The following is a 72,089-nucleotide window of genomic DNA, read 5'->3' as shown; positions in this document are numbered from 1 at the left end:
ACTCGCCCTAGCAGAGCTAGTTTTGGCTTCTAGGTCATCAGGCTGCTGATTATCCCGCACACCTGTAACCATCGTCAAGCACACCAGCGCCACATGACTTGATTATCTTCCCTATATCTGCCACTCCCCTTGGTTCTTTCCTCAGTTGTAATTGAGTCTGTTTCATGTTGGTACTTTGCTTGTGTTTATTGTTTTGTTTATTTATTATAACACTAACTCCCTGTACTTGCTTCCCGACTCGCAGTGCACTCGTTACACTGTATTTATGATATCCAGAGCACTGGTGACTGCAACTGTGCTGCTGGCAACAATTTACGCTTTTTTTGCCAACGTTTACTGGCACTGGTTATATTCAACGGGTGTTGAGCATTTGTAATTTCATCAGTTATTCAGACGAGAGTGCTCTGAAATCGAAGTAGATAGCCAGAACAAATTTACCAGCTACTCTACCGGTCAAAAGTTTTAGAACACCCACTAATTCAAGGGTTTTTCTTTATTTTTACTATTTTCTACGTTGTAGAAAAAGAGTGAAGACATCAAAACTATGAAATACATGGAATCATGTAGTAACCAAAAAAAGTGTTAAACAAATCAAAATATTTTTCTGATTTTTTTTAAATAGCCATCCTTTGCCTTGACAGCTTTACACACTCTTGGCATTCTCTCAACAAGCTTTATGAGGTAATCACCTGGAATGCATTTCAATTAACAGCTGAGCCTTCTTAAAAGTTAACTTGTGGAATTTCTTTCCTTCTTAACACGTTTGAGCCAATCAGTTGTGTTGTGACAGGGTAGGGGTGGAATACAGAAGATAGCCCTATTTGGTAAAAGACCAAGTCCATATAATGGCAAGAACAGCTCAAATAAGCAAAGAGAAACAACAGACCATCATTTCTTTAAGATATGAATGTCAGTCAAAATGGAACATTTCAAGAACTTTGAAAGTTTCTTCGAATGCAGTCTCAAAACCCGTCAAGCGCTATGATGAAACTGGCTCTCATCAGGACTGCCACAGGAATGGAAGACCCAGAGTTACCTCTGCTGCAGAGGATAAGTTCATTAGAGTTATCAGCCTGAGAAATTTCAGCCCAAATAAATGCTTCACAGAGTTCAAGTAACAGGCACATCTCACATTAACTGTTCAGAGGGGACTGTGTGAATCAGGGCTTAATGGTTGAATTATTGCAAAGAAACCACTACTAAAGGACACCAATAAGAAAAAAAGACATGCTTTAGAATGGTGGAAATGTGTCCTTTGGTCTGATGAGTCCAAATATGAGATTCTTGGTTCCAACCGCCATGTCTTTGTGAGATGCGGTGTGGGTGAACGGATGATCTCCACATGTGTATTTCACAATGTAAAGCATTTGTTATGTGGTGGGGGTGCTTTGCTGGTGACACTGTATGTGGTTAACTTAGAATTCAAGGCACACTAACCAGCATGGCTACCACAGAATTCTGCAGCAATACACCATCCCATCTGGTTTGTGCTTAGTGGGATTATCATTTGTGCTAAGAATATATCGGAACTCCTTCAAGACTGATGGAAAAGCATTTCAGGTGAAGCTGGTTGAGAGAATGCCAAGAGTGTGCAAAGCTGTCATCAAGGCAAAGGGTGGCTACTTTGAAGAATCTCAAATATAAAATTGATTTTGATTTGTTTAACACTTTTTTGGTTACTACATGATTATATTTGGGCTATTTCATAGTTTTGATGTCTTCACTATAATTCTATAATGTAGAAGTATAAATAAAGAAATACCCTTTAATGAGTAGGTGTTCTAAAATGTTTGACCGGTACTCTGTTTATCAACAGTTGTCGCAGTGACATTCTATAGAAATGGTTACTTGCATAGTGGAGTCTTTTGTTAAGACATGTAGCTAGCTAGCTATGTAAACAATGAACCATTATCCCAACTCATGATGTTACTACCATGCATGAATCTGCAGGTAGCTAACCAACCAGGTTCAATGTTAGCTAGCTAACATTACGGTATAACTAGCCAAGCAAATGGCTCTGAGATAAGCATAATAAAATCATACACATAACATTAGCTAGCGAGCCAGCCAGCTAACTTTAGCTAGTTAGCTAACAGTACACTTTAAATGAAAATGAGTTTCTGTCAAAATTAGAAACGTGTAATATCTGAAAATGTAGCTAGCTAGACTATTTTACCTGTATACATCATGGATGGATGTTTTCCCTGTCACGGATGCCAGGGTTGCCCTTAGTTTGAAGATGTAATCCGGAGACAGGTGTTTTCTCCATCTCCTTAGCTATCATACTCTATTTCCACTGATTTCAAACTCAGTCCTCCAGAAAGAGGACATCACTTATAGAGAGCATCACTTATAGAGTTCTACTACACAATATACACTGCTCAAAAAAATAATGGGAACACTTAAACAACATAATGTAACTCCAAGTCAATCACACTTCTGTGAAATCAAACTTTCCACTTAGGAAGCAACACTGATTGACAATAAATTTCACATGCTGTTGTGCAAATGGAATAGACAATAGACTATTAGACACGGAGTCTACAACCCACACAAGTGGCTAAGGTAGTGCAGCTCATCCAGGATGGCACATCAATGCGAGCTGTGGCAAGAAGGTTTGCTGTGTCTGTCAGCGTAGTGTCCAGAGCATGGAGGCGCTACCAGGAGACAGGCCAGTACACCAGGAGACTGGAGGTGGAGGAGGCTGTAGGAGGGCAACAACCCAGCAGCAGGACCGCTACCTCCGCCTTTGTGCAAGGAGGAGCAGGAGGAGCACTGGCAGAGCCCTGCAAAATGACCTCCAGCAGGCCACAAATGTGCATGTGTCTGCTCAAACGGTCAGAAACAGACTCCATGAGGGTAGTATGAGGGCCTGACGTCCACAGGTGGGGGTTGTGCTTACAGCCCAACACCGTGCATGACGTTTGGCATTTGCCAGAGAACACCAAGATTGGCAAATTCGCCACTGGCGCCCTGTGCTCTTCACAGATGAAAGCAGGTTCACACTGAGCACATGTGACAGACGTGACAGAGTCTGGAGACGCCGTGGAGAACGTTCTGCTGCCTGCAACATCCTCCAGCATGACCGGTTTGGCGGTGGGTCAGTCATGGTGTGGGGTGGCATTTCTTTGGGGGGCCAAACAGCCCTCCATGTGCTCGCCAGAGGTAGCCTGACTGCCATTAGGTACCGAGATGAGATCCTCAGACCCTTGTGAGACCATATGCTGGTGCGGTTGGCCCTGGGTTCCTCCTAATGCAAGACAATGCTAGACCTTATATGGCTGGAGTGTGTCAGCAGTTCCTGCAAGAGGAAGGCATTGATGCTATGAACTGGCCCGCCCGTTCCCCAGACCTGAATCCAATTGAGCACATCTGGGACATCATGTCTCGCTCCATCCACCAACGCCACGTTGCACCACAGACTGTCCAGGAGTTGGCGGATGCTTTAGTCCAGGTCTGGGAGGAGATCCCTCAGGAGACCATCCGCCACCTCATCAGGAGCATGCCCAGGCGTTGTAGGGAGGTCATACAGGCACGTGGAGGCCACACACACTACTGAGCCTCATTTTGACTTGTTTTAAGGACATTACATCAAAGTTGGATCAGCCTGTAGTGTTGTTTTCCACTTTCATTTTGAGTGTGACTCCAAATCCAGACCTCCATGGGTTGATAAATTGGATTTCCATTGATTATTTTTGTGTGATTTTGTTGTCAGCACATTCAACTATGTAAAGAAAAAAGTATTTAATAAGATTATTTCATTCATTCAGATCTAGGATGTGTTATTTTAGTGTTCCCTTTATTTTTTTGAGCAGTGTATATATTTTTAAAAGCTGCGTAAAACAGGATTACCTACACATACTGACCAGCTCAAATAGATAGAAGTGGTGCTATATGGCAGACTAATCTGATCCACTCATTATCTCAGCCAATCATGGCTAGCGGAAAGGTTTCTGTCTGTGGCTAAACCAACTAGGCTCGTAATTGAACAATGTTATTCTTATTTACAGATGGCATACACTTTTGTTATTAAGGCACATGAAAGTTCACATGTTCCAGAAGGCATTTCTGCCAAAAAAACACATTTTGATAAAAAATAAAAAAAGTTTACATTCAAATGGCTCTCCTCTGAAGTCATGACCCGCGACATGTGCCTAGTTTCCTAAATTGAGTCACGTATGTGATGTAGTAGGCAATTTTCGGGGGCCACTTTTGGCTCGTGACCTCTACTTTCAAAACTACTGTCTAAAAGGTATACAAACATACTGGAAAATCTCTCTAAGATGGGGTGGCAGGTAGCCTAGTGGTTAGAGCTAGATCAAATCCCAAAGCTGACAAGGTAAAAATCTGTTGTTCTCCCTCTGAACAGGCAGTTAACCCACTGTTCCTAGGCTGTCATTGTAAATAAGAATTTGCTCTAGTTAAGTAAAAGACCTTGTCTGTCTACTGATTCTCTTTCCACAACAAGTCATAATGGATTTAACAATGGTGGAAACTCCATCTAGCTCTAGCCAATGATTACACCAATCTATTGTTTTTAAATCCATGACTGGAAGTGTACAAGTGCACGCTTTGGGCTAAGGGTGGCGACTCAGGACGTAGCCCTCAAGTCTGTCTAACTCAATTGTATGATAAAGAATACTCTTGTCCTTCATTTTGGACAACTGGTCTAGGACACAGCCTTCGTTTCTTTGTGCTGGTGCGCTCCAACATAAGCCTATCATCATCATCGTCATCATCATCATGCATCTTTAGTTGTCCCTAGAGGTGGTGATCCAACCTGCAGACTACAGAAGCAATTACTGTGCAAACGATGCAGCTGGTGCAACAAATAAAGTACTTAAGAAAATGTTTTTTCCATTAGCCAGTCACTTTGTTCTGCATAAGGACCTTGGGTGTGCGTCACCTCGTCCGAAGGGAGTGTGTGTGTGAGTGAGCGAGAGTGTGTGTGTGTGTAGGGGAAAGGCCATTAGTGACCCAGTCTAAGCCTTAGCAGTTCCTTAAAGTGGGGTCTGGAGTAACTCTTCGCCAGCTTTTAAGGGCTAGCCAGGGTGATGACTGAATTAAACATAATGTGTGTGTGACTGTGTCTATGTGCACATTTGTGCACCTGTTTTGTTATTGATATTTCCGTATGTGAGTGGGAGTGCACAGGTCCCCATGTGTTTGAGTGTCTCTCGCCTTGCATTTCTAATGTGGTCAGTAGTGGTAATGGATCCGTCGAGTGCACCATCAGGGAGGTCTCTCACACCCCAAGTTGGCTAGTTGCAGTAATGAGAACGCTGACAGGGGCAGTTACTCTCCATTTTACCATCACCTAAATCCAGTAACCCCCCTGACCATCCTCCCAATCCCTCCATTTTAAGACTACTGTTTTAATCAGGAGAATTATATATCATCTCCCGCTGCTGACTTCTCTTTCTCCTTTTGCACTAGTCGCTGCCTCTGAACTCTCCAGAGGGTGTTTTAGAGCCACTTGACCAGATGCTCATGTATTTTTCCTACTTTTTCTTCGGCTCTAATAGCAGGGGAGATGTCACTTCGCTCTATCCTGTTGGTAACTTATAGAGGCAATTACCTCACAGCTAGGCTACAGTGCAGTAGGTGCCCTAAGTACTGCCTTGCTAGGCATGCATTATTACTGTAGTAACTCTCATGAAAAGCTATTAAAGGTAAATTATAGGGGCAAGAAGTGCCACCATGCTCAGACCGTTGTGTTGTTTGAGGTCAGCATGTACTGTCACAATGAATAAAACGTTTTGACATCATGGAAACGGTTCAGACGCTACTGTCAAATTTGGCTCGTAATGGAGCAAGAGTGCAGTCAAATGAACATAAAATGTGCAGCCTCAATAAGCAGCCATTGTCCCTTAATAACCTTTTACTGCAGTGGGCTAAACCAGGGTCACACAGAGTGTTTCTTGGTAGTCATAAACAAGTCTACTTTGAAACAAAAGTATACACCTCATACACATGGTTATGAGCTTATAGAAAGTTGTCAGATATAGAGTTGAAATATATTAGATTTTGAGTTTGCATCCCAATATTACATCACAGAAGACTGAAATAAAAATTTGACACAGAAACACATTTTCTGCTGGGGTTTTTTCTCAATAATTGTTTATTAATTGTGAAATTATGAACAATATTAATAACATTGTCTAGGTAATTGTCTAGGTAAATGTCTTATCTGCTGTGTTTAAAATCTCCATGTTATTTGTGAAAGATGAGGTTGGAGGGTGAGGAGGATGAGAGGGCTACTGTAGAGAATTGAGAATTTTTTACTTAAATTTTGACTTAAGAAAATAAGAAATTATATTACGAAATTAATTAATCTCCATCGTCCATTGAAGTTGATGGGTCATTTATAACAAAACCTTTTGATATAGCCAATCATTTCAATGACTATTTCACTGGTAAAGTGGATAATCTGAGGAGTGGAATGTCAACATTGAACAGTGAACCATCATATTTATGTACTGAAGATTTAATAATGAAAGAGAAGGACTGCTGTTTTGAATGTGGTCAAGTTTGTGTGGAAGAGGTAGAAAAACAATTGTTATGCATCAATAATGATAAGCCACCAGGTATAGGCAACCTATATGGGAAATTATTGAGAATGGTAGCAAAGTATATTGCCATCCCTATTTGCATAAAGGAGTGTGTGTCCACAAGTGAGGAAGGAAGTTAAAGACAAGAATCTCGTTAATCTAACCCCACTGTCCGATTTCAAAAAGGCTTTACAACGAAAGCAAAACATTAGATTATGTCAGCAGAGTGCCCAGCCAGAAAAAATCAGACAGCCATTTTTCAAGCTAGCATATCATGTCACATAAACCCAAACCACAGCTAAATGCAGCACTAACCTTTGATGATCTTCATCAGATGACACACCTAGGACATTGTGTTATACAATACATGCATGTCTGTTCAATCAAGTTCATATTTATATCAAAAAACAGCTTTTTGCATTAGCATGTGACGTTCAGAAAACGCATAACCCCCGGCAAACTTCCGTTGAATTTACTAACAGTTTGCTAAATTACTCACGATAAACGTTCACAAAAAGCATAACAATTATTTTAAGAATTATAGATACATTACTCCTCTATGCACTCGATATGTCCGATTTTAAAATAGCTTTTCGGATGAAGCACATTTTGCAATAATCTAAGTACATAGCCCGGCATTACAGGGCAAGCTATTTAGATACCCACCCAGGTCAGCATCCACCAAAATCACATTTCCTATAAGAAAAATGTTCTTACCTTGCTTGTTCTTCATCAGAATACACTGCCAGGACTTCTACTTCAATAACAAATGTTGGTTTGGTCCCAAATAATCCATCGTTATATCCAAACAGCGACGTTTTGTTCGTGAGTTCTAGAATGCTTCTTCCCGGTTTTGGCGCATGGCGCATTGGCGTGTCAAAAATGTCTAAATATTCCATTACCGTACTTCGAAGCATGTCAACCGCTGTTTAAAACCAATTTTTATGCCATTTATGTCGTAGAGAAGTGATAATATTCCGACCGGGAGTATGCATTTTAGCCTAAACAGCCGAATAAAATTTCTCCTCAGAAGCGACTCATGCACGCGCATCATTGAAAGGTCCTCTCAGCATCCACTTACAAAAGGCGATAATATGTTTCAACCTGAGGCTCCCTCGTAAACCTTCAGTTATTTCGCGGGCTCTAAGAGCCTATTGGAGCCCAGGGAATTGTCACGTTACAGCTAAGATCCTTACTTTTCAATAAAAAGATGCAAGACGCACGACTCCTTGTCAGACAGGGTACTTCCTGCTTGAAACCTTGTCAGGTTTTTGCCTGCCATAGGAGTTCTGTTATACTCACAGACACCATTCAAACAGTTTTAGAAAATTCAGAGTGTTTTCTATCCAAACCTGAACAATAATATGCATATTCTAGCTTCTGAGTTGGTGTAGGAGGCAGTTAAAAATGGGAACATATTTTTCCAAAATTCTCAATACTGCCCCCTAGCCCAGACAGGTTAAGTCAAACGACACCGCTGGTCCTGCTCACACTGACCTACCCTGTGCTTTGACCTCTTTCTCCCCTCTCTCTCCAGATGAAATTTTGCGTCTTGTGACGGCCGGCCGCCCAACAACCTGCCCGCTTGACCCTATCCCCTCCTCTCTTCTCCAGACCATTTACGGAGACCTTCTCCCTTACCTCACCTCGCTCATCAACTCATCCTTGACCGCTGGCTACGTCCCTTCCGTCTTCAAGAGAGCGAGAGTTGCACCCCTTCTGAAAAAACCTACACTCGATCCCTCCGATGTCAACAACTACAGACCAGTATCCCTTCATTCTTTTCTCTCCAAAACTCTTGAACGTGCCGTCCTTGGCCAGCTCTCTTGCTATCCCTCTCAGAATGACCTTCTTGATCCAAATCAGTCAGGTTTCAAGACTGGTCATTCAACTGAGACTGCTCTTCTCTGTGTCACGGAGGCTCTCCGCACTGCTAAAGCTAACTCTCTCTCCTCTGCTCTCATCCTTCTAGACCTATCTGTTGCCTTTGATACTGTGAACCACCAGATCCTCCTCTCCACCCTCTCCGAGTTGGGCATCTCCGGCACAGCCCACGCTTGGATTGCGTCCTACCTGACAGGTTGCTCCTACCAGGTGGCGTGGCGAGAATCTGTCTCCGCACCACGTGCTCTCACCACTTGTGTCCCCCAGGGCTCTGTTCTAGGCCCTCTCCTATTCTCTCTATGCACCAAGTCACTTGGCTCTTTCATACCCTCACATGGTCTTTCCCCCTTCTGATAACCAGGTGGTGAATCGCATCTCTGCATGTCTGGCAGACATATCAGTGTGGATGACAGATCACCAACTCAAGCTGAACCTCGGCAAGACGGAGCTGCTTTTCCTCCCGGGGAAGGCCTGCCCGTTCCATGTTCTCGCCATCATGGTTGACAACTCCATTGTTTCCTCCTCCCAGAGTGCTAAGAACCTTGGCGTGACCCTGGACAACACCCTGTCGTTCTCCACTAACATCAAGGTGGTGACCCGATCCTGTCGGTTCATGCTCTACAACATTCGCAGAGTACGACCCTGCCTCACACAGGAAGCGGCGCAGGTCCTAATCCAGGCACTTGTCATCTCCCGTCTGGATTACTGCAACTCGCTGTTGGCTGGGCTCCCTGCCTGTGCCATTAAACCCCTACAACTCATCCAGAACGCCGCAGCCCGTCGGGTGTTCAACCTTCCCAAGTTCTCTCACGTCACCCCGCTCCTCCGCTCTCTCCACTGGCTTCCAGTTGAAGCTCGCATCCGCTACAAGACCATGGTGCTTGCCTACGGAGCCGTGAGTGGAACGGCACCTCCGTACCTTCAGGCTCTGATCAGTCCCTACACCCAAACGAGGGCACTGCGCTCATCCACCTCTGGCCTGCTGGCCCCCCTACCTCTGGCCTGCTGGCCCCCCTGTCTCTGAGGAAGCACAGTTCCCGCTCAGCCCAGTCAAAACTGTTCGCTGCTCTGGCACCCCAATGGTGGAACAAGCTCCCTCACCACGCCAGGACAGCGGAGTCAATCACCACCTTCCGGAGACACCTGAAACCCCACCTCTTTAAGGAATACCTGGGATAGGATAAAGTAATCCTTCTATACCCCCCCCTAAAAGATTTAGATGCACTATTGTAAAGTGGTTGTTCCACTGGATATCATAAGGTGAATGCACCAATTTGTAAGTCGCTCTGGATAAGAGCGTCTGCTAAATTACTTAAATGTAAATGTAAATGTAAATGTCAAAGTTATGTTGACCTTCACAAATGATCCCTCTTGATTGGTTTAGATGAATGACAGTTATAGACAGATGAGAGATAATCACCAGGAATCCTCATAGTGCACCTACCATTCAATATCCTGCCTCAGTCATGTGGCTATACATTCCAATGCAGTCTGACAGCTTTGAAAACAAATATTTATTCAGGCCTAAACCTCGATCAATGACATAATAATGAAATGTACAATTACGTATCATCATATTTTCTCACGGCATAAACATAGTGCATCATAGGGCACAATACAAACAGTAGCAGAAGGTGGAGTAGCATTTTCAGGTAAAGTCTTTAATGTAGGCCCACATACATAATGCTTTAAGTGCATTCATAATCCTGTCATAAACACTTATACTTCATTATAATGTATCACTTGCTACAATATATACTCATAAATAGTTAAAACATCTGTAGAAGGCATTACGTGTGTTTGCCTACAGAAAAGTGTTACCCATTTTTTCATTAATCACAACAGTTTGGCGAGCCCTCCATGACAGTCATGTGTGTAGATTTCTTTCATATGTAAAATCCTGTTTCCCCCTTCATATGCCTAATAGGCATGGTAGAGACTATTATCTGTTTTAATTCTCAAACATTTGTTCTTTAGTGGTAAGGGGGATGCATTTAGGCATGAACTGTTTTCAATTTTCTCGTTAGTCACACAACTCTGGGTCTCTAATGCCATGCGATCTACAATTCCAGAACAATGCCACACATAATGGTGCAGGGCTTTATTCCGGGCAGCTGCTGAAGAAACAGAGAAAAAACTGCTTCCATATTGTAACTAAAATATAATAGGTTTAAATCTAGTCCAAAAAGAACATTCAGCTGGAGATGAATGCATGGGGGTGTGACCAGTTGAAAGAACCAAAGAAGACAACGATCGAGTGTATCAGAATGGGCTAAATAATTCCATATAAGAAACATTTGAAGCGTCCCAAACATCAAACATGTATAAATTCTTGCTTCAACATATTAAAGCTAGAATCCTTAGTTGCTACATCCATTTTTGGACTTACAAATTAATAACATAATATGTCATTGATTCTTGAAGAATATAACTTATAAATGCCTCATGATCTTATTTCAACTGTCGTACTCCATCAGAACCCAAAATATAAGCTTGCTTTACTCCAATGTTTGTAAACAATGTAAATGTAAACAAATACTGTATAGCCTCAAAACATGGTTTAAACTATAATGGATGGTCAGTCCTTATATCCATAGCTCTGTCTATTAATTAGAGAGTGGTTACATTTATCCAGGCCCATCCCTTAGCTTTTTTCCAAAACAGAGGCGGGTAACCACTTTGTTATTGAGGGGATTTGATTATCTGGCCCGGGTTACCCCGGTGGGAGGAGTTTGCACCGGGTGAAATGTGATTGCATTAGTTTTGGATTCGGCTGCCTCCCGCACTTGAGCCAGGTGCCCCGTTCAAAGCTCACAGCGAAGTCGGCTCAAAACAAGAGTGACTTAGCCTAGGCTAGATAACCTCTACGGGCCACGGGGGCAGTATTGAGAATTTTGAAAAAAATATGTGCCCATTTTTAACTGCCTCCTACACCAACTCAGAAGCTAGGATATGCATATTATTAACACATTCGGATAGAAAACACTCTGAATTTTCTACAACAGTTTGAATGGTGTCTGTAAGTATAACAAAACTCATATTGCAGGCAAAAACCTGTGAAAAATAGATTAAAAAAAATGAGAATTTTGTGACTGTACTATTTAGTGTCATTGTTTTAAAGATACCACAGTGAGAAATGATTCAGTTCGCAACTCCTACTGCTTCCACTAGATGTCAACGATCTTTAGAAAGTTGTTTGAAGCATCTGTGATGAATACAGACCGAATTAGAATGCTTACAAGTTGACACGTCATCACTTCATTTTTTGCGCCTGCGCATGAATCTGAGAAGAGTGTCTTTGTCATAATCGTTTATTCTAGACACTTGATAGGTTGTGTGAAAATATTACTGATGTTTACTGATGTTTCACGTTAAAAATGGACCAAAAGATTAATGCTGAACAACGTTTGACATGTTTGAACAAACATAAATAGATTATTTACTAGGTTTTTTTAGCTTTTCGGCGTGACTTTACACTGCCCACCTCATTTTGTGGGAGCCTACTGAACGCTAACTATTTGGACATAAATTATGAACTTTATCAATAGAAACCACATTTGTTCTGGACCTGGGATCTCTGGCAGCGCCTTCTGATGGAGACAATCAAAGGTAAGGGGATATTTAGAATGTTATTATCGATATTAGATGATGCTAATGCTAACGGTATAGCTTAGCTTAGCTTATAGCTTAGCTTATGTTGTTAGCATAGTACCCAGTTTATAGCAAAATGTGATTTCCCAGTAAAGTTATTTTGAGATCTGGCCATTCGGTAGCAATTACGAGATGATAATATATTATTCTTTGAATGACAATATTATAATTTACCAATGTTTTCGAATAGTAATTCCGTGATTTGTAATGCTGGATTCACTGGGAGCATTCGAGCCGAAAAAAATTCTGAATTTCACCGTGACTGTAAATGCTGTTTTTGGATATAAATATGAACTTGATGGAACTAAAAATGCATGTATTGTCTAACATAATGTCCTATGAGTGTCATCTGATGCAGATTGTCAAAGGTAAGTGCATAATTCTAGCTAGTTTTCTGTCTGTTGATGCCCTTCTTTGAATTGGCTAAACATTACATGCAGCTATTGTCAATATACTCTCCTCACATAACCTAACTTTATGCATTCTCCGTAAAGCCTCTGAAAATCGGACAGCGTGGTTAGATTTAGGAGATATATCTTTCAAATGGAGGAAAATAGTTGATTATTTGATTATTTGAAATGATTACTCTTGCAGTTTTGAATTCCCTGCCATGGTCACATGACAATGAATCCCAATACCGGGATAAGATCCTGCCCCCTGGCCTCAACAGGATAAAGCATGTGGAGTAATGAATAGGATTCTGTGTTTTCACATGCAAAAGATTGCTTTGATAAAAATGTTTTCTCTGCCTTCCCAAGGAAGTCTCCCCGGTTGACCTCTCATGTCAGAGCAGTCTGCCTTGATAAATAAAATATTTCCTACAATTGCATAATTTCCCTCCAAGCCGCAGGGGGAGAGAGGTTAGAGTGATCTTTCCTCCACTCTCTCAGTCAAGCGTTGGGAGAAAATGGTGAACCTGTGAGGACGCTGGCAGGGAAAGGTGATAACGCTGTTTACCGATGTTCAGTCCAAAGCAACGCTTTGCATAAGCCCACAGGCACATCAAAGCTGGTTCACTGTGCAAGGCTCAGACTACTGCCATATCTTAAGGCCGGAGACAGCCACTGATGCTACTAAACCTGCCAGCAGTTATCTGTACCTTCTATATTTGTCATACTCATCTGCAACCAACAGAACTAAGGTTGCCTTCAAGGAAGTGAAATGTGGTTAAGTACTTTGTACTTCATTAATGATCTCTGCTGTAACCCACATGACAAAATACTATAGTTGTAACGCGGGTCGTATAAAGGGGACTAAGGCGCAGCGTGTAAAGTGCTCATATTTCCTTTTAATGATAACACTTAAACCAAAATAACAAAAACAACAGCCAACAGTTCCGTCAGGTACATAGACAAAACGGAAAACATAGAAAAACCCAAAACACCCCCTGTCACACCCTGACCTACTCTACTATAGAAAATGACATCTTACTAGGGTCAGGACGTGACAATAGCACAGTATGGTATAAATACTATAGTATTCCCTGTAGTGTTTACAGTAGAATAGTGTAGTATTTACAGTTAACTATAGTATAAATACTGTAGTAAAATAACTGGTATATACTATAGTAATTAATGTAGTGTTTTGCAGACTGTACTATACTGTAATATTAACTGTAGTATTGTTGAGGTCATTACTGTATTATTTACTATATTGTTTTTGTTTTATTATCTTTGACGTAGACGTAGAGGCTTTCTCCTTCATGAAACATACTGGAGAAATACTAAAATACAGTTGAAAAAGTTTACATACACCTAAGCCAAATACAGTTGAAGTCAGAAGTCTACAAACACTAAGGTTGGAGTCATTAAAACTCGTTTTTCAACCCCTCCACACATTTCTTGTTAACAAACTATAGTTTTGGCAAGTTGGTTAGGACATCTACTTTGTGCATGACACAAGTCATTTTTCCAACAATTGTTTAGGTCTTGGCTGATTTCTTTTGATTTTCCCATGATGTCAAGCAAAGAAACACTGAGTTTGAATGTAGGATTTGAAATACATCCACAGGTACACCTCTAACTAACTCAAATTATGTAAATTAGCCTATCCGAAGCTTCTAAAGCCATGACATAATTTTCTGGAATTGTCCAAGCTGTTTAAAGGCACAGTCAACATAGTGTATGTAAACTTCTGACCCACTGGAATTGGGAAACAGTGAATTATAAGTGAAAAAATCTGTCTGTAAATGTTTTGGGAAAAATTACTTTTGTCATGCACAAAGTAGATGTCCTAACCGACTTGCCAAAACTATAGTTTGTTCACAAGAAATTTGTGGAGTGGTTGAAAACGAGTTTTAATGACTCATCTAAGTGTATGTAAACTTCCGACTTCAACTGTATCATATTTTCCATAAATTTTCCATAAACGGATCAACAAAATTGTACTGTAGTTACTCAACAATACTAAGCTATTTGACAGTGTGAAAAGCAGGAAGCCTGTAAAGAACACAAATATTCCAAAACAGGCATTCTGTTTGTAAATAGGCACTAAAGTAAACTTCAAAAAATGTAGCAATAATTGTACTTTATGTCCTGAATACAAAGTATTGTGTTTGGGGCAAAATCCAATGCAACACATCACTGAGTACAACTCTTCATATTTTCAAGCATGGTGGTGGCTGCATCATGTTTTGAGTATGCTTGTCATCTCCAAGGACTAGGGAGAACATAGAATATAATTACAGACAAAAATCCAAGAAGAAAACCTGATTCACTCTGCTTTCCAACAGACAGATTCACTTTTCAGCAGGACAATAACCTAAAACACAAGGCCTGAGTGTTGTAGTTGTTCCTCAGTGGCATAGTTCAAGTTTTGACTTAAATGGGCTTGAAAATGGCTGTCTGTACAATCCAGGTGTGCAAAACTGTTAGAGACTTACCCAGAAAGACTAACAGATGTAATCACTGCCAATAGTGATTCTAACATGTATTGACTCAAGGGTGTGAATACTTATATAAATAAGATATTTCTGTGTTTAATTCTCAATAAATTAGCAAAAACGTCTAAAAACATGTTTTCACTTTGTCATTATGGGGTATTGTATGTAGATGGGTGAGAAAAAAATGATTATATTCATTTTGAATTAAGACAACTAAATGTGGAATAAGTCTAGGGCTATGAATACTTTCTGAAGGCACGGAGGTAGGGCTGGGGTCTGAACAGATAGGACAGAACTTCTCTTTTCTATAACCTGTAGGGAGCACAATATATGATCTACAGTACATTCGGAAAGTATTCAGTGTGGCAATTGCTCGGAATCCGACCTTAAGGCGCTATAGAGTGTTGTGCGTTTGGCCCAGTACTTTACTGGGGCCAAGCTTCCTGCCATCCAGGACCTATATACTAGGCGGTGTCAGAGTAAGGCCCCAAGCAGTACCAGAGCGACAAGTCTAGGTCCAAAACGCTCCTTATCAGCTTCTACCCTTAAGCCATAAGACTGCTGAACAATTATTCAAACGGCCACCCAGACTATTTACATTGACACTGTTGTTTTTACACTGCTGCTAATCGTTGTTTATTATCTATGCATAGTCACCTACCCCTACCTACATGTACAAATTACCTTGACTGACTTGTACTCCCCGCACATTGACTCAGTACTGGTACCCCTTGTGTATGTGACTTGTTTCAGGAAACTAGACCTATGTCGCGCGTCACTACTTCACAGGAACACCATTTGAATGTAAACTTAGTTTTTTATCAAAATGCACTTTTTGGCAGAAAGGCCTAATGGAACATGTGAACTTTCATGTGCCTTAATAACAAACTTCTATGCCACCTGTAAATACGAATAAAATTGTTAAATTACGAGCCTAGTTGGTTTAGCCATGGAAAAAGTCAGCAACCTTCCTGCTAGCCATGATTGACTGAGATAATGAGTTGGCTGGATATGCCAAGAGAGGAGTTCGGATTGGTCTGACATATAGAAATCTTCTGTCTAATTGAGCTGGTCAGTCTGTGTTGGTAATCCTGTCAAACGTGTCTTTAAATAAAATGACGGCGCTGGCAGAGAGGGTCGCCTCGCTTCTAGTCCTTAGGAAACTATGCAGTATTTATTTTTTTTGTATTATTTATTATATTGTTTTCCCAGAAAATCTTAAGTGTTATGACATACAGCGGGAAGAACTATTGGATATCAGAGCGACGTCAACTTACAAGCACTACAACCAGGAATACGGCTTTCCCGAAGCGGATCCTTTGTTTGATCCACCCAAGGCATTTGAAGTGATTCCAGAGGCTGAACCAAAATAAAGTCGCCGCAGGAGAGGTAGACAGAGCGGCCTTCTGGTCAGTCTTCGGAGGTGGGCACACCACCCACTGCTTCTGAGTATTTTACTCGCTAATGTTGTCTCTAGATAATATGAGAGATGAAATTAGGGCTAGGGTTGTTTTCCAGAGAGACATCCAGGATTGTAACATACTCTGTTTCACGTAAATGTAGCTCTCTCGGGACATGCTGTCGGAGTCGGTACAGCCATCAGGATTCTTTGTGCATCGCGCCAACAGGAATAAACATCTCTCCGGGAAGAAGGAGGACGGGGGTGTATGTTTCATGATTAACGACTCATGGTCTAATTGTAACAACATACAGGAACTCAAGTCCTTTAGTTCACCTGACCTAGAATTCCTCACAATCAAATGCTGTCTTTATTATCTAACAAGAGAATTCTCATGGTTATTGTCACAACCGTGTATATCACTCCTCAAGCCGATACCACGACGGCTCTCAAGGAACTCCACTGGACTTTATGCAAACTGGAAACTATATATCCGGAAGCTGCATTTATTGTTGCTGGGGATTTTAACAAATCAAATTTGAGAACAAGGCGACCTAAATTCTATCAGCATATTGATTGTAGTACCCGGGCTGGCAAAACACTGGATCGCTGCTACTCTAACTTTCGCAATGCATACAAGGCCCTCCTCCGCCTTCCGTTTGGCAAATCTGACCATGACTCCATTTTGCTTCTCCCCTCCTATAGGCAGAAACTCAAACAGGATGTACCCGTGACGAGGACTATTCAACTTTGGTCTGACCAATCGGAATCCACGCTTCAAGATTGTTCTGATCACACAAACTGAGACATGTTCCGGGTAGCCTCCGAGAAAAATATAGATTTATTTGCCAATTCGGTGAGTGAGATTATAAGGAAGTGAATAGAAGATGTTGAACCCACTGTGACTATTAAAACCTACACTAACCAGAAACCGCGGATAGATAGCGGCACCACATTTAAACCACCACATTTAACCATGCAATGATGACCGGGAATATGGCTGAATAAAAACAGTGTACTTATTCCCTCCCCAAGGCAATCAAACAAGCAAAATGTCAGTATATGGACAAAGTGGAGTTGCAATTCAATGGCTCAGACATGAGACGTATGTGGCAGGGTCTACAGACAATCACGGACTACAAAAAGAAAATCAGCTACATCACAGACACCAACTTCTTGCTTCCAGACAAACTAAACACCTTCTTTGCCCGCTTTGAGGATAACACAGTGCCACTGACACGACAAGCTACCAAGGACTGTGAGCTCTCCTCCGTAGCCGACATGAGTAGACATTGAAACGTGTTAACCCTCGCAAGGCTGCCAGCCCAGATGGCATCCCTAGCCGCGTCCTCATAGCATGCGCAGATCAGCTGGATGGTGCGTTAATGGACATATTCAATCACTTCCTATCCGAGTCTGCTGTCCCCACATGCTTCAAGATGACAACCATTGTTCTAGTACCCAAGAAGGCAAAGGTAACTGAACTAAAAGACTATCTCCCCGTAGCACTCACTTCTGTCATCATGAAGTGCTTTGAGAGACTAGTCAAGGATCATATCACCTCCACCTTACCTGTCACCCTAGACCCACTGCAATTTGAATAGCGCCCCAATTTGGCCCACAGACGATGCAATCACCATCACACTGCACACTACCCTATCCCATCTGGACGAGAGGAATACCTATGTAAAAATGCTGTTCATTGACTACAGCTCAGCATTCAACACCATAGTACCCTCCAAGCTCATCGTTAAGCTTTAGGCCCTTGGTCTCAACCCCGCCCTGTGCGACTGGGTCCTGTACTTCCTGACGGGCCGTCCCCAGGTGGTGAATGTAGGAAACATCTCCACTTCGCTGATCCTCAACACTGGGGCCCCACAAGAGTACTTGATCAGCCCCCTCCTGTACTCCCTGTTCACCCATGACTGCGTGGACATGCACGCCTCCAACTCAATCATCAAGTTTGCAGACGGCACTGCAGTGGTAGGCTTGATCACCAACAACGCAGAAACAGTCTATATGGAGGAGTTGAGGGCACTCGGAGTGTGGTGTCAGGAAAACAACCTGTCACTCAATGTCAACAAAACAAAGGAGATGATCGTGGACTTCATGAAACAGCAGAGGGAGCACCCCCCTATCCACATCTATGGGACAGCAGTGGAGAATGTGGTAAGTTTTAAGTTCCTCAGCGTACACATCACGGACATACTGAAATGGTCCACCCACACAGACATTGTGGTGAAGAAGGCGCAACAGCGTCTCTTCAAACTCAGGAAGCTCAAGAAATTTGGCTTGTCTCCTAAAACCCTCATAAACTTTTACAGATGCACAATTGAGAGCATCCTGTCTACTTTTATCCAATGTAAAAAAACACAATTTAAAATGTTGCTAATTAAGACCAAATTGAGCCGGTCGGTCACATATAGCCTCGTTGTTTTTTTATTGTGTTACTTTTTATACATTTTTTTACTTTATTTCGTAAACATTTTCTGGACTCTTTCTTGAACTGCATTGTTGGTTAAGGGCTCGTAAGTAAGCATTTCACGGTAAGGTCTACACCTATTCAGCACCTGTGACTTTTGTCAGTTGCGCTGACATGAGCCGCGTTTACCATGAATGTGATCTCCACAAAAGTTAAAAATGCATGTAGTGTACTGTGTAACGCACGTTGAATTGAATTTCAGAACTGTTTTCAATCAGGATTTCAATCTATGCATCATTTGTTTACAGCGTCACCTATCAACAAAAAACAAACAATTGCATAATAGATCCTTTGTTTTTTGGTTATGATAAAACAACCCATCCACCAACAACTATATTTGCATGATGAGTGAGTGGACAGGTGGACGACCTCCAATAAAAGTCAAGGTTGTTTTCATGTTACAATTATTGAGTAAGCGAGAACGACACAGAGACCCCACCGAATGGCGATAGCAGTCCACGGCAGTGGGAGAAAGTGAGAAAGAAGCCTGTTTTCCCTGGGCACCCGTGAGAGACCATTAGGCTGTTAATTGGAACTGGAAATTTAAACGCCCACTGCGCCATGACAATACCTTCCATCTGGCGAAGTGAAGGGACGCTCCTTACAGTGTCCTCTAGTGGCTCTTTGACACTTGCCAATGAGTGACCGAATGAGACATGGTAGGAGGACAACAGGCACACGTTCAGTAGAAACTTAATGGAAGAAAACTATCCAAAGTGGTGAGGTACTATCTGAACCTGTCCAATAAGAAACATTCTTTTTCATTTTACATTCTGTGTGTGTGTGCTCTGATGAACACAACCAAGATAACCTCTCTGGGGTAGTGTCCCACCTGGCCAACATCCAGTGAAATTGCAGAGCGCCAAATTCAAAATACAGAAATACTCATAATAAACATTCATAAAAATACAAGTGTTATACATCGGCTTAAAGATGAATTTCTTGTTAATCCAGCCGCTTTGTCAGATTTCAAAAAGGCTTTACGGCGGACAGCGCCCGCTTACAAAAGCATACAAAGATTTTACAACCAAGTAAAGGAATTACAAAAGTCAGAAATAGCGCTAAAATGAATAACTTACCTTTGAAGATCTTCTTCTTGTTGCAGTCACAAGAGTCCCAGCTACACAATAAATGTTAGTTTTGTTCAATAAAGTCCCTCTTTATATCCAAAAAATGCAGTTTTGTTGGCACGTTTTGTTCAGTAATCCACTGGCTCAAAGGCAGTCAAAACATGCAGACGGAATACATCCTAATAGTACCGGTAATGTTCGTCGAAACATGTCAAACAATGTTTAGAATTAATCCTCAGGTTGTCTATTGTCTAAATAATCGATAATATTTCAACCGGACAATAGTGTCTTCATTAGAAAGGAAAAACAACGATGGGCGCTCAATTAGCACGCGTGCAAACCAGCTCTGCATTCTGTCTCAGTCCACTCACAAAAAGGGTCTCATTCTTCTTCATTTTTCAGAAAACAAGCCTGAAACAATGTCTAAAGACTGTTGACATCTAGTGGAAGCCATAGGAACTGCAATCTGGGTCCTAACCTTTTTGAAACTCCACAGGCATTCAATTGAAAACTACCCACATCAGAAAATCCCACTTCCTGGATGGATTTTCCTCGGGTTTTCGCCTGCCATATCAGTTCTGTTATAGTCACAGACATTATTGTAACAGTTTTGGACACTTTAGAGTGTTTTCTATCCAATACTACCATGCATATGCATATCCTGGCTTCTGGGCCTGAGTAACAGGCAGTTTACTTTGGGCACGTTTGTCATTCAAACTTCAAAATACTGCCCCCTACCCAAGAGAGGATAAGAACCACAACCTGCATACATTTTAATCCAGATATTTGTTAACGTTTCTGTGAAATTTTAACACTGCCATTTAAACATGTGACATTATCAAATCAAACTTTATTTCCCACAAGCGGCGAAAACAACAAGTGTAAACTTCTCCGTGAAATGCTTACTTACGAGCACTTAACCAACAGTGCAGTTCAAGAAGGAGAAAATATTTACCAAGCAGACTAAGATAAAAAGTAATAATAAAAAGAAACACAATAAGAATAACATTAACGAGGCTATATACAAGGGGCACTGGTACTGAGTCAGTGTGCAGGGGTACAGGCTAGTTGAGGTAATCTGTACATGTAGGTGGGGCGAAGTGACTATGCATAGGTAACAAACAAACAGCGAGTAGGGGGAGTCAATGTAAAATGTCCGGTGTCAATTTTTATGAATTTCTCAGCAGTCTAAGGGCTTAGGGGTAGAAGCTGTTGATGATCCTTTTGGTCCCAGACTTGGCGCTCCGGTACCGCTTGCCGTGCAGTAGCAGAGAAAACAGTCTATAACTTGGGTGACTGGAGTCTGACAATTTTATGGGCTTTCCTCTGACACTGCCTAATTTTTAGGTCCTGGATGGCAGGAAGCTTGGCCCCAGTGATGTACTGGGCTGTTCGCACTACCCTCTGTAGCGCCTTACGGTCAGATGACGAGCAGTTGCCATACCAGGCGGTGATGAAACCGGTCAGGATGCACTCGATAGTGCAGCTGTAGAACCTTTTGAGGATCTGGGGGCCCATGCCAAATCAGGAAGTCCAGGATCCAGTTGCAGAGGGAGGTGTTTAGTCCCAGAGTCCTTAGCTTAGTGATGAGCTTCGGGGGCACTATGATGTTGAATGCTGAGCTGTTGTCGATGAACAGAATTCTCAGATAGGTGGTCTTTTTTGTCCAGGTGAGAAAGGGCGGTGTGGAGTGTGATTGAGATTGCGCCATCTGTGGATCTGTTGGGGCGGTATGCAAAATGGAGTGGGTCTAGGGTGTCCGGGAGGATGCTGTTGATGTGAGTCATGACTAGCCTTTCAAAGCACTTCATGGCTACCGACGTGAGTGCCACGGGGTGGTAATCATTTAGGCAGGTTACCTTCACTTCCTTGGGCACAGGGACTATGGTGGTCTGCTTGAAACATGTAGGTATTACAGACTCAGTCAGGGAGAGGTTGAAAATGTCAGTGAAGACACTTGACAGTTGGTCCGAACATGCTTTGAGTACACATTCTGGAAATCCGTCTGGCCCAGCGGCTTTGTTTATGTTGACCTTTTTAAAGGTTTTGTTCACATCGGCTAATGAGAGCGTTATCACACAGTCATCCAGAACAGCTGGTGCTCTCGTGCATGCTTCAGCATAAAAGGCATTTACCTCGTCAGGTAGGTTCACGACACTGGGCAGCTCGCGTCTGGGTTTCCCTTTGTAGTTCGTAATTGTTTTCAAGCCCTGCCACATCCTTCGAGCGTCAGAGCCGGTGTAGAAGGATTCAATCTTAATCCTGTTTTGACGCTTTGCTTTTTTGATGGTTTGTCTGTGGGCACAGCGGTGATTTCTTATAAGCGTCCAGATTAGTCTCCCGCTCCTTGAAAGCAGCAGTTAAAGCCTTTAGCTCGATGCAGATGTTGCCTGTAATCCATTGCTTCTGGTTGGGATATGTATTGTACGTACAGTCTCTGTGGGGACGACATCATCAATGCACTTATTGATGAAGCCGATAACTGCTATTGGATGAATCCCGGAACATATTCCATTCTGTGCTAGCAAAACAGTCCTGTAGTGTAGCATCCGCGTCATCTGACTACTTCCGTATTGAGACAGTCACTGGTACTTCCTGCTTTAGTTTTTGCTTGTAAGCAGGAATCAGGAGGATAGAATTGTCGTCAGATTTGCCAAATAGAGGGCGGGGGAGAGCTCTGGTTGCACATGTGACATGCTGGTAAAAATTTGGTAAAACTGATTTAAGTTTGCCTGCTTTAAAGTCCCCGGCACTAGGAGTGCCTCTTCTGGGTGAGCATTTTCTCTGGGTGAGCATTCGTGCTCTATACTAGTCTTGCAGGGAAATGGGTCATTATTGCATTGCTGTGTAGTTCTAAACCAATTTCAATCATTGAGCTCTTACTACGTCTCTCATGCTTCTTTCTAACCAGGCTTGGTTTAATAAAAAACTAATTGGCTGCAGTCAAAATTACTTATCTACCAGCAAGTGTAATTTATTTCATGCCCTCAGAGGGACAACAAACAATGAGGTGAAAGGACAGAGTACTGGAGGGCATGCTAGCTCCCTTCCCTGGTAATAAAATGTACTCTCTATGATGTCCACAACCCCCTAGGGCTCCAAGTGAAGTGGTCCTAGTGTGGGTCAGGTCGATTGTAAATGGTGGCAATGGCCCTGGCTCTGTGGGGAGCTGACCATTTACAGACACAGAGCGACCATTTTTCTTCAACTCCAAAGAGATGTAGTCCATCTCCTGTTTGAGTAATTGTACTCATTACTATCTGCAGGCACTTTTTTAAACGTTGCAAATAGAGAGGATACATTGGGGACAGTGCTACATTTGTGGCTTAACTCTACAAAAATATACAATGTTTTCCCGATTTTTATGAAATTGACAGGGTGGAATTGATTGTCGGATAAAACACTACGGCCCGGTACCCCGGACACAGACTAAGCCTAGTCTTGGACTAAGAATAACTTTTCATTGGGAAATGCCATTGAACATGCTTTTTAGCCCAGGACTAGGCTTCATCTGTGTCTGGGAAACTGGTCCTAAATGAATTTCAGAGAGAACGGGCAGTGAACAAACTTCTATCCTATTCTTCTTTAGTGGACACACACCCCATGTCGGCTATGTGGTGGCCCTCCTCAAGGTTGTGATACTTCTGCCTCAGCCCAACTAGAGCTATTTACTTATGTCACAGCACATGGGTTAGCTATATTTATAACTATAAACAGTGTGGTTTGAGCCCTGAATGCTGATTGGCTGAACGCTGTGGTATATTAGACCGTATATCACGGGAATGACAAAACATTTATTTTTACTGTTCTAATTACGTTGGTAACCAGTTTATAATAGCTAAGCGCGTTGTGTCACGCATAAGAACATCCCTTAGCCGTTGTATGTTGGCCATATACCGCAACCCCTCATGCTTTATTGCTTAATTCTAACACCATTAATTAATTTCCCCCCTGAGAGTCGAAATTGAATTAGTATTGTTTTTAATCCCCATATAATCTGTCAGTTTAAGATAGAAATATCGCAGTTAATTCAACTTCCTACCAGCCTCCATTGCAGGAGTCACACATTCTGTGGCTAATGCTTACATGAGAGCTGCTTATCTAACTGTTTATCTATTTCTGGATGGTCTTCATGTCCCTTTGAACCTCTCTGTCTTCCTCCATCTATTCATCTTTCTTGACTGCAGTTTTTGTCACTTGGATTGAGTTCAGAGCCAAAATACATTCCCATTCTCCTCGAAACAATAAAGTATTCTTCTCTTCTCTTTGGACGTGGTTGCATTCACCTCCAATTGTTAGAGTCACTTGCTTTATTTGCTCCTCCCCTCCAAACTTCATAGTCCTATGTTGATAAGCACAGCCAAGGATCAAGCTATCTTCAATGGGGCAGAAAAACAGAGAGCAAAACGTTGGCATAGGTTCCAGTTTTGTAATGGATTTGGAGCACACACAGTTTCAATCTTTTCCAGGTCCATGAAGAATGAATCATGCCAGTTTAATCAAACTAAGCGTGCACCTACAACAAACAATGAATCTCATGCAGTGCAAATACCCAAAGATTTCAGGACATCTGGACTGCAGACAGATAATCAAAAGACTTTGGTTTCCTGGATTCGAGGCTACTTCAGCATTCACCTATCCTCATACAGAAATCCCCCAAAATATAATTTCAGTCCTTCAGAAAGTATTCGGACCCCTTGACTTTTTCAAAATTTTGTTACATTACAGCCTTATTCTAAAATGCATTGAATTGTTTTTTTCACCCTCATCAATCTACACACAATACCACATAATGACAACGCAAAAACAGGTTTTTGGAAGCTTGGCACACCGGTATTTGGGGAGTTTCTCCCATTCTTCTTTGCTGATCTTCTCAAGTTCTGTCAGGTGGGATAGGGAGCGTTGCTGCACATCTATTTTCAGGTCTCTCCAGAGATGTTGGATCGGGTTACACTCAGAGCTCTGGCTGCGCCACTCAAGGACATACAAAAACTTGTCCCGAAGCCACTCCTGCGTTGTCTTGGCTGTGTGGTTAGGGTCATTGTCCTGTTGGAAGGTAAACCTTCGCCCCAGTCTGAGATCCTGAGCGCTCTGGAGCAGGTTTTTTAATGATCTCTAAGTAATCTTCTCCATTCATCTTTGCCTCGATCCTGACTAGTCTCCCAGTCTCTGCAGCTGATAAAACATCCCCACAGCATGATGCTGCCAACACCATGCTTCACCAAAGGTATGGTGCCAGGTTTCCTCCAGATGTGACACTTGGCACTCAGGCCAAAGAGTTCAATATTTCTTTCATCAGGTTTGAGTCTTTTGGTCCCTTTTGGAAAACTCAAAGCAGGCTGTCATGTGCCTTTTACTGAGGAGTGGCTTCCATCTGGCCACTCTACCATAAAGGCCTAATTGGTGGAGAGCTGCAGAGATGGATGTCCTTCTAGAAGGTTGTCCCATCTCCACAGAGGAACTGTAGAGCTCTGTTAGAGTGACCATTGGGTCTTGGTCATCTCCCTGACCAAGACCCTTCTCCCCCGATTGCTCAGTTTGGCCGGGCGGCCAGCTCTAGGAAGAGTCTTCTTCCATTTTAGAATTATGGAGGCCACTGTGTGCTTCAATGCCACAGACATTTTTTGTTACCCTTCCCCAGATCTGTGCCTCGACACAATCCTGTCTCGGTGCTCTACGAACAATTCCTTCGACTTCATGGCTTGGTTTTTGCTCTGACATGCACTATCAACTGTGGGACCTTATATAGACAGGTGTGTGACAGGTGTGTGCCTTTCCAATTCATGTCCAATCAATTGAATTTAGCACAGGTGGACTCCAATATCAAGTTGTAGAAACATCTTACTGATGATCAATGGAAACGGTCAATTTTGCAGTCAATTTTGAGTCTCATAGCAAAGGGTCTGAATACTTATGTAAATAATGTATTTCTGATGGTTTTTTAAATTAATTTGCTCAAGTATCTAAAAACCTGTTTTTGCTTTGTCATTATGGGATATTGTGTGTAGATTGCTGAGGAATTTGTTTTGTTTAATCCATTTTAGAATAAGGCTGGATTGTAACAAAATGTGGAAAAAGTGAAGGGGTCTGAGTACATTCCGAAGGCACTGTATGCTAATAGATTTTAGCTACTGTTTTAAAGCAATATTTTGTGCATTTGTTAAATACTCTCATAGTTCTTTTTAATAAATTTTGGGAGCTTGTGTAAATATTTGGCAGCCATACTGGAAAAACAACAGAGACAAACTGCCCAAAGTTGAAGACAAATCAAGCTGTTGCTCAGAATCACAACTCAGAGACCGCTCTATCTGACTGCACACAATGTCAACATGAAACTGGTCTAGTGAAGCTGGTCTAGTGGAATCAATCTATGAGTAATGCATTTGTACATTAAGCTTTGCCATTGCAATCCATTTAACAATGTACCGCATGTCTTGCATGGCCTCTTTCTGCTTTGTGCTACTTTAACATAGTTATTTTCTGCCGGTGAGATCCCCAAAGCACCGCATTGGATCCCATATTGGAAATTACACATTGGGTTGAAGCACTTTTCAATGGCTTTAGACAAGCCCACAATCAGCAGCTTAAGGCTGTCATATTGAAAGAACCTGATCCTATTGCTAGCCCTCCTCTTCCATCCCCATCTATTTCTCCTTCTTCTCCCTCGCACCTATTTATTACCATCCTTCCCCGCCTCCTCTTTCTCATCTCCTTTTCTTCATTTCCATCTCTTCCCATTCATTACATCTCCCTGTGACTTGTGCCTGGTGGCGTTTTCATTTTCTCGTGGCGGACCCCGGAATACCGGGCAATAGGCACATCTGAAACTGGGGTGGCTGGCTGGCTGGCTTGTTCGGTCTATATCATGCACACAGATGGGGACTGTTACTTTCACTGTTGTTCATCAAGCCTGCTCTGCCAGGGACAGTAGTGGCTAAGTGTGTATGTGTGAAGGAAAGGGTGCCAGCAAGGACTCACAATGTCGCCTATCTCCCTGATTGTTATCACGAAGCGCAGCAAGCTAGTCCACCACAGTCTCGTTTTTGTGATCCTGCCAAAGGCCCTATTGAAATGTGTTGTTTTAGCACGTTACTATCTTGCTTCATGGAGGAGTACAAGGACCCCTCGTGGTACTTGGCCTATCCACAAGGAGTACATGAGAAGACTCTTGAGACTATAGGCTTACTGGTAAAATGTACTTCAGGGGTACTCCAGGAAGAGCAAAATTCAGTTGGTGGTACAGTAATCGAAAAATGCTAGAAACCACTGCTCTAGGAAGTGACGTTGAAGGTCGAACATGGTATGGCAGGCTGCAAATTATCCTTATAACTTCTGTGTGATCTATTTTAAATTGGTACCATGATTGTATTCGTACCTTGATTGTACTCTGGAAAAAATGGTATACTCACAAATATTGACCAAGTAGATCGCCATACTCCCATTGCCTGCAGTACCATGGTCGGCCTTGAACTTGAACTCCTCAATGAGAGTGGGCAGTCTTCCCCCCCGGTCTCGGCAGCTAGCAGCTGCTGTAGAGATGTCCGTCTCTCTTGGTCCTTAAAAATCTGCTATGCGCACAGCTTTGAGCAACAATTTAGAAGGAAAACTTACAGAAAGTTAAACTATAAACACATTCCCAGGTGTTTCTTTAGGTAACAGCAAAAACGTAATTTGCGCAGAATTAGTTAGCTAATTATGCTAATGTATCAAACAAGAATGTTTACAATGCCATGGCTGAATGCCTCTTGATTCAATTCTAATTAACAGGACATCCATCCCATTTAGTTACTCTTTTTGTTGTAGTTCTCAGGCCAAAAGATTTAAGCAAATGATCCCAATTCTAGTAGTAGCAGCTTGTGAGTTCATGTTGAAGAACATGAATAAGTAGCCTAGACCTAACAGCGGAATTATATTTAGCATTAACCCAGACCTGGTTGATCTGTTGTTGTTGTCTTAGAATATAGGTTTTTTTTGTGTTGTCTTCCCCTATAATCAAAATATATTACACCTTGGCCCCAATGTAATGTTCTTAAATTGAAGCATCTTTAATTACAGTAAAAGTTGTAAAAATGCGATTCATCTAAATAATCACACAGAAAACCACACGATTATCTCCATAGATGTTTTTTATTATTTGACAGCCCAATATAAATATATAATAAAACCAACATATTTGATCCTTCACATGGGTATTATGTAAAGTGTCTCTGCGCTTGGCTTCCCATACTGTACACACAGTGCATTCGGAAAGTATTCAGACCCCTTGAATTTTTCCACATTTTGTTACGTTACAGCTTTATTGTAAATTTAATGAAAAAAATTCCCCCCTCATCAATCTACACACAATACCCCATACTGCAAATGTATGAAAAAACGGATTTCATCAAGGATCTCTCTGTACAATTCTCCGTTCATCTTTCCCTCGATCCTGACTAATCTCTCAGGCCCTGCCACTGAAAAACATCCCCACAGCATGATGCTGCCACCACCATGCTTCACCGTAGGAATGGTGCCAGGTTTCCTCCAGACGTGATGCTTGACATTCAGGCCAAAGAGTTCAATATTGGTTTCATCAGGTTGGTTTCACCAACTATAGCAAGAGTCTTGGTGGTTCCAAACTTCTTCCATTTAAAGATTATGGAGGCCATTGTGTTCTTGGGGACCTTTAATACTGAAGAAATGTTTTGGTACAGGTGTGTGCCTTTCCAAATCATGTCCAATCAAGTTGTAGAAACATCTCAAGGACGATCAATGGAAACAGGATGCCCCTGTACTCAATTTCGAGTCTCATAGTAAAGAGTCTGAATAGTTATGTAAATAAGGTATTTCAGTTTCTTTTGTGCAAAATCTCTAAAAACCTGTTTTAGTTTTGTCATTATGGGGTACTGTGGGTATATAGATGAAGAAAACATAATTGAATCAATTTTAGAATAAGACTGTAAGATAACAAAATGTGACTCGATTTAGGAAACTAGGCGTATGTCGCAAGTCACGACCTCACAGGAGAGCTGTTTGAACGTAAAAAAACGTATTTTTATCAAAATGCATTTTTTTGAAGAAATACCTTCTCAAACATATGAACTTTCATGTGCCTTAATATCAAACTTGTTTGCAATCTGTAAATTCGAATACAATTGTTAAATTATGAGCCGAGTTGGTTTAGCCACAGAAAAAGTGAGCAAACTTCCCGCAAGCCATGATTGGCTGAGATAATAAGTAGGCTGGACATGCCGAGAGATGAGTTTGGATTGGTCTGCCATATTGCACGAGTCTGTCTATTGGAGCTGGTCAGTATGTCTAGGTAATGGTGTCAAACACTTCTTTTTTTATGTATCGTGTAGTAAACTGCATAAACCTAATGTCAAGTTAAAGCTAGCTAGCTAGCTAATGTTAGCTGGCTGGCTCACTAGCTAACGTTATGTTTATGCTCTCCAATTTTTGGAAGACCTAGTATTGAAATCAGTGGAATTCGAGTATGATAGCTAAGGAGACGGAGATAACGCCTGTCTGGATTACATCGTGCATGGCATCAGACAAGAGATGCGTCCAACCATGATGTATACTGGTAAGATCTAGCTATCTACATTTTCAGATATTACACGTTTCTAATTTTGACAGAAAGTTGTTTATAGCCATAGAACCTGGTTGGTTAGCTACCTGTAGATTCATGCAGGGTAGTAACGTCATGAATTGTGATTATGGTCCATTGTTTAGCTAGCTAGCTACATGTCTTAACAAAAGACTCAAAAGACTCACTCTAATTTTGACAAAGTATTTTCATTTCAAGTGAGTGTACTGTTACCTAGCTAGCTAATGTTAGCTGGCTGGCTCACTAACTAACGTTACTTCATGCATTTGGTATTCATTGTTTACCTAGCTAGCTATCTATCTAAATTTCTTAATCATAAGGCATACACCCACACCCTTCTTCTTACCAGAGGGATTTTTGTTTCTGTCGGTGCGATGCGTGAAGAAGCCGGGTGGCTGTACCGACTCTGATGACGTATCCTTAGTGAGCCATGTTCCGTGAAACAAAGAACGTTACAATCTCTGGAAGGCAACCCTTGCTCGGATTTCGTCTACCTTGTTGTCAAGAGACTGGACATTGGCGAGTAGTATGCTCGGGAGCGGTGCACGATGTGCCAGTCTACGGAGACTGTCCAATGAACTATTTCTTTGTGGATTTTGGATTTTGATGTGTGCTGGGGTTATTGTCTGGCTGGAAGATCCACTTGCAATCATGATTCAGCGTCCTGACAGAGTCAACCACATTTTTGGCAGAAATGTCCTGATACTTGGTAAAGTTCATGATGACGTTTACCTTAACACGGGACCCAGGACCAGTGGACTCAAAATAGCCCTATAAGATTAAAGATCCAACACCATATTTTACAGTAGGTATGGGGTTCTTTTCTGCTCATCCATTCTCATTTCGACGCCAAACCCACCATTGGTGTGTGTGGCCAAAGAGCTCTATTTTCCTGTCATCGGACCAAAGCACAGGTTCCAATCTAAGTGCCAATGTTGTTTAGCATTTACATTTATTGGATGACATAGAAATAGAGCTATTTTTGTGTGCATACAATACATATTATTATTTATTTTACACAGTAATTTTTGCCCATCTTTATCGGGTGTCAATAATTTCGGACTCCACTGTATATTATTTTGATATGGCAGGCAGTGATATTCTCCCATAATAGAGTTAAATCCTAATTAAATGAAGATACAGTGGAGTCCGAAATGATTGACACCCTTGATTATTGACACCCTGTACAGATTGATGATGAATTGGAGGGTGAAGTAAGTGTATGATAGAATCTTCCACTTCGACCACTTAGAAGATTATGTATTATTTTAGGAATCAGTGAGCCGTGGACATGTGTAGAAGTGTTAATGAAGTGTAAACATTTATTCAACAATAAGTCTAAATGTAAAGGATGCCTGTCCTTGCATATGGAAATGACTGTTTGGTACTGCCTGTGAATGTTTAATTTTACAATTGTATACAACCTTTTCCTGGAAACTTTGTCTATATTAATATTACTATGGGTCAGTTTGATCTTAATCCAGCTCTATGTAATCCAAGGTGATTGACTATGAAATCACTTTTTTTATGACTGGTTTTATTCAAATGTATGCCCTTGACACCAGCCCCAAAACTACTGCTAATTGAATATTTCAAATAAATTCTAGTTTTCTCACTCTCAAGGGCGGCTGAGTTGATTAATTCAAGAGTCCCTGAGTGAATTAGATTAGAAGGTAAAAGATACTTCAGTAATAAATGTGACATCGATTGTTGCCATCCTCAGTACACTGGGACAATTACTTTGATGAAGACCATTGATGACATGTAATCTTGTTTATCCTCATAACAACTCAAGCAGTGATAACTGATAAGAATGTAGTTCAGGTAGCCTGTACCTTTAATTTACAGTCAAAAGAGGCTGTCCTTACTCTAGTCAATTAAGGCCCAGGGGCTGGGTCTTGAGAATGTAGACTACTTACCACTGTGTTAAAATAATTATCAAATGACATGACATTACGTGTTTGATTGAAGTTTTATCTATAGAATAGCAAGACTTTATAGCCCTAGCGTCACAAAGATATCCCCTCCATAGATGATACAACAATTACTACATTCCAATACTTATTTTTGTTGTGGTCCAATGTGAAACAGCAACCAGTTACAAATCCATAAATCAGGCATTTTTTACCTGTTGTCTAAGGTGTAAGTGAAAAGGTTTCAATGAATAAATACACAAAATAAATACAATTCTTTCAGGAGTATCTTTCAGTTTCAACATCAGTTGATAGATGGGATAGTGAAGATGGTACCAGAACAGAGCCTTCTCATTACCAGGTGGGAGTGAGAGAGAGCCTTCCCAGAGTAATCAAAGAGCCATCAAGTGATGATGAGATTGCTAATGGATTTTCAGGTGGCTAATTTTACACCCCAGTCCCTCCGGTACAGTGCCTTGCAAAAGTATTCATCCCCTTTGGCGTTTTTCCTATTTTGTTGCATTACAACCTGTAATTTAAATAGATTTTTATTTAGATTTCATGTAACGGACATACACAAAATAGTCCAAATTGGTGAAGTAAAATAAAAAAAATAACTTGTTTCAAAAAATATAAAAAATAGAAAAGTTGTGCGTGCATATTTATTCACTCCCTTTGCTATGAAGCCCCTAAATAAGATCTGGTGCAACCAATTACCTTCAGAAGTCACATAATTAGTTAAATAAAGTCTACCTGTGTGCAATCTAAGTGTCACATGATCTGTCACATGATTTCAGTAAGTATACACCTGTTCTGAAAGGCTCCAGAGTCTGCAACACCACTAAGCAAGGGGCACCACCAAGCAAGCAGCACCATGAAGACCAAGGAGCTCTCCAAACAGATCAGGGACAAAGTTGTGGAGAAGTACAGATCAGGGTTGGATAATAAAAAAATATCCGAAACTTTGAACATCCTACGGAGCACCATTCAATCCATTATTAAAAAATTGAAAGAATATGGCACCACAACAAACCTGCCAAGAGAGGGCCGCCCAACAAAACTCACGGACCAGGCAAGGAGGGCATTAATCAGCGAGGCAACAAAGAGACCAAAGTTAACCCTGAAGGCGCTGCAAAGCTCCACAGCGGAGATTGGATTATCTGTCCACTTTAAGCCGTACACTAAACACAGCTGGGCTTTAAGGAAGAGTGGCCAAAAAAATCCATTGCTTAGAGAAAAAAATAAGCAAACACATTTGGTGTTCGCCAAAAGGCATGTGGGAGACACCCCAAACGTATGGAAGAAGGTAATCTGGTCAGATGAGACTAAAATTGAGCTTTTTGGCCATCAAGGAAAATGCTATGTCTGGTGCAAACCCAACACATCGCATCACCCCGAGAACACCATCCCCACAGTGAAGCATGGTGGTGGCAGCATCATGCTGTGGGGATGTTTTTCATCGGCAGGGACTGGGAAACTGGTCAGAATTGAAGGAATAATGGATGGAGCTAAATACTGGGCAATTCTTGAGGAAAAGAAATGTAGACTGGGACAGAGGTTCACCTTCCACCAGGACAATGACCCTAAGCGTACTGCTAAAGCAACACTCGAGTGGTTTAAGGGGAAACATTTAAATGTCTTGGAAGGTGCCTAGTCAAAGCCCAGACCTCAATTCAATTGAGAATCTGTGCTATGACTTAAAACCTGTTAGGGATATGGGGCAGTATTTTCATGGCCGGATAAAAAACGTACCCAATTTAATCTGGTTACTACTCCTGCCCAGAAACTAGAATATGCATATAATTAGTAGATTTGAATAGAAAACACTCTAAAGTTTCTAAAACTGTTTGAATGGTGTCTGTGAGTATAACAGAACTCATATGGCAGGCCAAAACCTGAGAAGATTCTATACAGGAAGTGCCCTGTCTGACAATTTGTTCTCCAACTAGAGCATCTCTATCAAAAATACAGCATCTCTGCTGTAACGTAACATTTTCTAAGGCTTCCATTGGCTCTAGGAAGCCGCCAGAAAGTGGAATGAGAGCTCTCCAGTTTCTGGGCGAAAAACAGCAGGGGTTTTTGTGAGTGGTCCTTCTGAGAACAATGACACTGGAGCGCGTGTGCACGAGACGACTCCATGTTTTACTTTCAGTGTTTGAACGAATACAACATTGCCCGGTTGGAATATTATCGCTATTTTACGAGAAAAATTGCATAAAAATGTATTTTAAACAGCGTTTGACATGCTTCGAAGTACGGTAATGGAATATTTTGAATATTTTTTGTCATGAAACGTGCCGGCGCGTCACCCTTCGGATAGTTACCTGAACGCATGAACAAAACGGAGCTATTTCAATATAACTATGGATTATTTCGAACCAAAACAACATTTGTTGTTGAAGTAGAAGTCCTGGGAGTGCATTCTGATGAAGAACAGCAAAGGTAATCCAATTTTTCTTATAGTATATCTGAGTTTGGTAAGTGCCAAACTTGGTGGGTGTCAAAATAGCTAGCCGTGATGGCCGGGCTATATACTCAGAATATTGCAAAATGTGCTTTCTGTCAGGAATCCCGCTTTCTGAGTCTGTTTCTGCCTGAAATGACTGGTTTTTTTGAGTGTTGTCTAGGTTCCTGAACGCACCCTGTCTGGTTGCCAGGCAACGAGGTTAGACAGGAGATCTAGTTATTTCCCGCACCTGCATCTCATTAACCTTCTGCACACCTGGTCCTCATCTTCACCTCTTCTTGAAGATTGCTGTACACCAGCGGAACCCATCCAACTTGAAGGAGCTGGAGCAGTTTTCCCTTGAAGAATGGGAAAATCCCAGTGGCTAGATGTGCCAAGCTTATAGAGACATGCCCCAAGAGACTTGCAGCTGTAATTGCTGCAAAAGGTGGCTCTACAAAGTATTGACATTGGGGGGGTGAATAGTTATGCACGCTCAAGTTTTCCGTTTTTTGTCTTATTTCTTGTTTGTTTCACAATAAAAAAATATTTTTCATCTTCAAAGTTGTAGGCATGTTGTGTAAATCAAATGATACAAACCCCCAAAAAATCTATTTTAATTACAGGTTGTAAGGAATAGGAAAATAGGAAAAATGCCAAGGGGGGTGAATACTTTCGCAAGCCACTGTATGTCCTCTCTGTAATGTTATGTTTTGCCCGTCTCGTAGGAATATTTTAAGTGTTGAGGCTGTCTAATGGAATTGTGACTGCTCATGACTAATACTAATTGCGCTGGCTATTTATTGTGTGTGTCTGTGTGTAGCAATATAGCTAAGACTATGTGTGTTTGTTTGTGTGTGTGTGTTTACTTATATGATAACGCCTAGCCCTCCTGCCATTAGATTGAGGGACTATAATGAGAGAGACTAGAATTACCTTTTTATACAACGACACCCTCCACCTCCCATGGAGAAACCTCCCGTTTCAAACAGGGAAGGTATAGTCAGTGTACCTTTTGCTACCTCATTCTAACATGCAGACAGTGTGCTGATATGGTCAAGGGTACTTACCCCAGACTCTTATCTGAAATGACTATGCATGAGAGGGACCGGTCCTGATATTTACACAGTGTGGCATAACTTTCTCCGCTGACCGCTCCCCCTTGACCATCAATCATGAATAGGCCATCCATCAAACGCCCCGCCAGTCCTGCCCCCTCGTGACACACCAACGTTTTTCCAATTTAAAATCTGATATTGATGGCTACTAGCTAGTACCCAGCTGCCTTCCCCTAGCTGAGCCTTACAAGCCAGACTATTTCTCCCCATGACCATAATTCAGAAAATACCATCTCCATATGCAATTTCAGAAAAAGGGCTCTTTTTAGAATAATTATTATGATTTCAAAAACATAATTTCCCTTTCTGTTTTGATTGATTGGTCCAGGCTCCTCTGCGTCCAGACCAGCAGCATGTGCTCACACTCCAGGGTCAGCATGCTGGTTTTGCCATGCATAATTTCAGCCCGTCATTATCTGATGAATGTGAGGCCTTTGTTTCCTCGGACAGATGTTCCCGACGTGCCTTGTTCTTTTGGAGGAGCTGCCAGGACATTAACAGTTCAGCAGGTTCCTAAACAAACAGAGGCACAGCTTACAGCTCCCCTCCCTTAAGTCTTTATCATTAGAAAGCTCCGTAATGAATTCGCCACGAGATGGGCCAAGCAAAGCCTGGACCTCACTACGAGCTGTCGAGAGGTGAATCGAAAAGTAGCGCAACTCTCTGGCATACTCTAGGTCATTTGACCTTAGCCTGAGGATAAGGAGGACAGAGCAGAATACATTATAAAGGAGAATATAGAAAATCTGTCTAAACCCCTCTGACTCATTGATTGTTGGACTGTCTGTCAAAGTTCTCACTTCCTCACTCAGGGAGAGCGAGGTAGAGATAGAGTGAGAGCTACGTCACCAGGTTATGCAGCCCTAGACAGAACTTTGCAGAATAACGCAAATCTACTAATAAACTTTTTGTCACAGCGAAGATACTACATTCAGGAAGCCCAATCGATTGTGAGATATGTGTCTTATACGAACATTTAAGTTGTGGGTTCGCAATTTACCTTTCTGAGATCTCTGCCAATCAAAGTGAAAACAGCAGCCCGTGGGTTTACTGCTCATGCAACCACACACGCACAAGGGGATTCCTCAAAAACACAACACACCATCAGTTTTCAAAATAGCCTACATCAGACATTAGGACATCACCCAATACAACACACCTTTTAATAGATTGTCAGAAGCATCATCAGGCCTCGGCAGTAGCCTATTTGATTTCGCTCTTTCAATGCATTTCTCTGCAAACCAAGCAGAAAATGCTGTGTTCTAACGGTGGCGTCGTATCCATACAAATACATTAGAAGATAACTGTCTATCTGATCAGAAACTCTGTGCTCACAACCTTTATCTCCTAAAAGATGTGTTTATTTTGTTCAAATTTTTTTATATATTGTGCAAAATGTTTTTCCCAGGCGTGAGCCCTCCAGGCATGAGTCCCGTGCAAAAAACAACACATTATGAGCTTAAGAAATGTACAGTATACTGAAGAAAAGTTTGACCCACATTTTAGATAAGAAAATATCTGCCCACTTTTTTGTCATGTTAACCATCCATCCTAATCAAATAATTCCATATGTCCGTCTTTTATCTTTATAAACTTTTCATAGCCTATTCCATTATATGGGGTCATACAATGAGCAACACTGCAGCTGTTAATTGCAGTGATCATGATTCATCACGTATGATATATATAATCAATACACAACTTTCAAGGAGAAGGGTATTTAATGAAAACATATAATACTTTGACATTTTATCAAATGTGCCTACATTATCACATTCTCCTGCTCCATTGTGGAAGGCAATTTGGCCCTGGCTTGCAATGAAATCCCCTGCATCATTTTGCTAATTATTTTTAATTGGTCTACCGATTTGTAAATGTAAATGTAGTAATAATAGCCTATTTCATAGACCCCAATGAAAAATTGAACAGTTAGCATAAATCACATTTCGATAGATGCATGCATAAGTACCTAGGCTACCTATTTTATCTGCAACAGAAATACATTTGAGTAAAACCAGTGTGTCGATGTATGTGGATGACTCAACACCATACACATCAGCTACAATAGCGACTGAAATGACTGCAACACTTAGCAAAGAGCTGCAGTTAATTGCAGAATGGGTGGCAATGAATAAGTTGGTCCTAAATATTTAAAAAACTAAACGCATTGTATGTGGGACAAGTCATTCACTAAACCCTAAACCTCAACTAAATATTGTAATGAATAATGTGGAAATTGTGCAAGTTGAGGTGAATAAACTGCTTGGAGTAACCCTGTATTGTAACTATCATGGTCAAAACATATTGATACAACAGTAGCTAAGGTGGGGAGTCTGTCCATAATAAAGCGTTGTTCTGCCATAACAGCACTATCAACAAGGCAGGTCCTACAGGCCCTAGTTTTGTAGCACCTGGACTACTGTTCAGTAGGAATATTGCAATTGGTTCAGAACAGGGCAGCACGGCTGGTCCTTAGATGTACACAGAGAGTTAACATTAATAATATGCATGTCTTTCTCTCTTGGCTCAAAGTGGAGGAGAGATTGACTTCATCACTACTTGTATATGTGAGTATATTGTATATTGAATGCACCGAGCTATCTGTTTGAACTACTGGCACACAGCTCAGACACCCATGCATACCCCACAAGACATGCCATCAGATGTCTCTTCATAGTCCCCAAGTCCAGAACAGACTATGGGAGGTGCACAATACAACATAGAGCCATGACTACATGAAACTCTATTCCCCATCAAGTAACTCATGCAAGCAGTAAAATGTTATTTAAATACAGATAAAAATACACCTTATGGAACAGTTGGTACTGTGAAGCAACCCAAACACAGGCACAGACACATGCAAACATACACACAATAACATACGAACGTGGATTTTGTGTTGTAGATATCTGGTAGTAGAGTAGGGGCCTGAGGGCACACACTTAATGTGTTGTGAATTCTGGTGTGAATGTATTGTAATGTTTTTGAAATGTTATAAGTGCCTTCATTTTGCTGGACCCCAGGAAAAGCAGCAGAAGCAGCTAATGGGGATCCATAACAAATACAAATACTAGGCTGTACACACCACCCTCTGTAGTGCCTTGCAGTCGGGTGCCTTGCAGTTACCATACCAAGCGGTGATGCAGCCAGTCAAGATGCTCACAATGGTGCAGCTGTACAACTTGTTGAGGATCTGAGGGGGAAGAGGCGCTGTTGTGCCCTCTTTACAACTCTGTGGGTGTGTGTGGAGTCAAACAATGTTAATTCCTTAGTGATTAGGACACTTGAAGCTGCTCCATAACAGCCCATCCATGTGGATGGGGGCGTGCTCGCTCCTCCATTTCCTGTAGTCCATGATTCGCTCATTTGTCTTGCTGACGTTGAGGGAGAGGTTGTTGTCCTGGCACCACGCTGCCAGGTCTCGGACCTTCTCCTCTATAGGCTGCCTCGTCGTCGGTGATCAATCCTACCACCGTCGTGTCAGCAGCAAACTTGATCAAGGTATTGGAGTCGTGCGCAGCCACGCAGTCGTGGGTGAATAGGGAGTACATGAGGTGACTAAGCACACACCCCTGAGGGGCATCTGTGTTTATGGTCAGCGTGGCGGATTTGTTGTTGCTTACCCTCTCTGCCTGGGGGTGGCCAGTCAGGAAGTCCCGGATCAAGTTGCAGAGGGAGGTGTTCAGTCCCAGGTTCCTGAGCCAAGTCATGAGCAGCATTTTTTGCATAGGTATTTATTTTGTGTAGATGGGTGAGGGCTGTGTGTATTCAATATAGTTTGCATCATATGTGGATCTGTTGGGGCGGTATGCAAATTGGAGTGTGTCCAAAGTGTCTGGGATGATGGTGTTGATGTGAGCTATAACCGGCCTTTCAAAGCATTTCATGGCTATAGATGTGAGTGGTGTGGGGTGGTAGTCATTTAGGCAGGTTACCTTGGCGTTCTTGGGTACGCTGGTGGTGTGCTTGAAACTAATTGATATTACACACTAGAATAGGTTGAAAATGTCAAGGAAGACACTTGCCAGCTGGTCAGCGCATGCTCTTAGTATGCTTCCTGGTATTCCGTCTGGCCCCACAGCCTGCGAATGTTAACCTGTTTAAAGGTTTTACTCACATCGGCTACGGAGAGTGAGATCACACAGTCATCCGGAAAAGTTGGTGCTCTCATGTATGGTTCAGTGTTTTGAAGTGAGCATAGAAGGAATTTAGCTCGTCTGGTAGGGTCGTGTCGCTTGGCAGCTCACGGCTAGGTTTCCCTTTGTAATCTGTGACAGTTTGCAAGCCCCTGCCACACCCGCCGAGCTTCAGAGCTGGCATAGTAGGATTCGATCGTAGTCATGTATTGACACTTGTTTGATGAATCGTCATAGGTCATAGCAGGATTTCTTATAAGTGTCCGGATTAGTTCCTCGCTTCTTGAAAGTGCCAGCTCGAACCTTTAGCTTAGTGTGGATGTTGCCTGTAATCCATGGCTTCTAGCTGGTGTAAGCATGTATGGTAGATGTGGGGACAACGTTGTCGATGCAATTATTAATGTGGCAAACTCTTCAATATTTCGAATGAATCCCGATAACATATTCCAGTCTGTGCTAGAAAAACAGTCCTCTAGCTTAGCATCCATTTCATCGGACCACTTCTGTATTGAGCGCGTAACTGGTACATCCTGTTTCAGTTTTTACTTGTAAGCAGCAAGCAGGAGGATAGAGTTATGGTCTAATTTGCCAAAGGGAGTTTGAAAGAGGACCTTGTATGCGTTTCTGTGTATGGAGTAGAAGTGAGCTAGAGTTTTGTCGCGTCAAGTTGTACAGGTGACATGCTGGTAGAAAAGAGGCAAAACAGATTTCAGTTTCCCTGCATTAAAATCACCGGCCACTGGATGTGCATTTTATTGTTGGCTTATGGTGCTATACAGCTCGTTGAGTGCCATCATCGGTTTGTGGTGGTAAATAGACATTTGCAAAAAAATTGATGAACACTCTCTCTGGAAATACTACGGTCTTCAGCTTATCATGAGGTATTCAAGACTTCCTTAAACTAGAACCACTGTGTCACGAGGGACCCCCCTTCAAGCAACTGAGCAGTCATTTTAACTGCTACATTCTAACACAAATTAATACATTTCATATATGCTATTGGAAAAATTATCATTTGGATGAGTTCATGACAGTCGAAAATAAAATTGTACTACTTTTTATATATAGCACAATAGCATTTTCATGAGTTTATGCTATATGTAAAAAAATAACATGAAATTAAAATATTTGGTGGAGTGCCATTGTACAACTATGAAACAGAAAGCATATGTGTTGGTACACGGTAACCACTTATTTTTATAACAGCAAAAAAACATGTGGTCAAATTATGAAAACATCAGCAGCCTAGACATCATTGTAAGTGTGCTGAATAAATAGTGAAAATCAGCACAATAGCAAAATTGGCATTAAAATGAATTTAAGTGCCAATATGACAAAAGTAAAAAAAATATATATATATTGTATATATTTTCCAATAAAATGCATATGTCATATCTCACAATCGATTGGGCTTCCCTAATGGAGCATTTTTGCTGTGACGGAACATACATTTTTTCCATACATTTGCGTTATTCCACAAAGTTCTATCTAGCACTGCAGTGAGTGGGGGGCCTGCAAAACCTGGTGATTTAGCTCTCGCACTAGCTCAACGTCGCTCTCCCTGAGTGAGAGGGAGGTGAGCACTTTGACAGATAGTCCAACAATGAGTCAGAGGGGTTTATAAACTCAATTTAGAAATGTGTTGTTATTTTACAATGCAGTGCAATCTGGGAAAGCAGAACTGACAAACTTCATTAAGTGATGCATGACCTTTCGCGTTGGCAAATGCCGGTATACCAATGTTGCTAGCGTTGATGTGAAAGAGTTAAGTTAAAATGTTTTCACAGCAATGGATAGTAAGTGGGAAGACAACTCAGTTAAATGTAGTCTGTTTGAAGTAATGTTGTCCAATGAAGCTCAAATTGTATCCATCGGATTGAATCCCAGCCTGTTTGGCCCTACAGACTGCAGACCCAAGCAGCCTTATTTGCTGCTGCCATGGTTACCCATGGGTCAAAGTAATTAAGAAGAGGTCGTACTCGTACATAGGATTGACCTGTTGTCCAGTCACTCCAATGTCCCAGGTAGATCTTGCCTGGATTTTAGATCAAAGTCTTTTATAATATACTTATTTTTGAAGCAAGCGGACAAAATCATTCTGTCATTTTGAGATATGACTCGTCATTATACATCAGCCTACCTTTAGGGGGGGGGGAATCAGTGAAGTAGGAAAACTCAGATGTTCTCATTTTGACTAGAGCTCACGGACCCTGAAAAGAGTCAAGCATCGACTTTACTTTCCCTTTCTGCACCTTAACTGGACAGTAAATGGAGGAATTACAACTAGAATTTGCTACCCACTGGGCAAAAACTGGTTGAATCAATGTTGCTTCCATGTCATTTCAACAAAATATTTAATGTGATGACGTTGAATCAATGTAGAAAAATAATTGAATTTTAAAAAAGTAATCAACTTAAGTGAATTTGGTATTTTTTAACCTAAATCCAATGACATGGTAACATTTTTTTATGATTTCACGTGAGTTGACAGCTCAACCAAATGTCTGTGCCCAGTGGGTAAAAGGGTTCAGCCATTGTCTATAGACAGGAACGTTTGTGTATGTGTGTTCCCTGTCTCCATAAAGGTGGTCTCAGGAGACCAGACTACAACAACATATTCTCTTCAGAGAATGGCTTGTTCTGGAGAAACCTAGAATGGCTTGAGTTGAGGTTACCACAAAGGTATTCAAAACGTAATGAAAGATTATGCAAGGGTAGCACAAAGGAAGAGAGAGTGTTGGGGAAAACACACACTATTTCATCAAATCAATTCTCCCGGACTCTGCGAATACTGGTTGACATTTGAACGGTGAGCCAATTCTAAGTAAGTGAATAGAATCCCGCATTAGGCCTAGATGGCTTGAGTGCCAGAGAATTTGTCAGAATCGGTCATACACAGGATAATGGCTGCCATTTTACGGTCCCCTAACCAATTGTGCTGTTGTGTGTGTTTTTTCGTGTTATTTGTAACTTATTTTGTACATAATGTTTCTGCCACCATCTCTTATGACCGAAAAGAGCTTCTAGTTATCAGGACAGCGATTACTCACCTCGTACGGGAAGAAGATTTTTGCTTTAACGAGTAGGATGCGAAGGATTTACATCAGACACCCGACAAGTCCCTGTTCACCGTCATTTGCAGGAGAAAGAGACGGAGATATTGGGGACGTAGGTCAGGGTGCCTTGTAAGGATCTGACGGGGAGTGGGTAATCTGCATTTACCATCGGTCCTATTTACCAACGTACAATCATTGTCTAATAAAATAGACAAACTACGATCACGTATACAGTGGTTCTTCCTTTAAAAGTTGAGTCATACTGCGGCACACCTTGCGTGCTGCCGCAACATTCTGTGGCACGTAATTTAATTCTCTACTATTTTTTCTGTTACTGCAACTTATTGCTAGTTTGCCCACCAGAGGGCATCTTTGAGAAGCAATTGATAGTCTTCCATATTGCAGACACGCGGGAGACCGGGGTTCAATCCCCCAATGGGGAGGAAGGAGTAGGCTGTCGTGTAATAAAGAATGAGATCTTAACTGATTCCATATGTGTTATTTCATAGTTGTGATGTCTTCACTATTATTCTACAATGTAGAAAATAGTAAAAATATAAAAACATCCTGGAATGAGTAGGTGTGCCCAAACTTTTGACTGGTACTCGCTTAATTAATTTGATTAACTTCTTTGGGATAGGGGACAGTATTTTCACGGCCAGATAAAAAACATACCCAATTTAATCTGATTACTACTCCTGCCCAGAAACTAGAATATGCATATAATTAGTAGATTTGGATAGAAAACACGCTAAAGTTTCTAAAACTGTTTGAATGGTGTCTGTGAGTATAACAGAACTCATATGGCAGGCCAAAACCTGAGAAGATTCCATACAGGAAGTGCCCTGTATGCATATTCTTGTTTCTGGGCAGGAGTAGTAACCAGATTAAATCGGGTACGTTTTTTATCCGGCCGTGAAAATACTGCCCCCTATCTTAAGGAAAATTTGGTCGGTGATTTTTTTTTTCACACCTAGGTCAGCTATTAGACTATTCTTTAGTAAAGGTTGAATAGTCTATTGTTCAGCTGTTAGCTCCCCTCCCCAACTTGCAACAAATGGATTACTTTTTGTTGAGAAAAACTCTAAAATAATTTTTCTGAAAGCAACTTTTTTATTTTCAATCCAAAATAATTGTTCTGAAAGCAAAAACGAGGCTTCAAAGTGATTTTTTTTTGCAATCAAATATTTTGTAATAGAGTACAAAACTTCATGCATTTTATTCCACAAAAATATTTAGAGAACAAAAAATATATTTGAAAACAAAAGTCGCTATCAACCACCCTCCATTTTGGCCATTTTTTGAGTGTCAGTTTGGCTACAACCAATACTGTTCAGCCTTTCTGTCACATTCTGACCAGTATGAGGTTTATTTTGTTAGTGTAGGCTGGTCAGGACGTGGCAGAGGGTATTTGGTTTATGTGGTTCGGGGTGTGTGTATTATGTAGAGGGTAGTTGATTTATGTATTCCGGGGTTTTTGGTCACTGCTCTGTTAGTCTGTTCTTTCTAGTTGGTCTGTTTCTATGTTTAGTTAATTGGGGTGTGGACTCTCAATTGAAGGCAGGTGTTGCCTTTGATTGAGAGTCCTATATATTAGGGTGTGTTTGTTTGTAATTTGTGGGAGGTTGTCACTTGAATTGCTGTTGTTTGCAGTCAAGTCTGTAGTCGTCGTCGTCCATCGTTTTGTTTGTAGAAGTGTTTTCATTAAAAAGTTAATTATGAGCACTCAACCTGCTGCGCCTTGGTCCATTCCTGACGACCGACGTTACACTTTCTTTCCGACACAATCATCATTGCAAGAATGATCCAGCTTTGTTGCATTGCTCGGCAGCAATACTCTGTTCCCCTGCACCCCTGTCTCTTGTCCATATTGATACAAATCATAAATTTGTTCCAAGATGTATAATGTCGCCATCAAATCTAAGAAGTTATTTTATCTTTTTTTATTCTTACTTACTCCTAGACACATTTTCAATGATGTATGAAATTGGAGTTCTTCATCAACTGGTAATACGTAAATAATGAAGCAGGTTAATATGTTAAACATTTCACTTTTAATTACAATGCTTTTTTTCAAGATAGAACAGGTAAGTATATCATTTTGAATACATATTGCATATTTCACATCACCTAATGAACAACCACAATACCAGTCTGGTGTTAAGCTTTCTGTTCTGTATTGACGTATCCTGAAAATGACATCTGCTGCTTTAGATTGAACGGTCATATCTCAGTTATTGTTTTCATATCTACAAAAAATAAGATATTTTCTTCACTTTCAGAGTGCGAGCTGATCAAGGGGTCAAAAATGTAGGTATTGCCAGATGTATGTTCACTGTCCAAGGAACAGGCCGTGGAAGCTTTATTGATGGCAAAGTGTCCATAACCAGAGGTAATTAAACTGTTCTGTGTTGTTTTTCTCGCTTCCTCTCTGCCTGTCTTATTGTAAATGGAACCTGTCTCATATGCACAGTTTGGAGGAAGAAGGATACCTTGACCCGTCGAATTCTATCCACCTCTTCTGTGTGGGATATGTGTTCCTACCTCGTCTGCGGGCAGATCTGCAGCATTTCACAGTGAGTTGGAATAATCACCCTTTAAGTACAGAGGCGAACCTGACACCTCACCACCTGTGGCATATTGGAACACTCCAAACACCTGTGCACATTTTTGTTTTTGCCTTAGCACTACACAGCTGATTGAAATGATCAAGTCATCATCAAGCTTCAAGTGGTATTTATGTCTAATAATTACATTATCTTCTATTGTTTGTCTTCATGTGTCTGTCTTTCAGCATAAAGTACTCTTTGACCACTTAGTGTGGACACCAGATAAGAACACACACACACACAGACACACACAATAACAGTCTCTCTCTTTCACTTCATCCCTCTCCCCCTTCTCCCTAAATGCTCTAGGTTATTTCAGCTGTGTCGGTGAACCCCTCCCTCCAGCATATGAACTGGCTGACACAGAGGGCACAGCATGATCATAGGTGAGAGGTCAGGTCAACAGGAAGTATTGTTAACCTGTTATGGCTAGGGGGCAGTATTTTCACGGCCGGATAAAAAACGTACCCGATTTAATCTGATTATTACTCCTGCCCAGAAACAAGAATATGCATATAATTATTAGCTTTGGATAGAAAACACTCCAACGTTTCTAAAACTGTTTGAATGGTGTCTGTGAGTATAACAGAACTCATTTGGCAGGCCAAAACCTGAGAAGATTCCATGCAGGAAGTGCCCTGTCTGACAATTTCTTGGCCTTCTTGATTATCTCTATCCATTACAGGGGATCTCTGCTGTTACATGACACTTCCTACGGCTCCCATGGGCTCTCAGAAGGCGGCAAAAAGCTGAATCGTGGCTTTGCGGGCTCTGGCTGAAAAAAAGTAGCGCGTTTGGATAGTGGCTGGTCACAGTACTGTGAGACTCAGGCTCGTGCACGAATGGACTCCATGTTTTATCATTGAACGAAAACCACCACTCCCGGTCGGAATATTATCGCTTTTTTTACGAGAAGAATGGCATAAAAATTTATTTTAAACAGCGGTTGACATGCTTCGAAGTACGGTAATGGAATATTTAGAATTTTTTTGTCACGAAATGCGTCATGCATTTGCTGTTCTTTGTCAGAATGCACTCCCAGGACTTCTACTTCAATAACAAATGTTGGTTTGGTTCCAAATAATCCATAGTTATATCCAAATAGAGGTGTTTTGTTTGTGCATTCAAGACACTATCCGAAGGGTAAAGAAGGGTGATGCGCATTTCGTGACCAAAAAATTCTAAATATTCCATTACCGTACTTCGAAGCATGTCAAACGCTGTTTAAAATCAATTTTTATTAGATTTTTCTCGTAAAAAAGCGATAATATTCAGACCGGGAAACCCTGTTTTCGTTCAAAGACGAAAAAATAAAAACATGGTGTCGGCTCGTGCATGCGCCCCCAGTCTCATTGTTCTCAGATCGACCACTATCCAAATGCGCTACTGTTTTTCAGCCATGGCCTGCAATGTCACCATTCAACATTCTGGCGCCTTCTGGGAGCCCATGGGAGCGTTAGAAAATGTCACGTTATGCCAAAGATCCCCTGTTTTGGATAGAGAAGATCCAGAAGGCCAAGAAATAGGCAGAGAGAGCGCTTCCTGTTTGGAATCTTCTCATGTTTTGGCCTGCCAAATGAGTTCTGTTATACTCACAGACACCATTCAAACAGTTTAAGAAACTTTAGGGTGTTTTCTATCCAAATCAAACAATTATATGTATATTCTAGTTACTGGGTAGGAGTAGTAACCAGATTAAATCGGTACGTTTTTTTATCCGGCCGTGCAAATACTGCCCCCTATCCCCAACAGGTTTTAATGCCATTCAGACTTGAAGTTGATACGACAACTATGATAGCTGAGGTTCATAAATTGGTATGAATATTAGTTTAGAACATGTTAGGGTCCATACACAGATCGGCAACATACTGTAGCTAGCTACACATCCATAGGCATACAGTTATTTTTATCCTCCACTACACAATAAGCAAGTAAATAGTTAGCTAGCTATGTTACTTCAGCGGCATTGCACGGCAAGGCAAGCTTACGTAACTGTACATTCAATTTGCAGTATATGCTTTAGCTAGATTCTTTACATCCACTGTTTCCCAAGACGACAGCCTGGTTTGCTGGTTTTCTCAGGAATCCCTAAAACATTAAACAACACGAATTACAATGTCATACTGTACTCATGTCATAACACCAGCTAGCTAGCTGGCTAATGTTAGTTAGTCAGTTAACTTGCTAAATCGCGATTTTCGGAAATTAAGTTTATGACAAAATATGCACAATCGTTTGCCTCTACATTAACCTCTTGACGGTCGCCTAGGATAGGGGGCGCCACAGCGCATTTTGAAAAAAAATTGCCCTTTTTAAACGGCCTACTACTCAAACTCAGAAGCTAGGATATGCATATAATTAATACTTGCGGATAGAAAACACCCTAAAGTTTCTAAAACTGTTTGAATGGTGTCTGTGAGTATAACAGAACTCATATGGCAGTCAAAACCCCGAGAGATCGAAACAGGAAGTGGAATTCTGAATTGCGGACTCAACTTCATCACGTTGCCTATTAAATACACCGTGAGCTATGGTTCATTGAGCACTTCCTATTGCTTCCACTAGATGTCCCCAGTCTTTACAAAGTGATTTAAGCCTTCTACTGTGAAAACTGACAGAATGACACGCTGTGGAGCGTGGTCACACGGAGAGGGCCATCACCATTATGACGCCGGCGCCCCTAGCTACCCTCCCCCTTCGAAACGTTTCGAAACACAATGCAATCGTCCCCCTCGAATCTTATTGGAGCTCTAGTTGAAAAACGCCCTAAAGATTTATGTTATACAATGTTTGACATGTTTGAACGAACCTAAATGAGAAAAAAATGCATTTTGTTGAAAGAGTAGCCCCGCGCACGTCAGAACTTTTGGTGCAGCCTTCAGAACGCGCTAACAACAACAAGCTAATGGAACATAAAGGATGAACTTTTTCGAATGAAAATACATTTGTTGTGGACCTGGGATTCCTGGAAGTGCCTAAGGATGAAGATAATCAAACGTAAGGGATTATTGACAATAGTATACAAGACTAGATTTGATATGCGATTGTTCCAAGATGGCGCTGACCAGTATTGCTAGCCTATTGTTCTGAGTATCGCATCCCCTTTTATCGCAAAGTGTGATTACCCAGTAAAGTTATTTTTAAATCTGGCATTACAGGTGCTTTCAAGAGATATTCATCTATAAATCTTAGAATGACAATATTACATTTTAAAAATGTTTTCGAATAGTAATTTAGTAAATTGTAGCGCTGTTTCATCGGATGCATTTGAGGGAAAATAGTTAGTCAACGTTACGCACCGATGTAAAATGCTGTTTTTATATATAAATATGAACTTTATCGAACAAAATAATGCATGTATTGTGTAACATGATGTCCTAGGTGTGTCATCTGATGAAGATTGTCAAAGGTTAGTGCTGCATTTAGCTGTTTTTTGGTTATTTGTGATGCATGTGGTTGGTCGGAAAATGGCTATGTGGCTACTTTTACGATATACTCCGCTAACATAATCTAATGTTTTGCTTTTGCTGTAAAGCCTTTTTGAAATTGGACAACGTGGTTCGATTCAGGAGAGGTGTATCTATAAAACGATATAATTTGAAAAAAAAAAATATTACATTTTGTTATGCTAATGGCGATAGGATTTTTCGCTGCGGCCTCCGTCCGCATAGGGGACGGAGGCCGCACAGGGGTTAACTAACATATTCCTCTCAATTGTACATGTTTAGCTTGACTAGTTATGACGTTACAATTACTTACATTTGCTTCCCCGTAATGTTTTGTCAGCCAACTTTGTTGAAGAAAGTCACCAGGGACGGTTGGCTCGTGTCAAATTTGTCATTGGAACCACTCCATGTGTGTCATTGACCACATTGGTCATATAAAAACCTTTGGACCAAAATGCATAATGAGTGCTCATTTCTCCAGACCCTTGTGGTGGTCTGGAGAAATGAAGCCATGACGCTGGGTACCTCTAAGTCCCGCGGTGTAAGCTCACAACTTTTAAAGGAGGAACCACTGTATCCTACCAACGGGATATTAAAAACTGTAATATCTTATGTTTCACCAAGTCACGGCTGAACGACGACATGAATAACATACAGCTGTCGGGTTTTATGCTGTATTAGCATGATAGAATATCCGCCTCTGGTAAGAAAAGGGGTGGCGGTCTGTGTATATTTGTAAATAACAGCTGGTGCACAAAATCTAATGAAGTATCGAGATTTTGCTCGCCTGAGGTAGAGTATCTCATGATAAGCTGTAGACAACACAATTTACGAAGAGAGTTTTCATCTATATTCTTAGTAGCTGACTATTTACCAACACAAATCAATGCTGGCACTAAGATGGCACTCAATGAGCTGTATACGGCCATAAGCAAACATGAAAACCGCTCATCCAGAAGTGGTGCTCCAGGTGGCCGGAGACTTTAATGCAGGGAAACTTTCTACCAGCATGTTACATTTGCAACCAGAGGGAAAAAAACTCTAGACCACCTTTACTCCACACACAGAGACGCGTACAAAGCTCTCCTTCGCCCTCCATTTGGCAAATCTGACCATAATTCAATCCTCCTAATTCCTGTTTACAAGCAAAAACTAAAGCAGGAAGCACTAGTGAGTCGGTCAATAAGAAAGTGGTCTGATGAAGCAGATGCTAAACTACAGGACTGTTTTGCTAGACTGGAATATGTTCTGGGATTCTTTCGATGGCATTGAGGAGTACACCACATCAGTCACTGGCTTCATCAACAAGTGAATCGATGACGTCATCCCCACTGTAACTGTGCGTACAATTGAAGTTGGAAGATTACAGGCAACATCGCTATGCCCTCTGACGAACCATAAAACAGGGAAGCGTCAATACAGGACTAAGATTGAATCATACTACACCGTCTCCGATGCTCGTCGGATGTGGCAGGGCTTGCAAACATTTACAGACCACAAAGGGAAGCACGCTGACCAACTGACAGGTGTCTTCACTGACATTTTCAACCTGTCACTGACTGAGTCTGTAATACCAACATGTTTCAAGCAGACCACCATAGACCCTGTGCCCAAGAACACTAATGTAACCTGCCTAAATGATTACCGACCCGTAGCAGTCATGTCTGTAGCCCAGAAACCCTAGACCCACTGCATACCGCCCCAACAGATCCACAGATAATGAAATCTCTATTACACTCAACACTGCCCTTTCCCTCCTGGACATTAGGAACACGTATGTGAGACTGCTATTCATTGACTACAGCTCAGCGTTCAACACGATAGTGCCCTCAAAGCTCATCACTAAGTTAAGGACCCTGGGACTAAACACCTCCATCTGCAACTTGCACCTGGACTTCCGTCCCCAGGTGGTAAGGTTAGGTAATAACACATCCACTGCACTTATCCTCAACACGGAGGCCCCTCAGGGGTGCGTGCTCAGTCCCCTCCTGTACTCCATGTTCACTCATGACTGCATAGCCAGGCACGACTCCAACACCTGATGACACAACAATGGTAGGCCTTATCACCGACATAACGATGAGGTAGCCTATAGGGAGGAGGTCAAAGTCCAGGCAGTGTAGTGCCAGGAAATCAACCTCTCCCTCAACATGATCTAGACAAAGGAGATGATTGTGGACTACAGGAAAAGGAGGTGCGAGCACACCCCCATCCTCATAGATGGGGCTGTAGTGGAGCAGGTTGAGAGCTTCAAGTTCCTTGGTGTCCACATCACCAACACACTATCATGGTCCAAACACACTAAGACAGTCGTGAAGAGGGCACGACAAAGCCTATTCCACCTCAGAAGACTGAAAAAATTTGGCATGGGTCCTCAGATCCTCAAAAGGTTCTACAGCTGCACCATCAAGAGCATCCTGACTGGTTGCATCACTGCCTGGTATGGCAACTGCTCGACTGGGTTTGAGTTCATACAAGCATCAGTGTAACAGTAGACCTAAGAAAACAATGGACCCAGCCGAGATTTCTCAGTCATCTGAGGAACATGCCGAACTCCACCATTTACGGTCGGCTCTCACCCACCATGGAACTGTGATTGGCCACCATGAGGCGAGGCTGCAGGCATTATCGGATGATTTAAGAACTTGTGTCCGCTCTGCAGACAGGACAGATGGGAGCAATGGGTGCTACACCTGTGGCAGTTCCTAATCCTCCACTCCCTACCAGCTCAATGTCTTCCTCTCTTCGGGAGCCTTATCTCCCGGCACCGGAGCGCTATGAGGGGCATCCTGGGAGGTGTCGTGGGTTCCTGCTCCAGTGTTCTCTGGTCTTCGAGCTGCAGGCATCAACGTTTTCCACCGAGCGTTCCAGAGTGGCATACGTCATCTCCTTGCTCTCAGGACAGGCTCTGGCCTGGGCCATGGCCATATGGGAGCAGCAATCAGCCATTTGTTTTAATTGGCAAAGCTTCACACAGGAAGATGAGGAGGGTTTTTGATCACCCCATTAGTGGCAGGAACGCTGCCCAAAGACTCATTGCACTCCGGCAGGGCAGCCGGAGCGTAGTGGATTACGCCATTGACTTTCGGACGCTCGCCGCTGAGAGCGGTTGGAATACAGAGGCACTTCATTCAGCCTTTCTGAATGGACTCAAGGATGAACTGGCTTCCCGGGACAACCCTGACACTCTGGATGAGTTCATCGTTCTCGCAAACCAGATTGACAACCGGCTCTGGGAACGTCGTCATGAGAGGACGGAGGGATTCCGAGTGGTCTCCTGTCTTTTGGGTCCCGCTGAGGGAGTCAATTATTCAGGTGTCCCACTGCCTTATGCTGCGGCTGCTTGTTCTGTACCCTGTCAGAGGAGCCGATGCAGTTGGGAAGCACCAGACTTTCCGCTCTGGAGAGAAGGCGCAGGATTAACGAGCAACGTTGTCTTTACTGTGACAGTCTGGACACTTCCGTGCCTCCTGTCCTAAGCTGATGGGAAACGGGATGACTTGTCAGTAAACGGGAGAATACTGGCGAGCGAGTCAGATACAGTCTCCAGCGGCTGACATGGTACACACCATGCTTCCGGCTAACCTGCGGTGGGACAATGGGCAGTTGGACATTCTTGCTTTCATAGACTCTGAGGCTACTGGCTGTTTTCTGGATCGCACATTAGCTCACCAACAGGGACTGCCTCTCACTAAGCTGGACATTACATTGTTGGTCACTGCGCTGGATGGTCAACCCCTAGGTTCTGGGAAGGGGAAGCAACTCACCATGCCTATTCAGCTACAAGTTCTGGATTACCATGTGGAGCTTATCCAGTTACATCTGGTGGACTCTCCTGAGCTTCCCCTGATTCTTGGACATCTGTGGCTTTCTATCCATAATACTCAAATTGACTGGCCCTCAGGAAGGATTCTGGGATGGAGTCCTTCATGCCATCTCACCTGCCAGCAGCTCTCTCCTCATCCTTCCGGTCCTGCTCATCTGGAGGCCCCCTATGCTCCTGTTTCCCTCATTGGGGATGACAAGCCTGATCTTTCCCGCGTACCTCAGGATTACTGGGATCTGGGTCAGGTCTTCAGCATATGATGGGCCAGCAAACTGCCTCCTCACAGGTCCTACGATTGTGACATCAACCTCCTGCCTGGCACTACTCCGCTGAGAGGAGGGCTGTATTCTGTCTCAGATCCAGATACTGCAGCCGTGAACAGTTATATTAAGGAGGCGCTGGTAACTGATTTTATTCGGCCGTCCACGTCACCTGCAGGAGCGGGCTTTTTCTTTGTTGGGAAGAAGGATGGGGGATTATGTCCCTGTATAGATTACCGGGGTTTGAATAACATTACCATCAATAACCGTTACCCTCTGCCTCTTATGTCATCAGCTTTTGAGAGACTCCAGGGAGCTACGTTTTTTTCAAAATTGGATTTACGGAATGCATAAAATCTGGTGCGCATCAGACAGGAAGACATGTGGAAGACCGCGTTCAACACCCCAAATGGACATTATGAGTACCGTCTTACTAATGCTCCAGCAGTTTTCTAGGCCCTGGTTAATGACGTGCTGCGCGACTTCCTTCACCAGTTCGTGTTGGTATACCTGGATGACATACTCATCTTCTCCAGGTCCATGGTTGAACACGTCCAACATGTATGCCAGGTCCTTCAAAGACTCCTCTCTCACCACTTGTTTGTGAAGGCCGAAAAGTTTGAGTTTCATGTTCTTCAGACCTTCTTCCTGGGGTACATTGTGTCTCAAGGCTGTGTACGGATGGTCTCCCAAAAGGTAGAATCCATTGTCAACTGGCTGCGGCCCAGCACTGTCAAGCAAGTCCAGCGTTTTTGGGGTTTTGCTAACTTCTACCGGAGATTTGTGAGAGACATTAGTTCTGTGGCTACGCCATTGACAGCACTCACCAAGGGCTCGGCTGGGCATGTAAGCTGGACCTCTGCTGCTGAGAAAGCGTTCCAGGAACTGAAATGTTGGTTTTCTTCTGCACCCATTCTAGTTCATGCGGATCCTTCTCTTCCCTTTGGGGTAGAGGTGGATGCCTCTGACATTGGCATGGATGCGGTTCTGTCTCAGCGCTAAAGGACTCTCAGTCCAAGAGAAACCAGATTGTCTTGTGAAACCTGGCACCATCCCTATGTTGAAGCATGGTGGTGCTGCATTATGCTGTGGGGATGTTTTTCAGCGGCAGGGACTGAGAGATTAGACAGGATCGACAGAAAGATAAACGGAGCAAAGTACAGAGAGACCCTTGGTGAAAACCTGCTCCAGAGCGCTCAGGACCTCAGACTGGTGCGAAGTTTCACCTTCCAATAGTACAACAACCCTAAGCACACAGCCAAGATAATACAGGAGTTGCTTCGGGACAAGTCTCTGAATGTCCTTGAGTGTCCTAGCCAGAGCCGGAGACCGAACATTTTGGAGAGACCTGAAAATAGCTGTGCAGCGACGCTCCCCATTCAACCTGACAGAGCTTGAGATGATCTACAGAGAAGCATTGGAGAAACTCCCCAAATACAGGTGTGCCAAACTTGTAGTGTCATACCCAAGAAGACTCAAGGCTGTAATCGTTGCCAAAGGTGCTTTATTAACAATGTACTGAGTAAAGTGTCTGATACGTGATATTTCAGTTTTTTTTATACATTTGCAAAAAATTCTAAAACTGTTTTTGCTTTGTCATTATGAGGTACTGTGTGCACATTGACGAGGGAAAAATAAATATACTTCCCAAAAATAATATGGTTGCTGTGGTATATTTCATCCGTTTTATAATAATGCTGTAATGTAACAAAATGTGGAAAAAGTCAAGTGGTCTGAACATTTCCCGAAAACACTTTACATCTGAAGGAGTGCCACAGATTTATATGTGGTGTAAAAATACCATTCTGGAAATAGAACACCATTAGTATTCAAACTGAATGAACAGCTGCCTGTGTGCATATACTACGTTCACATGCCTCGGCTGTGATAGTGAATGGCTGATTACTTCCTTTTCCTCCACCTGGGCGCCTCCACATTATCACCTCGGAAAAGAGTGTTTCCAAGAACAGCTTCCCAGAAAAGAGATGGAGAAACACAGTGCCCTGTGTGGGAGCTGCAATCAGTCACTTGCACGGGGATGTCAACGTGGGGCCATTCTAGGCGTGGGAAAAGGAAAATGAGGCTAAAGGCAGAAAAGAGAGAAATTTGCCTTTTAACCCCAAAGACTTTAAACAATACTAAAAATTGAGCGATGACACTATTGATGCCATTGCAGCTATCGCAATAAATGTAAACCAGTGCTACAAAAAATAAATAAATAATAAGAAGTTACCATGTTTGTGGCTCGTAACCATCACAGATCCTGTCATCAATGGCAACGGCCCTGTCATCAATGTAGGTTGTTGGCCCGAATACTTGAGATGATAAACATGGAATGAAAGTTCTGAAAAATACAAAACAGGGTTGTACACGCGTCTGTAGTTCATAATCTATAAAGAAATATACTTCCTGTGCATATCATCAGACAGGGATTGGCTGACTGCAAGGGCAGGTCATTTTCAGTTCTCACACTACCTGTTAAAGGTTATCCCTTAAGAGTTTGCCACGTGCTTTAAAGCCAAGATTGGGCCAGGTCAAACACTCAGGACAGTTGAGAGGAGAAAGAAAAAAGTGTCCCAATGTGTACGTTTACATGCACAGTAATAATGAGATATTAAACTGAATATGGCAGATTATGCAAACACCTTACTCTTCTTATCTTAATTGGAGCAAGTTAAAAAATCTAAGTAAACATATGCCGATATAAAACACCTGGTTTTCAAAAAAATCTTTGAAATTACTAGGACGTGTAAACACCTTAATTGGCGTACCAGCAGTTTATTTGATCTGTGCATGCGCCAGCACTGGTAGCTCAAGCCTCTTTAGCGCGAGTCAAGTGAGTTCGGAACAACTGAATGTATTCATCTTAGAAGTAGTTTTCACATACAAATGTTATATTTCCGAACTCAGAATCAAATATACTTCCCAAAAATAACATGGTTGCTGTGGTAGAATGTTTATTTCGATTTTCTGCATTTATCAGAATGCCATCAGGTAACCTGATTTCAGATGTAAACATGATTTATCCGGGAAATCGTTCTTCATGCAAAGCAAATAAACGTTTTAATCAAACTATTATATTAATCTGCCTTTCCACAATAATCACATTATTGTGTGCATGTAACCGAAAGTCAACAGCACAGATAGGCTTTAAACGAAATGAGTGAAAATCAGAAAAAAATGAAAAGTACCTTTCTACTTATGCCTTGCAGGCCCCCTCAGGCAAATAGGAGACTGACAGAAATGGATCTCTCATTCGACATGAAACATTTATTCTGAGAGTGAGAGAGGAACAAAAGTGAGATGTATTTAACTATGGTGGGACCATGGGATAAGAATCGTGTTGACTTCGATTGCAAAACACATACCTTGGATGTATAACCAATTGATAAGAATGATTTCCCCTATTGAGAAGAATTTACTGATGGCATGCAAAAAAACAGACAAGGATTTTCTTCTCTTTCAAGATGCATAAATGAGATGTGTAAGTCATTGCTATAACTGATAATGTTGAAGAATGCCACACTCTCTGAGTGGGTGAAACAAGGGTTTGTATCACTTGCACATTTTTTTGAGGTTAGAGCAGGTGATATTATTGGAGGCTTGGCAGTTGTACAGGTAGCATTTGTTCAGTGGTGGGGGTTTACAGGTGGCATCTGTTTGGGACTGTGGAGGGATCATTGCCCTGCTTGGCTGCATTAATGAGACAGATGGGTCCACTGTAGAGTAGGGGACTCTCCGAACATATTAAATCTTCGTAAAATGGTCACTCCTCCCACACACATGGTAGACACTGAGAGCAATGGTTCTTGATTTTAGCCCCTACTGTATTGTTGAGGACAGTATTTAGATTATTGTATTAAAATGAGTAAGTCTCCCTATAACAGCTATGTAGGCTACTATATCTGTGTGTATGTACATTACTCCTGACACCCCCAACCAGTCACACAGCACCGTATTTCTGGTTCGACTCTTGCCGCATTTCCATTCACCAATGAAATGTTTGTTTGCTAATGTAACATAGGCCTCTGCTCTGAATATAACAAAGGCTTTGTGATCCAGAGTCTAGCAATTTTGGATTGGCCAAGATGAGTCCAATATTACCTAACACTCCATCTAGGTTGCATTCTACGATGGAAATGAGCATTTAAGGTTTGCTTGTTGGGTGTTCACACTCCTCCAGATTCCCATTTGAAAGCCGTGGAAAGGGTTGGGTTCCCGTAAAAGCCTCTACCCCCCCTCCCAATGTGTTCCTACTAATGATGGAGACAAGGAGCATCAGGGCGGCCTTCCCACCATCCCTTGACGAAATTAGCATATGATAATGGTCTTTTTAACACGCCGCCTTACCTGCCACAGGGCCATAGCGGAAGCTGCTGGTCCACAGCCATTAGCGGATATAGCCGGCACCGTGCCAGCGATCCACGAAGGAAGAGGGTCATCAATGTTTCATGTCAAGTGAGAGTTTACCAATAGGTGAGGTTGGTGGAAATTGGAAAATGAAAGACAGTGAGCAAGAGGGAAATCACACTTGAATCCTGAACATAATGCGCATACATTTTTCATCAACCTTTAGGCTGATTTCTTGGATCATGGCGTTTTTTTGACCATTGATGTTTCTTAGACTATTGAGAGGGACTGTTGGCCAGACGGTACAGGGGAAAGAAGTGAGCAGAAACACTTGTTTGAAGCCGAAGGTGGAATACAGATACACTACATGACCAAAAGTATGTGGACACCTGCTCATCGAACATCTCTTTCCAATATCATGGGCTATAATATGGAGTTAGTCCCCCTTTGCTACTATAACATCTATAAGAGCATTAGTGAGGCCGGGCACTGATGTTGGGCGATTAGGCCTGGCTCGCAGTCGGCGTTCCAATTCCTCCCAAAGGTATTCGATGGTGTTGAGGTCAGGGCTCCGTGCAGGCCAGTCAAGTTCTTTCACACCGATCTCAACAAATCATTTCTGTATGGACTTCGCTTTGTGCACAGGGGTATTGTCATGTTGAAACGGGAAAGGCTTCCCCAAACTGTTGCCACAAATTTGGAAGCACAGAATCGTCTAGAATGTCATTGTATGCTGTAGCGTTAAGATTAAGGAGACTGAACCATGAAAAGCAGCCCCAGAACATTATTCCTTCTCCACCAAACTTTACAGTTGGCAATATGTATTGGGGCATGCAGCGTTCTCCTGGCATCCGCAAAATCCAGATTTGTCCGTGGGACTGTCAGATGGTGAAGCGTGATTCCTCCAGAGTCCAATGGCGGCGAGCTTTACACCCCTCCAGCCATTGCTTGGCATTGCACATGGTGATCTTAGGCTTGTGTGTAGCTGCTTGGCCATGGAAACCCATTTCATTAAACTCCCGACGAACAGTTTTTGTGCTGACATTGCTTCCAGAGGCAGTTTGGAACTCTGTAGTGAGTGTTGCAACTGAGGACAAACGAGTTTACCTCGCTACACGCTTCAGTACTCATCGGTCTTGTTCTGTGAGCTTGTGTGGCCTACCACTTTGTGGCTGAGCAGTTGTTGCTCATAGACGTTTCCACTTCACAATAACAGCACTTACAGTTGACCGGCGCAGCTATAGTTGGGCAGAAATTTGACAAACTGACCTGTTGGAAAGGTGCCATCCTATGTCGGTGACATATTGAAAGACATAGCTGTAGTAAGGCCATTCTGCTGCCAAAATGTGTCTATGGAGACTGCATGGCTGTGTGCTCGCTTCTTTTCCTCATCAATCTACACACAATACCCAATAACGACAAAGTGAAAACAGGTTTAAAGATATATTTTTTTAATAAAACACACACACACACACAGACTTTAGATCCTTATGTTGAATGTCTGACAAAAAATAATGATTCATCAATGATTAAAGCTCCAATGCAGCCGTTTTTATCTCAATATCAAAACATTTCTGTCACAACGTCGACTGAAGGTGGCGCCTCTCCTCGTTCGGGCGGCACTCGGCGGTCGTCGTTGCCGGCCTACTAGCTGCCACCGATCCTCTGTTCATTTTCTTTTGGTTAGGTCTAGTTTATGTTTGCACCTGTATTGTGTTATTTCATTAGTGGGGGGGTTATTTAGTCTTTCTGTTTAGGTTTGTGTGTGATTGTTTTCGTCAGGTTTGTTAGGCTGGGGTTAGGTGTTTTTTTCCAGGGCCTTTATGTATGTAAGGCTGCGAGTTTTGGGCTGCGCCCCTACTCTGTTTTCGGGCTCGTTCCGTTATTTGTATTGTTGCCCTGCCTTACCTGTTTTTGGCAGTTGTGGATTGTGCCTATTAAACGTGTGTTAACCTCTCTGGCGCATGTGGGACGAACTCGTCCCACCTACGTAACAGCCACTGAAATCCAGTGGCGCGATTTTTGAATCGTTAGAAATACTATTACTTCAATTTCTCAAACATATGACTATTTTACAGCTATTTAAAGACAAGACTCTCGTTAATCTAACCACACTGTCCGATTTCAAAAAGGCTTTACAGCGAAAGCAAAACATTAGATTATGTCAGCAGAGTACCCAGCCAGAAATAATCAGACACCCATTTTTCAAGCTAGCATATAATGTCACAAAAAACAAAACCACAGCTAAATGCAGCACTAACCTTTTATGATCTTCATCAGATGACACACCTAGGACATTATGTTATACAATACATGCATGTCTGTTCAATCAAGTTCATATTTATATCAAAAACCAGCTTTTTACATTAGCATGTGACGTTCAGAAAAAGCATACCCCCCGCAAACTTCCGGGGAATTTACTAACAATTTACTAAATTACTCACGATAAACGTTCACAAAAAGCATAACAATTATTTTAAGAATTATAGATACATTACTCCTCTATGCACTCGATATGTCCGATTTTAAAATAGCTTTTCGGATGAAGCACATTTTGCAATATTCTAAGTACATAGCCCAGCCATCACGGGCTAGCTATTTAGACACCCACCCAGTTTAGCCTTCACCAAAATCACATTTACTATAAGAAAAATGGTCTTACCTTTCCTGTTCTTCGTCAGAATGCACTCCCAGGACTTCTACTTCAATAACAAATGTAGGTTTGGTCCCAAATAATCCATCGTTATGTTCCATCAGCGACGTTTTGTTCATGCGTTCTGGACACTATCAGAATGGTAAATCATGGTCGGGCGCATGGCGCAGAACGTGACAAAACATTTCTAAATATTCCATTACCGTACTTCGAAGCATGTCAACCGCTGTTTAAAATCAATTTTTATGCAATTTATCTCGTAGAAAAGCGATAATATTCCGACCGGGAATCTGCAATTAGCTAAACAGCCGAAGGAAAATACTGCACGGGGTCGAATCGCGCACGCGCCTAATTCCATTGTCCTCTGATGGGCCACTTGGAAAAGGGGATTCTGTGTTTCAGCCTGAGGCTGCCTCGTCATCGTTCAGGTTTTTCCCGGGTTCTGAGAGCCTATTGGAGCCCTAGGAATTGTCACGTTACAGCTAAGATCCTGACTCTTCAATAAACAGAAGCAAGAACAACAACACCTTGTCAGACAGGGTACTTCCTGCATGAAACCTTCTCAGGTTTTTGCCTGCCATAGGAGTTCTGTTATACTCACAGACACCATTCAAACAGTTTTAGAAACTTTAGGGTGTTTTCTATCCAAACCTGAACAATAATATGCATATTCTAGCTTCTGAGTTGGTGTAGGAGGCAGTTAAAAATGGGCACATATTTTTTCCAAAATTCTCAATACTGCCCCCTAGCCCGTAGAGGTTAACAGAGCTATCTTTAGCCAAAATACAAGCTCTAGTCAAACCAAATAATTCTGCTGCTTGAGCAGATAAGTGCGATGGGAGCCTTGTACTCTCCACCGTCTCAACAGAAAAACCAACTAAATGCTCTCCTTTATCATTACACTGAGCAAAATCCGAATCTTCGAATGGGGTGTCTCTCAAGTCCAACCAAGGCCTACAGTCAATTTCAATAGCCAATTCACAATCATGGTCTTCACCTACCTCTGCTGTGGGGAGAAGATTTGCAGGGTTAATAATTGTGCGTTGTTTTAGAGTAACATGGGACTGTCACGCCCTGGCCATAGAGAGGTTTTTTATTCTCTATTTTGGGTAGGCCAGGGTGTGTCTAGGGTGGGCATTCTATGTTCCTATTTCTATGTTTTTTATTTTCTATGTTTTGGCCGGGTATGGTTCTCAATCAGGGACAGCTGTCTATCGTTGTCTCTGATTGGGAACCATACTTAGTAGCCCTTTTCCCTCCTTGTGTTGTGGGAAGTTGACTTTGTTTATGGCACATAGCCTTTAGCTTCACGGTTTGTTGGGTAGTATTTATTGTTTTGTTCGGCGTCTTTTCTTATAAAAATAATATGTACGCTCACCACGCTGCACCTTGGTCCTCTCCTTTCAACCTCCGTGACAGGGACATTGTCAACATAATGTTCTGTTAGTCTAGCAGTCTCGCAGGCGGCAAATTAGCCGTTCTTGCCTGTTTAATAATTGAGTGCACAGTATGAGGCACATGGACGGTTAGGGGAGACACAGCCACAATATAAAAACATGCTAAAACAGCCTCAGTAGCAGCCGCTACCGATCTCAAACAGGAAACCATTCCCCTGATCACACTTTCCAATCATTTCAATTATTAACCCACAGGTTTATATCCCACACCATGATACTGTGTCAAAACTGGTGACAAAAACCCACCTGTCTCAGAAACAAACGGTTTTGTACGGTCTGGCAGGCCCAGGCAAGGGGCGGACATCAGAGTATGTTTAAATTTTACCAATGCTGTCTCACCCTCATCCGTCCAGACCACAATTTCACTTGTCTCCATCTTTTTCCCATAAATACAATCCTGCAGTGGTCTTTCAACCACAGACGACAGTAACCAGCCACACCCAACAAAGATGTGCTACTTAGTATCAGGTTTAGGAAATACTTTAATTGCCTCTAATCTATCTTTGGAGAGGGCGCGACCCTCAGAAGTAATGTCATGACATAAATATTTTATTTGGGGAAACTTTGTGACCATTTTCTTATAAGAATATCAACAATGCTCAAGTGTCATCGTGACATCTCTCTTCTGATGGTGAGCAAACCAACAAATCATCAACATATTGAACCAAAATGTTTCCACCAGGGGCAACAAATCCCTCTAGGGTCGGAGCCATTTATTAAGAAACAAAAAACACTCCTGTGACTCTTCAGCCACAGGGATATTGAAAAAAGCATTTGCCAAATCAATCAATGAAAAACAACTACCTGGAGGCACCTGGGATAAAATGGTAACAGTGTTAGGCACCAGGGGTGGTCTATATGTATAGCATCATTTACTATTCTAAGGTCTTGCACAAAACGATAATCACCAGATGTTTTCTAAATAAATACACATATCAGAGGGTTGGGGACTTACAGACTTGTTTACGTGCTGCTGTGCGTTTTGTTGCCGATCTTACTTTGCTACCTGACTATCTCACGGTTTTTACTTTTTCATTACCGTATATTTTTAGTTTTTCCCTCACTCAACTTTTTCATCAACTTTTTCACCCCGGAGGTTTTATCTGGACATGGTTCGTCAGGACTTCAAACAGCCGAAGCTAAGTAACATTAACATGATGCCTTCTAATTGCAGTCGTTGTACTCATACTATACAGGAGAACGATCACCTTACGGCAAGGATAGCTGTGCTGCAAGCCCAGCTTCAGACGCAATCATTAGGCAAGGGTAATTTCAGTGTAGGAAAGGATGAAACAGCGTCTGTGCCACCAGTAAGTACAGATAGTAACGTTAGTATAAACCCCCTCGCACGGTCCCCGCAGCCGGACATCTTTCTCATGGCTTCTGGAGGGAAATGCTGTAGGAATGCTCAACCGGTGTCGCTTATTCAGCCGACAGAAACTTTCAACCAGTTCTCCCCATTAAGCGAGTCGGAGTCGGAAGCCGAAACTTCTCTGGTCTCTACTCCTCCCGTTGTGGGGTCTGAGACGCCGAAGGCTCCCACCATTAGCTCTGACAAATTGAAAACCCTAGTCATTGGCGACTCCATTACCCGCAGTATTAGACTTAAAACGAATCATCCAGCGATCATACACTGTTTACCAGGGGGCAGGGCTACTGACGTTAAGGCTAAACTAAATACGGTGCTGGCTAAAGCTAAAACTGGCGAGTGTAGAGAGTATAGAGATATTGTTATCCACGTCGGCACCAACGATGTTAGGATGAAACAGTCAGAGGTCACCAAGAGCAACATAGCTTCAGCGTGTAAATCAGCTAGAAAGATGTGTCGGCATCAAGTAAATGTCTCTGGCCCCCTCCCAGTTAGGGGGAGTGATGAGCTCTACAGCAGAGTCTCACAACTCAATGGCTGGTTGAAAACTGTTTTCTGCCCCTCCCAAAAGATAGAATTTGTAGATAACTGGCCCTCTTTCTGGGACTCACCCACAAACAGGACCAAGCCTGGCTTGTTGAGGAGTGACGGACTCCATCCTAGCTGGAGGGGTGCTCTCATCTTATCTACGAACATAGACAGGGCTCTAACTCCCCTAGCTCCACAATGAAATAGGGTGCAGGCCAGGCAGCAGGCTGTTAGCCAGCCTGCTAGTTTAGTGGAGTCTGCCACTAGCACAGTCAGCGTAGTCAGCTCAGCTTTCCCCATTGAGACCGTGTCTGTGCCTCGATCTAGGTTGGGCAAAATTAAAGATGGCGGTGTTCGCTTTAGCAATCTCACTAGTATAAAGACCTCCTCCATTCCTGCCATTATTGAAAGAGATTGTGATACCTCACATCTCAAAATTGGGTTAGTTAATGTTAGATCCCTCACTTCCAAGGCAGTTATAGTCAATGAACTAATCACTGATCATAATCTTGATGTGATTGGCCTGACTGAAACATGGCTTAAGACTGATGAATTTACTGTGTTAAATGAGGCCTCAACCCCTGGTTACACTAGTGACCATACCCCCCGTGCATCCGGCAAAGGCGGAGGTGTTGCTAACATTTACGATAGCAAATTTAAATTTACAAAAAAAAACAATGACGTTTTCGTCTTTTGAGCTTCTAGTCATGAAATCCATGCAGCCTACTCAATCACTTTTTATAGCTACTGTTTACAGGCCTTCTGGGCCATATGCAGTGTTCCTCACTGAGTTCCCTGAATTCCTATCGGATCTTGTAGTCATAGCAGATAATATTCACATTTTTGGTGACTAACATTCACATGGAAAAGTCCACAGACCCACTCCAAAAGGCCTTCCGAGCCATCATCGACTCAGTGGGTTTTATCCAACATGTCTCTGGACCTACTCACTGCCACAGTCATACTCTGGACCTAGTTTTGTCCCATGGAATAAATGTTGTGGATCTTAATGTTTTTCCTCATAGTCCTGGATTATCGGACCACCATTTTATTGCGTTTGCAATTGCAACAAATAATCTGCTCAGACCCAACCAAGGAGCATTAAAAGTCGTGCTATAAATTCTCATACAACCCAAAGATTCCTTGATGCCCTTCAAAACTCCCTCTGCCTACCCAAGGACGTCAGAGGACAAAAATCAGTTAACCACCTAACCGAGGAACTCAATTTAACCTTGCACAATACCCTAGATGCAGTTGCACCCCTAAAAACTAAAAACATCTGTCATAAGAAACTAGCTCCCTGGTATACAGAAAATACACAAGCTCTGAAGCAAGCTTCCAGAAAATTGGAACGGAAATGGCGCCACACCAAACTGGAAGTCTTCCGACTAGCTTGGAAAGACAGTACCGTGCAGTACTGTCTTTCCTAAGAGCCCTCACTGCTGCTTGATCATCCTATTTTTCCAACTTAATTGAGGAAAATAAGAACAATCCAAAATGTATTTTTGATACTGTCGCAAAGCTAACTAAAAAGCAGCATTCGCAAATGGAGGATGGCTTTCACTTCAGCAGTAATAAATTTATGAACTTCTTTGAGGAAAAGATCATGATCATTAGAAAGCAAACTACGGACTCCTCTTTAAATCTGCGTATTCCTCCAAAGCTCCATTGTCCTGAGTCTGCACAACTCTGCCAGGACCTAGGATCATGGGTGATACTAAAATGTTTTAGTACTATATCTATTGACACAATGATGAAAATAATCATGACCTCTAAACCCTCAAGCTGCATACTGGACCCTATTCCAACTAAACTACTGAAAGAGCTGCTTCCTGTGCTTGGCCCTCCTATGTTCAACATAATAAACGGCTCTCTATCCACCGGATGTGTACCAAGCTCACTAAAAGTGGCAGTAATAAAGCCTCTCTTGAAAAGCCGAATCTTGAAATTATAAAAAACTATCGGCCTATATCGAATCTTCCATTCCTCTCAAATGTTTTGAAAAAGCTGTTGCGCAGCAACTCACTGCCTTCCTGAAGACAAACAATGTATACGAAACGCTTCAGTCTGGTTTTAGACCCCATCATAGCACTGAGACTGCACTTGTGAAGGTGGTAAATGACCTTTTGATGACGTCAGACCGAGGCTCTGCATCTGTCCTCGTGCTCCTAGATCTTAGTGCCGCTTTTGATACCATCGATCACCACATTCTTTTGGAGAGATTGGAAACCCAAATTAGTCTACATGGACAAGTTCTGGCCTGGTTTAGATCTTATCTGTCGGAAAGATATCAGTTTGTCTCTGTGAATGGTTTGTCCTCTGACAAATAAATTGTAAATTTCGGTGTTCCTCAAGGTTTCGTTTTAGGACCACTATTGTTTTCCCTATATATTTTACCTCTTGGGGATGTCATTCGAAAACATAATGTTAAATTTCACTGCTATGCGGACGACACACAGCTGTACATTTCAATGAAACATGGTGAAGCCCCAAAATTGCCCTCGCTAGAAGACTGTGTTTCAGACATAAGGAAGTGGATGGCTGCAAACTTTCTACTTTTAAACTCGGACAAAACAGAGATGCTTGTTCTAGGTCCCAAGAAACAAAGAGATCTTCTGTTGAATCTGACAATTAATCTGGATGCTTGTACAGTCGTCTCAAATAAAACTGTGAAGGACCTCGGCGTTACTCTGGACCCTTGAGACTCAGTCTCAACCTTTAAGTCTTTACTGAAGACTTATCTCTTCAGTAGGTCCTATGATTAAGTATAGTCTGGCCCAGGAGTGTGAAGGTGAACGGAAAGGCTGGAGCAACGAACCGCCCTTGCTGTCTCTGCCTTGCCAGTTCCCTCTCTCCACTGGGATTCTCTGCCTCTAACCCTATTACAGGGGCTGAGTCACTGGCTTACTGGTGTTCTTCCATGCCGTCCATGGGAGGGGTGCGTCACTTGAGTGGGTTGAGTCACTGACGTGGTCTTCCTGTCTGGGTTGCCCCCCCCCCCTTGGGTTGTGCCGTGGCGGAGATCTTTGTGGGCTATACTCGGCCTTGTCTTAGGACGGTAAGTTGGTGGTTGGAGACATCCCTCTAGTGGTGTGGAGGCTGTGCTTTGGCAAAGTGGGCGGGGTTATATCCTGCCTGTTTGGCCCTGTCCGGGGGTATCATCGGATGGGGCCACAGTGTCTTCTGATCCCTCCTGTCTCAGCCTCCAGTATTTATGCTGCAGTAGTTTATGTGTCGGGGGGCTAGGGTCAGTCTGTTACATCTGGAGTATTTCTCTTGTCTTATCCGGTGTCCTGTGTGAATTTTAATATGCTCTCTCTAATTCTCTCTTTCTCTCTTTCTTTCTTGCTCTCGGAGGACCTGAGCCCTAGGACCATGCCTCAGGACTACCTGGCATGATGACTCCTTGCTGTCCCCAGTCCACCTGGCCGTGCTGCTGCTCCAGTTTCAACTGTTCTGCCTGCGGCTATGGAACCCTGACCTGTTCACCGGACGTGCTTGTTGCACCCTCGACAACTACTATGATTATTATTATTTGACCATGCTGGTCATTTATGAACATTTTAACATCTTGACCATGTTCTGTTATAATATCCACCCGGCACAGCCAGAAGAGGACTGGCCACCCCTCATAGCCTGGTTCCTCTCTAGGTTTCTTCCTAGGTTTTGGCCTTTCTAGGGAGTTTTTCCTAGGGAGTTTTTCCTAGCCACCGTGCTTCTTTCACATGCATTACTTGCTGTTTGGGGTTTTAGGCTGGGTTTCTGTACAGCACTTTGAGATATCAGCTGATGTACGAAGGGCTATATAAATACATTTGATTTGATTTGATTCCTAACAGGTGAAATTGGTGTGTTACATGGTGAATTCGGACAGGGAATCAAAGCGGCTCTTTCAACTAATGCACTATGAATGGGAATAATGCCCTTTTCAGCTTCTTTGCTAAGAGCGTACTGAGCTTTGTACGGTCTATGGGTGCTATTTGGAACGACCACAACTGGCCCAGCTCCATTAATGTGTCCAATGTCAGTCTTTGATTTAGCCTACAGTTCTTCAGGTATGTCTTTTAGCCAATCAATGTGTGAATTATCTTGTAATACCACAGGCATGGTTTCAATGGGAATTGGTTCTTTTCTTGGTAATGTCATTGCAATAGCCGAAAATGTGGAATAGAAATTTGCTGTCAAAACTGAACACATTCCTTCTCCTTACCAAGCTACCCAATCAGTTGCTTCCATCACTGTCTTCATCTAAACACCCGCATCTTTCCATTGCTTTCCGGGAGCTTTTGATAAGCTACAATGGGGAACAGAGCCAGAGACTTCACACAGACTTATCTAAGTATCTGTCAACAACACTCCAGCTGCTACGAAGTTTTCTCCTCTGTTTAAAAAAAAATATACATTATTTCACCTTTATTAAACCAGGTAGGCCAGTTGAGAATAAGTTCTCATTTACAACTGCGACCTGGCCAAGATAAAGCAAAGCAGTATGACACAAACAACAACACACAGTTACACATGGAGTAAACAAACGTACAGTCAATAACACAATAGGAAAGTCTAAATACAGTGTGTGCAAATGAAGTAAGATTAGGGAGGTAAGGCAATAAATAGGTCATAGTTGCGAAATAACTACAATTTAGCAATTAAACACTGAAATGATAGATGTGCAGAAGATGAATGTGCAAGTAGAGATACTGGGGTGCAAAGGAGCACAACCCCCTTGGGTTGTGCCATGCCGGAGATCTTTGTGGGCTATACTCGGTCTTGTCTTAGGACGGTAAGTTGGTGGTTGTAGACATCCCTCTAGTGGTGTGGGGGCTGTGCTTTGGCAAAGTGGGTGGGGTTATATCCTGCCTGTTTGGCCCTGTCCGGGGGTATCATCGGATGGGGCCACAGTGTCTTCTGATCCCTCCTGTCTCAGCCTCCAGTATTTATGCTACAGTAGTTTATGTGTCGGGGGGCTAGGGTCAGTCTATTACATCTGGAGTATTTCTCTTGTCTTATCCGGTGTCCTGTGTGAATTTATATATGCTCTCTCTAATTCTCTCTTTCTCTCTTTCTTTCTTTCTCTCGGAGGACCTGAGCCCTAGGACCATGCCTCAGGACTACCTGGCATGATGACTCCTTGCTGTCCCCAGTCCACCTGGCCATGCTGCTGCTCCAGTTTCAACTGTTCTGCCTGCGGCTATGGAACCCTGACCTGTTCACCGGACGTGCTTGTTACACCCTCGACAACTACTATGATTATTATTTTTTGACCATGCTGGTCATTTATGAACATTTTAACATCTTGACCACGTTCTGTTATAATATCCACCTGGCACAGCCAGAAGAGGACTGGCCACCCCTCATAGCCTGGTTCCTCTCTAGGTTTCTTCCTAGGTTTTTTGCCTTTCTAGGGAGTTTTTCCTAGGGAGTTTTTCCTAGCCACCGTGCTTCTTTCACATGCATTGCTTGCTGTTTGGGGTTTTAGGCTGGGTTTCTGTACAGCACTTTGAGATTTCAGCTGATGTACGAAGGGCTATATAAATCAATTTGATTTGAACAAAAAAAATAACAATATGGAGATGAGGTAGGTAATTGGGTGGGCTATTTACAGATTGGTAATGTACAGGTGCAATGATCTGTAAGCTGCTCTGACAGGTGATGCTTAATCCAACCACATTGTCCGATTTCAAAAAGGCTTTACGGCGAAAGCATAAAATTAGATTATGTTAGGACAGTTCCAACACAAGAAAAACCACACAGCCATTTTCCTAGCAAGGACAGGCGTCACAAATACCAGAAATTCAGCTAAAATGAATCACTAACCTTCATCAGATGGCACTCCTAGGACATTATGTTACACAATACATGTATGTTTTGCTTGATAAAGTTCATATTTATATCCAAAAACAGCATTTTACATTAGCGCGTAATGTTGAGAAATGTTTTCCCTCCAAACCTCCCGGTGAATGAGCACAATGAGCACACATATTACAGAAATACTCATCATATACTTTGATCAATATAGAAGTGTTATGCACAGAATTATAGATACATTTATCCTAAATGTAACCGCTTTGTCAGATTTCAAAAAAGGTTCACAGCGAAAGCACAATTTGCAATAATCTGAGTACAGCCCAGAAGACACCAATAACAAGCAAACAGAAACCCGCCATCTTGGAGTCAATAAAACTTAGAAATTACATTATAAATATTCACTTACCTTTGATTATCTTCATCAGAAAGCACTCCCAGGAACCCCAGCTCCACAATAAATGTTCAATAAAGTTAATATTTATGTCCAAATAATCAATTTTGTTCGCGCGTTAGGTTCACTATCCAAATCCGCAACGCGCATGCTTACTTAGTCCAGACAAAAAGTCGAAAAAGTTATACTACAGTTTGTAGAAACATGTCAAACGATGTATAGAATCAATCTTTAGGTTGTTTTTATCATATATCTTGAATACAATTCCAACCGGACTATCCGTTCTCTTTAGGAGTGAATATGAACTCAGCTCGCTCCCAAGTCCTTGCGCGTGACTGAGCCCATGCCTTATAATGGGACACCTACTTCCTTGTGCTGTAATTCACATCAAATTCACCATAGAATCTTCAAACACCGTTCTAAAGACTGTTGACATCTAGTGGAAGCTTTAGGAAGTGCAAAATGAACCCTCAGTCACTGTTTACAGTCAAGGCAATCACTTGAAAAAACTACAACCTCAGATTTTCAACTTCCTGCTTGACTTTTTCTCAGGTTATACTCACAGACACCATTCAAACAGTTTTAGAAACTTCAGATTGTTTTATATCCACATCTACTAATAATATGCATAATCTAGTTTCTGGGCCAGAGTAGTAACCTGTTCAAATTGGGTACGTTTTTCATCCGGCCGTGAAAATACTGCCCCCTAGCCCCAACAGGTTAAATCTTCATCTTATGTAACAAGTGTCATATTGTGTTGGTCCGCTAGGGACCTTTTGTCATTGTATTAAGTTCTAATCAGTAGCCTAGACTGTGTGTGTGTGTGTGTGTGTGTGTGTGTGTGTGTGTGTGTGTGTGTGTGTGTGTGTGTGTGTGTGTGTGTGTGTGTGTATCTTATGTTATCATTTAGCTTGTTAGTAAATAAGTAATCAACTCAATTTGTAGGGTACGGAATGATCAGTGAGACTCAGGTTTGTGCAGATTTATGAATTTTGCGACATTCAGAATGAGACTGATGAGGAAATTAATTAATTAGTGACTGCTATGAAATCGATATTCTTTGAGTGAATTCAGGAACCGGTGACTCATGAAACAAACTTTTCCCGTGGTGCCCCAGGTTACTAGGTTAATGGTTACAGGATTAATTTAATCACATAATTATAAACAGTTAGTTATTCGATAAATAGCATGTCATCACATTAATGATAACAACATCACGACAAGTTTTCAGTCAGACATTCATATAGAGTTGAAATGTCTAGCCAATATCTTTACTTGAATAGAATTGCGTATGAACTTCAGAGCTGTAACGGTTTGACACTTTGGCTTTATTTAAAACCTGTTAGGGCTAGGGGGCAGTATTTACACGGCCGGATAAAAAACGTACCCGATTTAATCTGGTTACTACTCCTCCCGGGACGGAGCCCGACCAGGGGTTAACCAGCTTTTGTTGTTTATGTGGCATGGAGTTGCTCCAACTGATACCATTGCGTAAAGATGCACACAATGTAAGCACAAGCTGACAATAATTGACTATTGTTGACTACTGTCATAGACACTTATATTCATTATAATTCAGGTATTGCTTTTGTGCTGATTTTCACAATTTTTCAAGCACACTTGGTGATTATAATAATGTTTAGGCTACTGATGTTTTCATAATTTCACCGTGCATGTTGCTGACCATGCGTCTTGCTGGTTAAAACCTCTTGCCACTCGGATCCCGTAACAGGGATCAACATCCAGCGAAAAAATCAGAGTGCCATATTCAAAACCAAATCTAATAATTTCTGTTTCTCAAACATAGGACTATTTTACACCATTTTATAGATACACTTCTCCTGAATCGAACCACGTTGTCTGATTTCAAAAAAGCTCTACAGCGAAAGCAAAACATTAGATTATGTTAGGAGAGTACATCGACAAAAACAACCACACAGCCATTTTCCTAGCAACTAGCATGCATCACAAATACCCAAAACACAGCTAAATGCAGCACTAACCTTTGACGATCTTCATCAGATGACACTCCTAGGACATCATGTTACACAATACATGCATTTTTTGTTCGATAAAGTTCATATTTATATATAAAAACAGCATTTTACATCGGCGCATGACGTTCAGAAAATATTTTCACTCAAATACTGCCGGTGGATCAGCGCCACAATTTACAAAAATACTTGTCATAAACATTGATACAAAATTAAACTGTCATTCAAAGAATTATAGATGAACATCTCCTTTATGCAAACGCTATGAAAGATTTCAAAAAAGCTTCACGAGTAAAGCACTCTTTGCAATAATCTGAGTACTGAGCTCAGAAAAATACACTAGGCTATACAGATAGCCGCCATCTTGGAGTCATCTAAAATCATACATTGCATTAGAAATATTCCCTTACCTTTGATCATCTTCATCAGAATGCACTTCCAGGGATCCCAGGTCCACAACAAATGTTGTTTTGTTCGATAAAGTCCATAATTTATGTACAAATAACTCCTTGTTGTTCGTGCGTCCAGTAAGCTACTCCAAGTGTAGAAACATGTCAAACGTGTAAAACATCAATCTTTAGGGCCTTCAGAACGTGAATGTTCAATAATATTTCAACCGGACGTTTCCTGTGTCTTGAAAAAGGTTTTGGAACGGGAGGATCCACCTTCGTGAACGCGCCCCAATGAAGTGATGTCACTCGCTGCCTCAACAACTTCCCCTCCTTGTCATTCGGGCTCTGTTCATCGTAGAAGCTTCAAACAACTTTGTAAAGACTGTCGACATCTAGTGGAAGCCGTAGGAAGTGCACAATTATTACTACGTCACTATGTATTCAATAGGAAACAACTTGAAGAGATCCCATGCATCCAGATTTCCACTTCGTGGTAGGATTTCTCTCAGGTTTTTGCTTGCCATATGAGTTCTCTTATACTCACAGACACCATTCAAACGGTTTTAGAAACTTCAGAGTGTTGTCTATCCAAATCTACTAATAATGCATATCCTAGCTTCTGAGTTTGAGTAGGAGGCAGTTTAATATGGGCACATATTTTTTCCGAAATTGTCAATACTGCCCCCTATCCTTAAGGAGCTGTAAGAGGTTTTAAATATTTTTTATTTTATTTGAAACACTTTCTGTTTCAAAGTTGTAACAAAAGCACTCAGAATAAAATGTATTGAACACTTGAATATATACTGTATATCCTACAGTAACATAAACTAATG

The sequence above is a fragment of the Salmo trutta genome, chromosome 20 (genome assembly GCF_901001165.1).
Source record: "Salmo trutta chromosome 20, fSalTru1.1, whole genome shotgun sequence".
Lineage (NCBI taxonomy): Eukaryota > Metazoa > Chordata > Actinopteri > Salmoniformes > Salmonidae > Salmo > Salmo trutta.
The sequence above is the reverse complement of the archived record's forward strand: the minus strand, read 5'-3'. Positions refer to the sequence as shown.